This window comes from Rhinopithecus roxellana, chromosome 22, assembly GCF_007565055.1.
Source record: "Rhinopithecus roxellana isolate Shanxi Qingling chromosome 22, ASM756505v1, whole genome shotgun sequence".
Lineage (NCBI taxonomy): Eukaryota > Metazoa > Chordata > Mammalia > Primates > Cercopithecidae > Rhinopithecus > Rhinopithecus roxellana.
In genome coordinates, this window is record NC_044570.1 from 6,697,333 (window position 1) to 6,769,261 (window position 71,929).

The window sequence follows — 71,929 nt, forward strand, 5'->3', positions numbered from 1 at the left end:
TCCATTCAATTCCATTTCATTGCTTTCCATATTCCATTCCCCTCCATTCTATTCCATTCCATATTCCTTTCCATTCCATTCAATTCCCTTCCGTTCCCTTCAATTTCATTTCATATTTCGTTCCCTTCCATTCCGTTCATTTCGGTAATCTATTCCACTCCATTTTCCATTTCATTTCATTCCGTTCTCTTCCATTCCATTCCATTTCATTCCATTCCTTTCCATTCCATATTCCATTCAATACCTTTACATTTCATTCCATTCCTTATTCCATTCCATTCCATTCTATTCCATTCCGTTCCACATTCCTTTCCATTCCATATTCCATTCCATTCATTTCCATTCCATATTCCATTCCATTCCATTCCGTTTCATATTCCATTCCATTCCTTATTCCATTCCGTTACATTCCATTCATTCCATATTCTATTCCATTCCATTCCATTCCATATTCCATTCCATTCCACATTCCATTCCGTTCCATATTCCATTCCATTCCATTGCATTCCGTTCCATATTCCATTCCATTTCATTCCATTCCTTTACATTCCATTCCATTCCATATTCCATTCCATTTCATTTCATTCAATTCCATTGCATTCCTTTCCATTCGATTCCATTCAATATTTCCTTCCATTCCATAGTCCATGCCATTCCATATTCCATTCCATTCCACATACCACTCCATTCCATTCCACTCCATGTTTCCTTCCATTCCATTTCGTTCCATTCCATTCCATTCATTTCCATATTTCATTCCATTTCATATTCCATCCCATTCCATTCCATTCCATTTCATTCCATATTCCATTCCACTCCATTCCATTCTCTTCCATTCCGTATTCCCTTCCATTCCATTCCATAATCCATTCCATTCCATATTCCATCCCATTCAATTCCATATTCCATTCCATTCCATTTCATATTCCATTCCTTTCCATATTCCATTCCATTCCATTCCATATTGCATTGCATTACATTCCAATACATTCCATTCTTATTCCATTCCGTTTCTTTCCATTCCATTCCATTCCATTCCATATTCCATTCCATTCCATGTTCCATTCCATTCCGTTCTGTTCTGTTCCATTCCATTCGATATTCCATTCCATAGTACATTCCATTTCATATTCCAATCCATTCTATGTTCCATTCCAATCCATTCCACATTTCCTTCCATTTCATTGCATATTCCACTCCATTCCATTCCATTCCAATCCTTTCCATATTTAATTCCATTCAATATTCCATTCCACTCCATTCCATATCCCATTGCATTCCATTCCATTGCCTTCCATTCCATCCCATTCCATTCCATTGCATTCCATTCCATCCCATTCCATTCCATTCCTTTCCTTTTTCCGTTCCATTCCATTCCATATTCCATTTCTTTCCATTCCGTTCGATATTCCAATCCTTTCCATATTCCATTCCATTCCATTCCATTCCACTCCATTCCATATTCCATACCATTCCATTAAATTCCGTTTTCCATATTCCATTCCATTCCAAATTCCACTCCATTTCATCTTCCATTCCATTCCATTTTCCATTCCATTCCATTCCATTGCATCCCATTCCATTTTCCATTGCATTCCATATTTCATTCCATTCCATGCCATTCCTTCTTCCATTCCATACCAAATTCCATTCCATTCCATTTTCCATTCCATTCCATTCCATTCCATCCCATATTCCATTCCATGCCATTTCATATTATGTTTCATTTTTTCCGTTCCATTCCATTCCATTCTATTCCACATTCCATTCCTTTTCATAGTCCTTTCCCTTCCATATTCCTTTCCAATTCATTCCATTCTATTTCATTCCATTCCATTCCATGTTTAAATTCCATATTCAATTCCATTGCATTTCATTCCATATTTTATACCATTCCATTCCATATTCCATTCCATTCCATTCCATCTTCCATTCCATTGCATATTCCATTCCATTCCATATTCCATTTCATTCCATATTCCATTCCATTCCATATTCCATTCTATTCCATTTTCCATTACATACCATATTCCATTCCATTCCATATTCCATTCCATTCCATTCCACATTCCATTCCATTCAATTCCATTCCCTATTCCATTCCATATTCCAATCTATTCCATTCCATTTCATTTTGCATTCCATTCCATTCCATATTCCATTCCATTCCATTCTATATTCCATTCCACTCCACATTCCATTCCATACTGTATTCCATTCCATTCCATATTCCATTCCATTCCGTTCCATTCCATTCCATTCTATATTCCGTTCCATTCCATTCCTTTCCATTCCTTTCCATATTCCATTCCATTCCATAATCCATAGCATTCCGTATTCCATTTCATTCCATATTTCTCTCCATTCAACTCCATTCCATAGCATTCTATTCCATTCCAATGCGTATTCCATTTCATTCGATATTCCATTCCATTCCATTCCATGTTCCTTTTTATTCCATACTCCATTCCTTTCCTTTCCATTTCATATTGCACTCCATTGCATTGCATTCCATATTCAATTCAATTCCATATTCCATTCCATTCCATTCCATTCCATTCCATATTCCTCCCCATTCGATATTCAATTTCATCCCATTTTCCATTCCATTCCATTCCTTTCCAATCCATTCCATTCCGTATTCCATTACAATCTCTTGCATTGCATTCCATTCCATTCTATATTCCACTCCATATTCCACTCCATTCCATTCCATTCCATTCCACATTCCATTGCATTTCATATTTCATTCCATTCCACTCAATATTCCATTCCATTACATTTTCCATTCAATTCCATATTCCATTCCAATCCATTTCATTCCATATTCCATTCCATTGCATATTCCATTCCATTCATTATTCCATTATATTCCATGTTCCATTCCATTCCATATTCCAGTCTATTCCATATTGAATTCCATTCCATATTCCATTCCATTCCATATTCCATTGCATTCCATATTCCATTCCATTCCATATTCCTTTCCATTCCATTCCATATTACATTGTATTCCATATACCGTTCCATTCCGTATTCCTTTCGATTCCATTCCATTCCATTCCGTTACACTACATTCCATTTCATATTCCGTTCCATTCCGTTCCGTATTTCATTCCATTCCATTCCATATTCCCTTCCATTGCATTCCCTTCCATATTCCATTCCATTCCATATTCCATTCCACTGCATTCCATTCCATATTTCATTCCATTCCATTCCATTTTCCATTCCATTGCATTCCATTCCATTCCATTCCATTTCATATTGTGTTCCATTACTTTCCGTTCCATTCCATTGCATTCCATATTCCATTCCATACTGCATTCCATTCCCTATTCCATTCAATTCCATATGCCATTCCATTCCATTCCATTCCATTCTATTCCATTTCATATTACGTTCTCTTCCATTCTGTTCCGTTCTGTTCCATTCCATTCAATTCCATATTCCTTTACATTTCATATTCCATTCCATTCCATTCAATTCCATTCCATTCCATTCCATATTCCTTTTCATTGCATTCCATTCCTTATTTCATTTCATTCCATTTCATTCCATTCCATTCTATCCCATTTTATATTGCATTCCATTCCATTCCATATTCCGTTCCATTCCATATTCCTTTCCATTCCATTCCTTTCGAATCCGTTACACTACATTCCATTTCATATTCCGTTCTGTTCCGTATTTCATTCCATTCCATTGCATATTCCATTCCATTTCATTCCATTCCATATTCCATTGCATTCCGTATTCCATTCCACTGCATTCCACTCCATATTTCATTCCATTCCTTATTCCCTTCCATTCCATTTCCATTCCATTCCATTGCATTGCATTCTGTTCCATTCCATTCCATTCCTTATTCCATTTCATTCCATATTCCATTTCAAATTGTATTCCATTTCATATTCCATTCCATTTAATTCCATATTCCATTCCATTCCATTCTCCATTCAATTCCATTGCATATTCCATTCCATTCCGTTCCATATTCCATTCCATTACATTACATTACATTCCTTATTCCATTTCATTCCATATTCCTTTCCATTCCATTCCATTCCATTCCTTTCCATTCCATTCCATATTCCATTGCATTCTATATTCAATTCCATTCCATTCCATATCCCCTTCTATTGCATTCCATTCCATTCCATATTCCATTTCTTTCCATATTCCATTCCATTCCATTCCATTCCGTTCCATTCTATTGCAATTCTTTTTTTGTTCCATTGCATTTCATTCCATTCCGTTCCATATTATATTCCATTCCATACTCCATTCCCTTCTATTCCATTCCATATTCCACTCCATTACATTCCATTCCACTCAGTTCCATATTCCATTCCATTCCATATTCCATTCCATTCCATTTTATTCTATTCCATTCCATTCAATATTCCATTCCATATTCCATTCCATATTCTTTTCCATTCCATCCCATTCCATTCTATTCCGTACCGTCCCGTTCCATATTCCATTCCTTTCCATTCCATTCCATCCCATTCCATAATCCATTCCATTCCGTATTCCATTACATTCCATTCCATATTCCATTCCATTGCATTCCGTCCCATTCCATATTCCATTACATCCATATTCTATTCCATTCCATTCCATATTCCATTCCATTTGATTCCACATACCATTCCATTCTATATTCCATTACATTCCATTGCATATTCCATTCCATTCCATTTCGTATTCCATTTCATTCCATATTCCATTCCATTCCATATTACATTCATTTCCATATTCCTTTCCATTCCATTCCATTCCATTCTGTTCAATTACATTCTATTTCATATTTCGTTCCATTCAGTTCCGTTCCGTTCCATTCCATATTCCATTCCATTCCATTGCGTTCCATTCCATTCCATTAAATTACATATTACATTCCATTCTCTATTCCATTGCATTTCATTCCATTCCGTTCCCTTTCATTCCATTTGGTATTCTCTTCCATTCCATTACGTTCCATTCCATTCCGTTTCTTTGCATTCCATATTCAATTGCCTTTTATACTCCATTCCATATTTCATTCCATTTCATATTCCATGACATTCCATTCCTTTTTATTCCATTCCATATTCCATTCCATTCTGTATTCCATTCCATTCCATATTCCGTTCCATTCCATTCCATTTCATTCCGTTCCATTTAATATTCCATTCCTTTCCACTCCATTCCGTTCCATTCCATTCCACTCCATATTCCTTTCCTTTCCATATTCCATTCCATTCCATATTCCATTCCATTCCATATTCCATTCCATTCCATATTCCGTTCCGTTCCATTTCGTTCCGTTCCGTTGCTTTCCATTCAATTCCATGTTCCATTCCATTCCATATTCCATTCCATATTCCATTCCTTATTCCATTCCATTCCTTTTATCATTCCACTGCATTCCATTCCATTCCATTGTATTCCATTCCATATTACATTCCATTCCATTCCATATTACATTCCATTCCATTCCATATTCCATTCCATTGAATTCCATTCCATATTCCTTTCGATTACATTCCGTTGCATTCCTTATTCCATTTCACTCCATGTTCCATTGCATTCCATTGCATTCCATTCCATTCCATCCATATTCCATTTCATTCCATTCCATTCCATTTTCCGTTCCATTCCTTATTGCATTTCATTTCGTATTCCATTACATTGCCTATTCCATTCCATTCCATTGCATTCCATTCTAGATTTGATTCCATTTCGTATTCCATTATATTGCATATTCCATTCCATTCCTTTCAACATTCCATTCCATTCCATCCCATATTTCATTCCATTCCATATTCCATTCCCTTCCATATTCCTTTCCTTTACATTCCATTCCCTTCCGTTCCATTCCATTCCATTTCATATTTTGTTTTTTTTTCCGTTGCGTTCCATTCCATATTCCATTCCATTCCATATTCCATTTCATTCCATTCCATGTTCCATTCCATTCCATTCAATTCCATTCCATTCCATTCCATTACATATTCCATTCCATTCCTTTCCATTCCATATTACATTTCATTCCATTCCATTCCATTCCGTTCCATTCCATTCCATGTTTCATTCCGTTCAGTTACGTTCCGTTCCATTCCGTTACATTCCATATACAATTCCATTCCATATTCCATTCCATTCCAGATTCCCTTTCATTATATTCCATGTCATATTCCGTTCCTTTCTATTCCATTCCATTCTCCATTCCATTCCATTCCACAACACTCCCTTCCATATTCCATTCCATTCCATATTCCATTCCATATTCCGTTCCATTCATTTCCACTCCGTTCCATATTCCATTTCTTTCCATTCCATTCCATTCTTATCCCCTTCCATTCCATATTCCAATACATTTCATTCCATAATCCATTCCACTCCATTTCGTTCCATTCCATTCCATTTTCCATTCCATTTCATTTCATGACATTCCATTTTATATTCCATTCCCTTCCATTCCATTCCGTTACATTCCTTTCCATTCCACAAACCTTTCCATTCCATTTTCCCTTCCATTCCATTCCATATTCCATTTCATTCCTTTCCGTGTTCCATTGCATTCTATTCCATTCCATTACATCCCATATTCCATTCCATTCCATTCCATTTTATTCCATTTCATATTCCGTCCCATTAAATTCCATTCCGTTCCGTACCTTTGCATTCAATTCCATATTCCATTCCATTCGATATTCCATTCGATTCCATTCCATATTCCATTCCATTCCATATTCCATTGCATTCCATTCCATATTCCATTCCTTTCCATTCGATTCCATTCCACGTTCCATTTCATTGCATTCCATTCCATTCATTTCCTTTTCATATTCCATTCCATTGCATTCCATTCCATATTCCCTTCCATTCCATTCCATTCCTTATTCCATTTCATTCCGTGTTCCGTTCAATTGCATTCCATTCCAGATTCCATTCTATTCCATACCATTCTATATTCCATTCCATATTCCATTCCATTTCATATTCCATTGCATTCCATATTCCATTCCGTTCCATTACATGCCATATTCCATTGCATTCCATTCCAGACCGTTTCATTCCATTCCGTTCCATATTCAGTTCCATTCCATAATCCATTCCATTCCATATTCCATTCCATTTCACATTTAATTCCATTCCATTCAATTCAATTTCGTTCCATTTCATTCTGTTCCATATTGCATTCCATTCTATATTCCATTCCACTACATATTCCATTCCATTCCATTCCATTCCATTCCATTCCATTCCATATTCCATTTCATTCCATTCCGTATTAAATACCATTCCATTCTGTATTCCTTTCCATTCAATTCCGTTCCATTCCTTATTCCATTTCATTCCGTGTTCCGTTCAATTGCATTCCATTCCAGATTCCATTCTATTCCATACCATTCTATATTCCATTCCATATTCCATTCCATTTCATATTCCATTGCATTCCATATTCCATTCCGTTCCATTACATGCCACATTCCATTGCATTCCATTCCCGACCGTTTCATTCCATTCCGTTCCATATTCAGTTCCATTCCATAATCCATTCCATTCTATATTCCATTCCATTCCATATTTAATTCCAATCCATTCAATTTAATTTCGTTCCATTTCATTCCGTTCCATATTGCATTCCATTCTATATTCCATTCCACTACATATTCTATTCCATTCCATTCCATTCTATTCCATTCCATTCCATATTCCATTCCATTCCATTCCATATGAAATACCATTCAATTCTGTATTCCTTTCCATTCAATTCCATTCCATTCCTTTTTCCATTTCATTCCGTACTCCATTCCACTCCATTCCATACCATTCCATATTCCATTCCATTCTATTCTCTTCTCTTCCATTCCATTCCGCATTCCATTCCATTCAATTACATTAAATTCCATTCCATTCCATATTGCATTCCATTGCATATACCATTGCATTTCATTTCATTCCATTCCCTTCCATTCAATTTTATATTCCATTACATACTGTTACATTCCATTCCATTCCGTTCCATTGAATTCCATATTCCATTCCATTCTATATTCCATTCAATATTCCCTTCCATTCCATATTCCATTCCATTCCATTCGATTCCGTTCCATATTCCATTCCATTCCGTTCTATTCCAACCCATTCCATATTCCATTCCATTCCCTATTCCATTGCCTTCCATTGCATATTCCATTCCATTCCATTCCATATTCCATTGCATTCCATATTCCATTCCATTCCATATTCCATTCCATTCCATTCCATACTCCATTCCATTCGATATTCCTTTTGATTGTATTCCATTCCCTTCCGTTCCATTCCATTCCATTTAATGTTTCGTTCCGTTCAGTTCTGTTCTGTTCCATTCTGTTCCATTCCATATTCATTTCCATTGCATAGTCCATTCCAAGCCATTCCACATTGCATTCCATTCCATTCCATATTAATTATATTCCATATTCCATTCCACCACATATTCGATTTCATTCCGTTCCATTCTGTTCCATTCCCTTCCATTCCTTTCCAATTTTCATTCCATTACATTCTTTTCATTTAATTCCAAATACCATGCCATTCCATTCCATTCCATTCTATTCCATTCCATATTCCATTCCATTCCATTCCACTCCATTCCATTCCCTTCCGTTCAATATTCCATTCCATTCCGTGTTCCATTCCATTCCTTTCCATTCTATTCCATTGCATTCAATTCCATTACATATTCCATTCCATATTCCATTTCACTCCGTTCCATTCTGTTCCATTCTCCATTCCATTCCATTCCATATTCCATTCCATTCCATTCCATTCCATTCCATATTCCATTCAATTCCCTTCTGTTCCTTATTCCATTCCTTTCACTATTCCTTTCTATTCTAATCCATTCCTTATTCTGTTCCATTCCCTTCTATTCCATTCCATTCCATATTCCATTCATTCCATATTCCATTCCATTCCATTCCGTATTCCATTCCATTCCATTCCATTCCATATTCCATTACATTCCATTCCATTTCATTCCATTATATATTCCATTCCATTTCATTCCATTCCATATTCCATTCCATTCCATTTTATTCCATTCCATATTCCATTCCATTCCATTCCGTTCCATATTACATTCCATTCCATATTCCATTCCATTCTGTTCCATTCCATATTATATTCCATTCTATTCCATTCCATTCCATTCAGTAAAATGTTACATTCCATTCCAGATTCCATTCCATTTCATTTTACTCTATTCCAATCCATTTCATTTCACTCCATTCCATTCCATTCCGTTCCAAATTCCCACCCTTTCCCTTGCATTCCATTCCCTTCCATTCCATTCCCTCTTCCATTCCATTCCATATTCCATTACATTCCCTTCCATATTCCATTCCATTCCTTTTCATTGCATATTCCATTCCATTCCGTATTCCATTCCATCACATATATGATTTCATTCCATTCCATTCCATTCCTTTCCAAATTCCATCAAATTACATTCCTTTATATTCAGTTCCAAATACCATGCCATTCCATTCCATTCCATTCCATTCCATTCCATTCCATTCCATTCCATATTCCATTCCATTCCACATTCCATTCCAATCCATATTCCATTCCATTTCATTTTGTTCCATTCCATTCCATTCCATTCCATTCCATTCCATTCCATTCCATTCCATTCCCTTCCATTCCATTCCATTCCATTCCATTCCGTTCCATTCCTTTCCGTTCCATATTCCATTCCATTCTTTCCATTCCATTCCATTGCATTCCATTCCATATTCCCTTCCATTCCATATTGCTTTCCATTCCATTCCATATTTCATTCCTTTCTGTTTCATACTCCATTCAATTCCATTTCATTTCTTTCCATTCCATTGCATTCCATTCCATTCCATTCTATTCCATATACCATTCCCTTCCATTTCATTGCATTCCACTCCATATTTCATTCCATTCCATATTCCATTGCATTTCATATTCCTTTCCGTTCCATTCCATTCCCTTCCGTTGCATTCCATTCCATTTGCTATTGCTTTCCATTCCGTTCTGTTCCATTCGGTTCCATTCCATATTCCATTAATTTCTATATTCCATTCCATTCCATTCCATATTCCATTCCATTCCATTCCATTCTATATTCCTTTCCATTTCATTCCATTCCATATTCCATTCCATTTTATTCCGTTCCATTCCATTCCGTTCCATATTCCATTCCATTCCATATTCCATTCCATTCCCTTCCATTCCATTCCATTCCATTCATTATTCCATTTCATTCCATTCATTATTCCATTCAATTCCATTCCATATTCCATTCTATTGCATTCCATTCCATTCCTTTCCATATCCCATTCCATTCCATTCCATATTCCATTCCATTCCATTCCATTTTGTATTCCATTCTTTTCCATTCCTTTCCGTTTTATTCCATTGTATTTCTTTCCATATTAATTTCCATTCCATATTACATTTCATTCCACATTCCATTCAATTCCATATTCCATTCCATTCCCTTCCATTCCATTCCATTCCATATTAAATTCCATTCCATTCCATATCGCATTCCATTGAATATTCCATTGCATTCCATATTCCATTCCATTACATATTCCACTGGATTACATTCCATTCCGTTCCCTTCCATTCCATTTCATATTTCATTCCATTCTCTTACGTTCCGTTTCATTCACTTCCATTCCAGGTTCCATTCCATTCTATATTCCATTCCATTCCATATTCCATTCCATTTCATTCCATATTCCATTAATTTCCATATTCCATTCCATTCCATATTCCATTCCATGCCATTCCTTTCCATCCCATTCCATATTGCATTCCATTCCACATTCCATTCCATTTCATTCCATATTCCATTCCATTCCATTCGATTCCATTCCATTCCATTCCTTTGCATTCCATATTTCGTTCCATTACATATTCTATTTCATTTCATTCCATATTTTATTCCATTCCACTTCATTTTATATTCCATTCCATTCCGTACCATTCCATTCCATTCAATTTTCTTTCCATTTCATATTCCATTCCACTCCTTATTGCATTCCATTCCATATTCCACTCCAATTTCATTCCTTTCCATTCCATTCCATTCCATATTCTGTCCCGTTCCATTCCATATTGCATTCCTTATTCCATTTCATTCCATATTCCATTCTATTCCATTCCATTCCATTCCATTACTTATTCCAAACCATTCAATTCCATATTCCATTCCATTCCATATTCCAATCCATTCCATATTCCATTCAATTACATTTCATTCCATATCCCATTCTAACTCATATTCCATTCCATTTCGTATTCCTTTCCTTTCCTTATTCCATTCCATTCCATTCCATTGCATATTCCATTACATTCCATATTCCTTTCCATTCCACTACTTTTCATTCCATCCCATATTCCTTTCCATTCCATTCCGTTCCATATTCCATTTCATACCATATTACATCCATACCATATACCATTCGATTACATTCCATATTCCAATTCCATTGCATTCCATATTCCATTCAATTCCATTCTGTTCCACATTCCATTCTATTCCTTATTCCATTCCATTCTATTCCATTCCATTCTATTACGTTCCATTACTTTCCATATTCCATTCCATTCCACTCCATTCCATTCCATTCCATTCCATCTTCTATTCCATTCCATTCCTCTCCACTCCATTCCATTCCATTCCATTCCATTCCATTCCATTCCATTCCATCTTCTATTCCATTTCATTCCATTCCATTCCAATCCATCCCATTCCATATTGCGTTCCATTTCATACCATTCCATTCCATTCCATTCCATTCCATTCCATATTCCACTCCATTCCATTCCATATTCCATTCCATTCCATTCCATATTCCATTGCACTCCATATTCCATTCCATTCAATTCCTTTCTATTGCCTTCCATATTCTATTCCATTCCAATTTCCATTCAACTCCATATGCCATTCCATTCCATTCCATTCCATTCCATTCCATTCCATTCCATTCCATTCCATTCCGTTCCATTCCATTTCGTTCCATAATCCATTCCATTCCATTATATTCCTTTCCATATTCCATTCCATTCTTTCCATTCCATTCCATTCCATATTCCATTCCAATCCAAATTGCATTCCATTCCACTCCATATTCCATTCCAATGCATATTCCTTTCCATTCCATTCCATTCCATATTCCATTCATTCCTTTCCCTTCCATTCTATTGCATTCCATATTCCATTCCATACCATTTTCTTTTCCATTCCATTCCATCATCCATTTTATTCGATTCCATTCCATTCCATTCCATTCCATATACCATTCCATTCCATTCCATTCCACTCCATTCCATATAACATTCCATTCCATTCCATTCCATTCCATTCCATTCCATTCCATAGTCCATTCCATTCCATTCCATTCCATTCCATAGTCCATTCCATTCCATTCCTTTCCATTCCATATTTCATTCCATTCCATATTCCATTCCATTCCATATTCCTTTCTATTCTATTCCGTTCCTTTCGTTCCATTCCATTCCATTTCATAATTCGTTCCATTTTGTTTCGTTGCATTCCATTCCACTCCAAATTCGATTCCATTCCATATTCCATCCAATTCCATTCTATTCCGTTCCATTCCTTTCCATTCCATTCCATTCCAATCCTTTCCATTCCATTCCGTATTCCTTTCCATTGCATTCCATTTCATTCCATTCCATAATCCATTCCACTGCATTCCCTTCTTTTGCATTCCATATTCCAATCCATTCCATTCCATTCCATTACAATCCGTTCCATTTTGCATTCCATTCCATATTCCATTCCATTCTGTTCCATTCCATATTCCATTCCATTACACTCGATTCCATTCAGTTCCATTTTCCATTGCGTTTCATTCCATTCTATTACAATCCATCCCATTCCATATTGCATTCCATTTCATTGCATTCCATTCCATTCCATCCAATTCCATATTCTATCGCTTTCCATATTCCATTACTTTCCATTTCATATTCCATTTCATTCCATTCCATATTCCATTCCATTCCACATTCCATTCGATTCCTTTCCATATTCCATTCCATTCTATTTTATATTCCATTCCTTTCCATTCCATTTTTCCATTCCATCAAATTCCATTCCATTCCATATTCTTTTCCATTCTATATTCCATTCCATTCCACATTCCATTCATTACATATTCTATTCCATTCCAATCCATTCCATTCCATATTCCCCTCCTTTCCATTCCGTTCCGTTCTTGTCCATTCCATTTAATTCCATATTCTACTCCTTTCCATATTTCATTCCATTCCATCGCAATCCTTTCCAATCCATTGCATATTCCATTCCATTCCATTCCAATCCATTCTGTTCCACTCCATGTTCCATTCCATTCCATTCATTTCCATGTTCCATTCCATTCCATATTCCATTCCATTCCATTCCATGTTCCATTGCATTCCATTCCATTCCACATTAAATTCCATTCCATTCCATATCCCATTCCATTCAATATTCCATTGCCTTCCATTCCGTTCCATATTCCAGTCAATTGCATATTCCATTGCATTCCATTTCATTCTGTTCCCTTCCAAACCATGTCATATTCCGTTCAATTCTGTTATGTTCTGTTTCGTTCAGCTCCATTCCATTCCATATACCATTCCATATACCATTCCATTCTCTATAACATTACATATTCCATTCCATTCCGTATTCCATTCCATTCCTTTGCATTGCATTCCATTTCATTCCATATTCCTTTCCATTCCATTCCGTTCTGTTTTGTTCCATTCCATTCCATTTCATAATTCGTTCTGTTCCGTTTGGTTGTGTTCCGTTCCATTCCTTATTCCATTCCTTTCCATATTCCATTCCATTGCATTCCATATTCCATTCCATTCCTTTCCATGTTCCATTCTATTTCATTCCATTCCATTTTGTATTGCATGCCTTTCCATTCCATTCCGTTATATTCCATTCCAATCCATATTGTTTTCCATTCCATTTTCCATTCCATTCCATATTACATTCTATTCCATATTCCATTCCATTCCATTCAATTCCATTCCATTCCATTCCATTCCATTCCATTCCATATTCTGCTCCGTTCCTTTCCGGTCCATTCCATTCATTTAAATATTCCATTCCATTCCAGTATTCCATTCCATTCCATTCCATATTCCATTCCATTCCATTCCATTCCATTTCGTTCCATATTCCATTCCATTACATTCCCCTCCTTATTCCATTCCCTTCCATTCCATTCCATTCCAAATCATTCTATTCCATTCCGTATTACATACCATTCCACTCCATTCCATTCCATATTCTATTCCATTCCATGTTACATTCCATATTCCATTCCATTCAATTCGATATTCCATTCCATTTCATATTCCATTCTATATTCTATTCCATTCCATTCAATTCCATTCAATTCCTTTTTACGTTCCATTCCCTATTCCATTCCATTCCATTCCTTTCCACATTCCATCGATTTCCGTATTGCATTGCATTCCATTCCATGATGTTCCCATCCATTCCAGTTCAAATCCGTTTCATTCCGTTATGTTCTATTCTGTTCCGTTTCATTCCAGTGCATATTCCATTGCATTCTATATTCCATTCTATATTCCAGTACATTCCATATTCCATTACATTCCACTCCTTTTCATTCCATTCCATATTCCATTCCATTCCGATCCATATTACATTTCATTCCATATTCCATTCCTTCCCATATTCCATTCAATTCCATTCCATATTCCATTCCATTCCATTACATATTCTATTGCATTGCATTCCATTCCGTTCCATTCCATATTCCATTCCATTCCACATTCCCTTCCAATCCATATTCCGTTCCATTTCATTTTCTTCCATTCCATTCCGTTCCATATTCCATTCCATTCCATATTCCATTCCTTTCCATTCCATACTCCACTCAATTCCAATTCATTTCATTCCATTCCATTCCATTCCATATACCATTCCCTTCCATTCCATTGTATTCCATTCCTTATTTCATTCCATTCCCTTCCGTTGCATTCCATTCCATTTGATATTGCTTTCCGTTCCGTTCTGTTCCATTCGGTTCGATTCCGTACTCCATTAATTTCCATATTCCATTCCATTCCATTCCATATTCGATTCCATTCCACTCCCTTCCATATTCCTTTCCATTTCGTTACATTCCGTATTCCATTCCATTTTATTCCGTTCCATTCCATTCCGTTCCATATTCCATTCCATTCCATATTCCATTCCATTCCATATTCCATTCCATTCCATTCAATATTCCATTTCATTTCATTCATTATTCCATTCAATTCCATTCCATATGCCATTCTATTGCATTCAATTCCTTTCCTTTCCATATCCCATTCCATTCCATTCCATTCCATTCCATTCCATATTCCATTCCATTCCATTCCATTTTATATTCCATTCCTTTCTATTCCTTTCCGTTTTATTCTATTCCATTTCTTTCCATATTCTTTTCCATTCCGTATTCCATTCCATTCCACATTCCATTCAATTCCATATTCCATTCCATTCCCTTCCGTTCCATTCCATTCCATATTAAATTCCATTCCATTCCATATCCCATTCCATTCAATATTCCATTGCGTTCCATTGCATTCCATATTCCATTCCATTCCACATTCCACTGGATTCCCTTCCATTCCATTCCCTTCCATTCCATTTCATATTCCATTCCATTCTGTTACGTTCCATTTCGTTCACTTCCATTCCATGTTCCATTCCATTCTATATTCCATTCCATATTCCATTCCATTCCATATTCCATTTTATTGCATTCCCTTTCATTAAGTTCCATATTCCATTCCATGCCATTCCTTTCCATCCCATTCCATATTGCATTCCATTCCATATTCCATTCCATTCCATTCCATATTCCATTCCTTTCCATTCCATTGTATTCCATATTCCATTCCATTCCATATCCTATTCCATTTCATTGTATATTTTATTCCATTCCATTCCATTCCATTTTATATTCCATTCCTTTCCGTACCATTCCATTCCATTCATTTTCCTTTCCATTTCATATTCCATTCCACTCCTTACTGCATTCCATTCCATATTCCATTCCAATTCCATTCCATTCCATTCCATTCCGTATTCCGTCCTGTTCCATTCTGTTCAATTCTGTTCCATTGCATTCAATTCCATTTTCCATTCCATTCCACATTATTTCCATTCCATTTCATTCCATTCCATTCTATTCCAGATTCCATTCTATTCCATTCCTTCTTACATTCCTTTGTATTTCATTCCATATTCAATTCCATTCCTTTCCATTCCATTCCTTATTCCATTTCACTCCACATTCCATTCCATTCCATTCCATTCCATATATCAAACCATTCCATTCCATATTCCATTCCATTCCATATTCAAATCCATTCCATATTCTACTCAATTGCATTTCATTCCATATCCCATTTCAACTCATATTCCATTCCATTTCGTATTCCTTTCCTATCCATATTCCATTCCATTCCATTCCATATTCCATTCCATTCCATATTCCTTTCCATTCCACTACTTTTCTTTCCATTCCATATTCGTTTCCATTCCATTCCGTTTCATATTCCATTTCATACCATATTACATCCATGCCATTTTCCATTCGATTCCATTCCATATTCCAATTCCATTCCATATTCCTTTCCTTTCCGTTCCATTCCATATTCCATTCTATTCCTTATTCCATTCCATTCCATTTCATTCCATTCTATTACGTTCCATTACATTCCATATTCCATTCCATTCCACTCCATTCCATTCTGTCCCGTCATCCATTCCATTTCATTCCATTCCGTCTTCCATTCCATTTCTTTCCATTCCATTCCAATCCATCCCATTCCATATTGCATTCCGTTTCATACCATTCCATTCCATTCCATCCCATTCCATATTTCATTCCATTCCATTCCATTCCATATTCCATTCCATTCCATATTCCATTCCATTCCATATTCCATTGCACTCCATATTCCAATCCATTCAATTCCTTTCTATTGCCTTCCATATTCTATTCCATTCCAATTTCCATTCAACTCGATATGCCACTCCATTCCATTCCATTCCATTCCGTTCCATTCCTTTTCGTTCCATAATCTATTCCATTCCATTCCATTCCATTCCATTCCATATTCCATTCCATTGCTTTCCATTCCATTCCATTCCATATTCCATTCCAATCCATATTGCATTCCATTCCATTCCCTTCCATATTCCATTCGATTCCTCCATTCCATAACATTGCATTCCATATTCCATTCCATTCCACATTCTTTTCCATTCCATTCCATCATACATTTTATTCCATTCCATTCCATTCCGTTCCATTCCATTCCATTCCATATACCATTCCATTCCCTTTCATTCCATTCCATTTTCCATTCCATTCCATTCCTTTCCATTCCATATTCCATTTCAATCCATATTCCTTTTTATTCTATTCCGTTCCTTTCGTTCCATTCCATTCCATTTCATAATTTGTTCCATTTTGTTTCATTGTATTCCATTCCACTCCAAATTCCATTCCATTCCATATTCCATCCAATTCCATTCTATTCCATTCCATTCCTTTCCATTCCAATCCATTCCATTCCATTCCGTATTCCGTTCCATTGCATTCTTTTTCATTCCATTCCATAATCCATTCCAACTGCATTCCATTCTTTTGCATTCCATATTCCAATCCATTCCATTACAATTGGTTGTATTTTGCATTCCATTCCATATTCCATTCCATTCTATTGCATACCATATTTCATTCCATTCCATTCTATTCCATTTCTTTCCATATTCCGTTCCATTCCAATCCATTCCATTCAATTCCATATTCCATTCCATTCCATATTTCATTCCATTTCATTCCATTCCAATCCATTCCATTCCATACCATATTCCATTCCATTACATTCCATTCCTTATTCCATTCCATTCCATTCCATTCCATTCCATTTCATTCCATTCCATTCCATTCCATTCGAATCCATATTATTCCATTCCGTATTCCATTTCATTCCATTGCATTCCATGTTACTTTCCATTGCATTCCATATTCCATCCATTACATATTCCATTCCATTCCATTCCATATACCACTGCATTCCATTCCATTCCATTCCCTTCCAATCCATTTCATATTTTTTTCCGTTCTGTTATGTTCCATTTCCTTCAGTTCCATTCCATTCCATATTCCATTCCTTTCTATATTCCATTCCCTACTGCATTCCATTCCATATTCCATTCCATACCATTCCATTCCATTCCATATTCCATTCCTTTCCATTCAGTTCCATTTCATTCCATTGCATTCGATAATACATTCCATTCCATATTCCATTCCATTCCATGTTCCATTCAATTCCATTCCATTCCATTCCATATTCCATTCCATTCCATTCACTTCCATTCCATTCCATTCCATTCGATATTCCATTCCATTCCATTCCATTCCTTTCCATTCCATTCCATATTCCATTCCATTCCATTCTGATCCTTATTTCATTCCATTCCATGTTCCATTTCATTCAACATTCCATTCCATTCCATTCGATATTCCATTTCATTCCATTCCATTCCATTCCATTCCATTCCATTCCATATTCCCTTCCTTTCTGTACTCCATTCCATACTCCATTCCATTCCATATTCCATTCCTTCCCATTCCTTTCCATTCCATATTCCATTCCATTCCATTCAGTTCCATTCCATTCCATTTCATTCGATATTCCATTCCATTCCATTCCATATTCCTTTCCCTTCCATTACATTCCCTTCCGTTGCATTCCATTCCATTTTATATTGCTTTCCATTCCATTCTGTTCCGTTCGGTTCCATTCCATATTCCATTAATTTCCATATTCCATTCCATTCCCTTCCATATTCCATTCCATTCCATATTCCTTTCCATTTCATTACATACCGTATTCCATTCCATTTTTTTCTGCTCCATTCCATTCCGTTCCATATTCCATTCCATTCCATAATCCATTCCATTCCCTTCCATTCCATTCTATTCAATATTCCATTTCATTCCAATCATTATTCCATTCAATTGCATTCCATATTCCATTCTATTGCATTCCATTCCATTCCTTTCCATATCCCATTCATTCCATTCCATTCCATATTCCATTCCATTCCATTCCATTTTATATTCCATTCTTTTCCATTCCTTTCTGTTTTATTCCATTCCATTTCTTTCCATATTCTTTTCCATTCCGTATTCCATTCCATTCCACATTCCATTCAATTCCATATTTCATTCCATTCCCTTCCGTTCCTTTCCATTCAGTATTAAATTCCATTCCATTCCATATCCCATTCCATTCAATATTCCATTGCATTCCATATTCCATTCCATTCCATATTCCACTGGATTCCATTACATTCTGTTCCCTTCCATTTCATTTCATATTCCATTCCATTCTCTTACGTTCTGTTTCGTTCACTTCCATTCCATGTTCCATTCCATTCTATATTCCATTCCATTCCATATTCCATTCCATTTCACTCCATTCCATTAAATTCCAAGTTCCATTCCATTACATATTCCATTCCATGCCATTCCATTCCATCCCATTCCATATTGCATTCCATTCCATATTGCATTCCATTCCATTCCATATTCCATTCCATTGCATTACATATTCCATTCCATTCCATATTCTATTCCATTTCATTCCATATTTTATTCCATTCCATTCCATTCCATTTTATATTACAGTCCATTCCGTACCATTCCATTCCATTCAATTTCCTTTCCATTTCACATTCCATTCCACTCCTTATTGCATTCCATTCCATATTCCATACCAATTCCATTCTGTTCCATTCCATTCCATTCCATATTCCATCCTGTTCCATTCTGTTCAGTTCTGTTCCACTGCATTCAATTCCATTTTCCATTCCATTCCATATTCTTTCCATTTCATTTCATTTCTTTCCATTCTATTCCATATTCCATTGCATTCCATTCCTTATTCCATTCCTTTGTATTTCATTCCATATTCCATTCCATTCCTTTCCATTCCATTCCTTATTCCAATTCATTCCATATTCCATTCCATTCCATTCCATTCCACTCCATTCCATTCCATTCCATCCCATTCCATATTCCATTCCTTTGCTTTCCATTTTCCATTCCATTCCATTCCATATTCCATTGCACTCCATATTCCATTCCATTCAATTCCTTTCTATTGCCTTCCATATTCTATTCCATTCCAACTTCCATTCAACTCCATGTGCCATTCCTTTCCATTCCATTCCATTCCATTACATTCCGTTCAATTTCATTTCGTTCCATAATCCATTCCATTCCATTCTACTCCATTCCATATTCCATTCCATTCCATTCCATTCCATATTCCATTCCAATCCATATTGCATTCCATTCCATTCCATATTCCTTTCCAATCCATATTGCATTCCATTCCATTCCGTTCCATATTCCATTCGATTCCTTTCCATTCCATTCCATTGCATTCCATATTCAATTCCATTCCGTATTCTTTTCCTTTCCATTCCATCATCCATTTTATTCCATTCCATTCCATTTAACTTTCCATTCCATTCCATATTCCATTCAATTCCATTCCATTCCATTCCATATTTCATTCTATTCCATATTCCATTCCATTCCATATTCCTTTCTATTCTATTCCGTTCCTTTCTTTCCATTCCATTCCGTTTCATAATTTGTTCGGTTTGTTTCCTTGCATTCAATTCCACTCCAAATTGCATTCCATTGCATATTCCATCCAATTACATTCTATTCCATTCCATTCCTTTCCATTCTATTCCATTCCAATCCATTCCATTCCATTGCGTATTCCTTTCCATTGTATTCCATTTCATTCCATTCCATAATCCATTCCACTGCATTCCATTCTTTTGCATTCCGTATTCCAATCCATAGCATTCCAATCCATTACAATCCGTTCCATTTTACATTCCATTCCATATTCCATTCCATTCTATTCCATTCTATATTCCATTCCATTCCATTCCATTCCATTCCATTCTATTCCATTTCTTTCGATATTCTGTACTGTTTCGATCCATTCCGTTCAATTCCATATTCCATTCCATTCCGTATTTCATTCCATTCCATTCCATTCCAATCCATTCCATTCCATACTATATTCCATTCCGTTACATTCCATTCCTTATTCCATATCCATTCCATTCCATTCTAATCCATTCTATTCCATTCTGCATTCCATTCAATTCCATTGCATTCCATATTCCATTCCATTGCATTCCATATTCCTTCCACTACATATTCCATTCCATTCCATTCCATAATCCACTGCATTCCATTCCATTCCATATTAGATTCCATTCCATTCCGTATTCCATTCCATTCAATATTCCATTGCATTCCATTCCATTCCATATTCCTTTCCACTTCATATTCCATTGCAATGCATTCCATTCCATTCCCTTCCATTCCATTCCATATTCCATTCCATTCCGATCCATATTTCATTCCATTCCATGATCCATTCAATTCCATTCCATTCCATCCCATTCCATATTCCATTCCATTCCATTCGATATTCCATTTCATTCCATTCTATTCCATTCCATTCCATATTCCTTTCCATTCCATTCCATATTCCATTCCATTCGATATTCCATTGCATTCCATATACCATTACAGACTATTCCATTCCATTTTCCGTTCCATTCCATATTACATTCCATTCCATATTCCATTGCACTCCATAATCCATTCCATTCAATTTCATTCCATTGCCTTCCATATTCTGTTCCATTCCAACTTCCATTCAATTCCATATTCCATTCCATTCCATATTCCATGTTTTTGCATTCCATTCCATTAAGTTTCATATTCCATTCCATTCCATATTCCATTCCATGCCATTCCTTCCTATCCCATTCCATATTACTTTCCATTCCACATTCCGTTACATTCCATTCCGTATTCCATTCCATTCCATTTCATTGCTTTCCATATTCCATTCCATTCCATATTCTATTCCATTTCATTCCATATTTTACTCCATTCCATTTTATATTCCATTCCATTCCATTCCATACCATTCCATTCCATTCAATTTCCTTTCCATTTCATATTCCATTCCAATTCCCTTCCGTTCCATTCCATTCCATTCCATATTCCGTCCCGTTCCATTCTGTTCAATTCTGTTCCATTCCATTCCATTCCATTTTCCATTCCATTCCATATTCTTTCCATTCCATTTCATTCCATTCCATTCTATTCTATATTCCATTCCATTCCATTCCGTATTCCATTCCTTTCTATTTCATTCCATATTCCATTCCATTCCTTTCCTTTCCATTCCTTATTCCTTTGCATTCCATATTCCATTCCATTCCATTCCATATTCCATACCATTCCATTCCACATTCCTTTCCATTCCATATTCCAATTCATTCCATATTCCATTCCATTCCATATTCTATTCCATTTCATTCCATATTTTACTCCATTCCATTTTATATTCCATTCCATTCCATTCCATACCATTCCATTCCATTCAATTTCCTTTCCATTTCATATTCCATTCCACTCCTTATTGCATTCCATTCCATATTCCATTCCAATTGCATTCCGTTCCATTCCATTCCATTCCATTTTCCGTCCCGTTCCATTCTGTTCAATTCTGTTCAATTGCATTCAATTCAATTTTCCATTCCATTCCATATTCTTTCCATTCCATTTCATTCCATTCCATTCTATTCTATATTCCATTCCATTCCATTCTGTATTCCATTCCTTTCTATTTCACTCCATATTGCATTCCATTCCTTTCCTTTCCATTCCTTATTCCATTGCATTCCATATTCCATTCCATTCCATTCCATATTCCATACCATTCCATTCCATATTCCTTTCCATTCCATATTCCAATCCATTCCATATTCCATTCCATTCCATATTCTATTCCATTTCATTCCATATTTTACTCCATTCCATTTTATATTCCATTCCTTTCCATTCCATATACCATTCCATCCCATTCCATATTCCATTCAATTCCATTCCTTTCCATTCCATATTTCATTTCCATTCCATATTCCATTCCATTCCATATTCCTTTCTATTCTATTCCGTTCCTTTCGTTCCATTCCCTTCCATTTCATAGTTCGTTCTGTTTTGTTTCGTTGCATTCCATTCCACTCCAAATTCTATTCCGTTCCATATTCCCTCCAATTCCATTCTATTCCATTCCATTCCTTTCCATTCCATTGCATTCCAATCCATTCCATTCCATTCCGTATTCCTTTTCATTGCATTCCATTTCATTCCATTCCATAATCCATTCCACTGCATTCCTTTGCATTCCATATTCCAATCCATTCCATTCCATTGCATTACAATCCGTTCCAATTTGGATTCCTTTCCATATTCCATTCCATTCTATTCCATTCCATTCCATTCCATTCCATTCCATTCCATTCCATTCCATTCCATTCCATTTCTTTCCATATTCCATTCCGTTCTGATCCATTCCATTCAATTCCGTATTCCATTCCATTCCATATTTCATTCCGTTCCATTCCATTCCATACCATATGCCATTCCGTTACATTCCACTCCTTATTCCATTCCATTGCATTCCATTCCATTCGAATCCATTCTATTCCATTTCGTATTCCATTCCATTCCATTGCATTCCATATTCCATTCCATTGAATTTCATATTCCATCCATTACATATTCCATTCCATTCCATTCCATATTCCACTGCATTCCATTCCATTCCATATTAGATTCCATTCCATTCCATATTCCATTCCATTCTATATTCCATTGCATTTCATTCCATTCCATATTCCTTTCCACTCCATATTCCATTGCATTGCATTCCATTCCATTCCCTTCCATTCCATTTCATATTCTGTTCCATTCTGTTATGTTCCATTTCGTTCAGTTCCATTCCATTCCATATTCCATTCCTTTCTATATTCCATTCCATACTCCATTCTATTCCATATTCCATTCCATACCATTCTATTCCATTCAGTTACTTTTAATTCCATTCCATCCGATATTCCATTCCATCCGATATTCCATTCCATTCCATGTTCCATTCAATTCCTTTCCATTCCATTCCATATTCCATTGCATTCCATTCAGTTCCATTCCATTCCATTCCATTCGATATGGCATTCCATTCCATTCCATATTCCATTCCATTCCATTCGATATTCCATTTCATTCCATTCCATTCCATTCCACTCCATATTCCATTCCTTTCTATATTCCATTCCATACTCCATTCCATTCCGTATTCCATTCTATATCATTCCATTCTATTCCATATTCCATTCCATTCCATTCAGTTCCATTCCATTCCATTCCATTCGATATTCCATTCCATTCCATTTCATATTCCATTCCATTCCATTCCGATCCATATTTCATTCCATTCCATGTTCCATTCCATTCCATTCCATTCCATTCCATATTCCATTCCATTCCTTCCGATATTCCATTTCATTCCATTCCATTCCATTCCATATTCCATTCCATTCGCTATTCCATTGCATTCCATATATCATTCCAAACTATTTCATTCCATATTCCGTTCCATTCCATATTACATTCCATTCCATATTCCATTGCACTCCATAATCCATTCCATTCAATTCCATCCATTGCCTTTCTTATTCTGTTCCATTACAATGTCCATTCAAATCCATATTCCTTTCCATTCCATTCCAGTCCATTCTATTCCATATTCCATTCCAATCCATATTGCATTCCATTCCATTCATTTTCATTCCATATTCTATTCCATTGCATATTCTTTTCCATTCCATTCCATAATCCATTTTATTCCATTCCATTCCATTCCATTCCATTCCTTTCCATATACCATTCCATTCCATTCCATTCCATATTCCATTCCTTTACATTCCATTCCATTTTCCTTTCAATTCCATATATTTCCATTCCATAATTCATTCCATTCCACATTCCCTTCCATTCCATATTCCTTTCCATTTCATTCCGTTCCCTTCCGTTCCATTCCATTCCATTTAATAATTTGTTGCGTTTTGTTTCGTTGCGTTCTTTTCCATTGCTTATTGCGTGCATTCCTTATTCCATCTCATTCCATTCTGTTCCATTCCATTCCATTCTCTTCCATTCCGTATTCCATTCCATTCCATTGCATTCAATATTCCAATCCATTCAATTCCTTTCCTTTCCAATCCTTTCCATTTTGCATTCCATTCCATATTCCATTCCATTCTATTCCATTCCTTATTCCATTCCATTCCATTCCATATTCCATTCCTTTCCTTCCGATATTCCATTTCATTCCGTTCCATTCCATTCCATATTCCATTCCATTCCATTCCATTACATTCCATATTCCATTCCATTCCATTCCATATTCCATTCCATTCCATTCCATATTCCATTCCATTCGATATTCCATTCCATTCCATATATCATTCCAAACTATTCCATTCCATATTCCGTTCCATTCCGTATTACATTCCATTCCATATTCCATTGCACTCCATAATCCATTCCATTCAATTCCATCCATTGCCTTTCACATTCTGTTCCATTCCAATTTCCATTCAAATCCATATTCCATTCCATTCCATTCCAGTCCATTCTATTCCATATTCCATTCCAATCCATATTGCTTTCCATTCCATTCATTTTCATTCCATATTCTATTCCATTGCATATTCTTTTCCATTCCATTCCATAATCCATTTTATTCCATTCCATTCCATTCCATTCCATTCCCTTCCATATACCATTCCATTCCATATTCCATTCCTTTCCATTCCATTCCATTTTCCATTCAATTCCATATTTTTCCATTCCATAATTCATTCTCTTCCACATTCCCTTCCATTCCATATTCCTTTCCATTTCATTCTGTTCCCTTCTGTTCCATTCCATTCCATTTAATAATTTGTTGCGTTTTGTTTCGTTGCGTTCTTTTCCATTGCTTATTGCGTGCATTCCTTATTCCGTCTCATTCCATTCTGTTCCATTCCATTCCATTCTCTTCCATTCCGTATTCCATTCCATTCCATTGCATTCAATATTCCAATCCATTCAATTCCATTCCTTTCCAATCCTTTCCATTTTGCATTCCATTCCATATTCCATTCCATTCTATTTCATTCCTTATTCCATTCCATTCCATTTCTTTCCATTTCGTTCCACATTTCAGTCCATTCCATATTCCATTCCATGCCATTCCATTCCATATTCCTTTCCATTCCGTATTCCGTTCCATTTCATTCCATATTGCATTCCATTACATTGCATATTCCATTCCATTCCGTATTCTATTCCATTCCATTCCATTCCATTCCATTCCATTCCATTTTATACTGCATTCCGTTCTATTCCATTCCATACCATTCCATGCCATTCATTTCTCTTTCCATTTCATATTCCATTCCATTCCTTATTGCATTCCATCCCATATTCCATTACATTCTATTCCATATTCCATTCCATTTCATTCCTTATTCCATTCCATTCCATTCCATTCCATTCCATTCCATTCCATTCCATTCCAATCTATTTCATTCACTATTGCATTCCATTCGTTTCCATTCCATTCCTTATTCCACTTCATTCCATATTTCATTCCACTCCATTCCATTCCATTCCATATTCCATTCCATAACATTCCATATTACATTCCATTCCATATTCCAATTCTTTCCATATTTTATTCAATTCCATTTCATTCCATATGCCATTCCAACCCATATTCCATTCCATTCCGTTTTCCATTCCATTCCATATTTCATTCCATTCCATTCCATTCAAATCCATTCTATTCCATTCTGTATTCCATTCCATTCCATTGCATTCCATATTCCTTTCCATGCCATATTCCATTCCATTCCATATTCCATTCCATTCTTTTGCATTCATTTACATTCCACTCCATATTCCATTCCATTCCTTTCTATTCCATTCCATTCCATTCCATATTCCATTCCATTCCATTCCTTTCCATTCCTTTCCACATCCGATTCCATTCCATTCCATATTTCATTCCATATTCCATTCCATTCCAGTCCATTCCGTATTCCATTTATTCCATTCCATTCCATTCCTTATTCCATTCCATTCCATATTCCATTCCATTTCATTTCTTCTTCCTTTCCATTCCATATTCCATTCCTCTCCATATTCCTTTCAATTCCATTCCATTCCTTCCGTTCCATTCCATTTCATTTCTTATTTTGTTCCGTTCTGTTCTGTTCCATTTCATATTCCATTCCATTCCATGTTGTATTCCATTTGATTCCCTTCTATTCCATTCCATGCCATTCCATTCCATATTCCATTCCATTCCTTTCCATTTCATTCCATTCCATATACCGTTCGATTCTATTCCATTGCTTATTCCATTCCATTCTATTCCATTCCATTCCATTCCATTCCGTTCCATGTTGCATTCGATTCCATTCCATATTCCATTCCATTCTATTCCATTCCATATTCCATTCCCTTCCATTCCATTCCCTTCCATATTCCATTTTATTCCATATTCCATTCCATTCCATTCCATTATGGTACATTCCATTCCATTCCATGTTCCACTCCATATTCCATTCCATTCCTTTCCATTTCATTCCATTCCATATACCGTTCGATTCTATTCCATTGCTTATTCCATTCCATTCTATTCCATTCCATTCCATTCCATTCCATTCAGTTCCATGTTGCATTCGATTCCATTCCATATTCCATTCCATTCCATTCCATTCCATTCCATTCCATTCCATATTCCATTCCCTTCCATTCCATTCCATTCCCTTTCATCTTCCATTTTATTCTATATTCCATTCTATTCCATTCCCTTATGCTACATTCCATTCCATTCCATGTTCCACTCCATATTCCATTCCATTCCACTCCATTGCATTCCGTTCCATATTGCATTCCATTTTATTCCATTCCATCCTAATCCATCCCATTCCATATTCCATTCCATTTGAATCCATTCAATTCCATCGCATTCAATATTGCATTCCATTCCATATTCCATTCCATTCCATTCCATTCCATATTCCATTCCCTTGCATTCCATGTTCCATTCCATTCCATATTCCATTGAATTCCTTTCCACATACCATTCCATTCCATTCCGTTTTGTATTTCATTCCTTTCCATCCCATTCCATTCCATATTCTTCTCCATTCCATATTGCATTCCATTCCACATTCTATTCCATTCCATATTCCATTCCATTCCATTCCATATTCCATTCCATTCCATTCGATTCCATCCCATTTCATTACATTACATTACACTACATTCCATATTCCATTCCATTTGATATTCCATTCCATTCCATTTCATATTCCATTTCATTCCATTCCATTTCTTTCCATATTCCATTGCATTCCATTCCATATTTTATTCCATTCCATATTCCTTTCCATTCCATTGCATTCCTTTCCATTCCATTATATTCCATTCCATATTCCAATCCATTCCTTTCCATTCCATTCCGTATTGCATTCAGTTCCATGTTCCATTCCATTCCATTCCATTCCATATTCCATTCCATTCCATATTCCAATCCACTCCATATTCCATTCCATTCTACTGCATATTCCATTCAATTTCATATTCCATTCCATTCCACAATCCATTTCATTCCATATTCCATTGAATTTCATTCCATTCCATATTCCATTCCATTCCATATTCCATATAATTCCACTCCTTTTCATTCCATTCCATTTTCCATTCGATTCCATTCCTTTCCGTTCCATATTCCATTTCATTACATGTTCCTTTCCATTCCATATTCCATTCCATTCCATTCCATTCCATATTCGAGTCCATTCCATTGCATATTCCATTCCATTCCATTCCATATTCTCTTCCATTCCATTCCGTACTCCATTTCATTCCATTCGATTCCATTCCATTCTATTTTCCATTCCATTCCATATTCCATTTCATTCCATTGCATTCCATTCCATTTTCCATTCCATTCCTTAGTCCATTTCATTCCATTCCATTACATTCCATTCCATTCCATTCCATGTTCCTTTGCATGCCATATTCCATTCCATTCCATATTCCATTCCATTCCTTATTCCGTTCCATTTCACTCCATTCCATTCCATTTTATTCCATTCCATTCCGTTCCACATTCCATTCCATTCCATATTCCATTCCACTCTTTCCATTTCATTCCATTCCATTCCATATTTGATTCCATTCCATATGCCTTTGTATTCCATTCCATATTCCATTCCATTCCATTTCATTCCGTTCCATATTTCATTCCATTCCATTCCATACCATATTCCATTCAATTCCATTCATTCCTTTCCATTCCGTATTTCATTCCATTCCGTATTCTATTTCATTCCATTTTCCTTTCCATTCCATTCCATTCCCTTCCCTTCCATTCCATTTCATATTTCTTTCCATTCCGTTCCATTCCGTTCTGTTTCATTCCATATTCAATTCCATTCCATCTTCCATTCCATTCCATTCCCTATTACATTCCATTCCTATCCATATTCCTTTCCGTTTCATTCCATTCCGTATTTCATTCCATTCCATATTCCATTCCATTGCATTCGGTATTCCATTGCACTCCATTCCTTGCAATTCCATTCCATTCCATTCCATATTCCATTCCATTCCATATTCCATTCTATTCCATATACCATTCCATTCCATTCCGTTCCCTTCCATTCCACTTTATTCCTTTCCATTCCATTCTGTTCCATTTTCCATTGCATTCCATATTCCATTCCATTCCTTTTAATTCCTTTCCATTCCACTCCATATTCCACTCCATTCCATTCCATTCTATATTACATTCCATTGCATTCCATTCTTCATTCCATTCCATTCCATTCCATATTCCATTCCATTCCATTCCTTTATATTCCATTCCATTCTATTCCATTCCATATTCCATTTCATTCCATTCCATATTCCTTTCCATTCCATATTCCATTCCATTCCATTCCATATTCCATTCCATTCCATATTTCATTCCATTGCATTCCTCATTCCATTCCATTCCATTCCATTATATTCCATTCGATATTCCAATCCATTCCTTTCCGTTCCATTCCTTATTCCATTTAATTCCATATTACATTCCATTCCTTTCCGCATTCCATTCCATTCCATTCCATATTCCATTCCATTCCATATTCCATTCCACTTCCTTTTATAATATTCCATTCCATTCCATTCCATTCCATTTTCCGTTCCATATTCCATTCCATATTCCATTTTATTCCATTCCATCCCATTCCATATTCCATTCCAACCCATATTCCCCTACATTCCATTCCATATTCCATTGCATGCCATGTTATATTCCATTCCATATTCCTTTCCATCCCATGTTACATTCCATTCCATATTCCATTACCTTCCATATTTTTTTCCATTCCATTCCGTTCCCTTCCGTTTCATCATTCCATTCCATTTCGTATTTCTTTTCATTCCGTTCCGTTGCATTCCGTTCCGTTCTATTCCATATTCCATTCCATTCCATAATCCATTCCATTCCATTGTATTCCATTCCATTCCATTCCATTCCATTCCATTCCAGATTCCGTTCCATTTCATTCCATTCCATACTCTATTCCATTCCATTCCATTCCTTCTATTCCATTCCATTTTCCATTCCATTTCATTCTTTTCCATTCCATTCCGTTCCATATTCCATTTCTTTCCATATTCCATTCCATTCTATTCCATTTCATATTCCATTCCGTTCGGTTCAATATTCCATTCCATTCCGTATTCCATTCCATTCCTTTCCATTCCATTCCATTCCATTGCATTCCGTATTCTATTCCATATTCCATTCCACTCAATTCCATTCCGTTCCATATTCCATTCCATTGCATTCCATATTCCATTACATTCCATATTCCATTACATTCCATATTCCATTACATTCCATACCATATTCCTTTCCATTCCATTCTGTTCCGTATTCCATTCTATTCCATACTCCATTCTATTCTAATGCATTCCATATTCCATTCCATTCCATTCTATTCCTTTCCATTCCATATTCCATTCATTCAGCTTAAGGCCAATTCAAAAGTATCACATAATTTCTAAATCACAATTTTTTCTTATGCCAACTGATCTTAACCATCAAATGACTCCATAGTGAGAATCATTACTCTGAAAGATTGATCTTGTTATAATGATAATGGAAATTTAAGTATTTAAAATAAAAAACAGATGCCTTTTTTTGTAGAACTCTACAAAGCAAATTGTTACAAGAGAGGCAGAAGAAACACAATATATACATATCCAAAATACAGTTTGCAGTGAAATGAATGAAAGCACTTTACAGATAAACTTACCTGATTTAAAAAACTAACCTGTAAATGGATTTCTTCTAATTTTTCTATTGCCTGCATTGCCTTTTCATCAAGCTCCGATTTATATTCTTGTACTTCGCCAAGTTCTACCATATTGTTTTCCATTTGGGTCTTAAGATTTAATATTTGTTCTTTCAACATCTTTTTATCCTCCTCAAGTTTTTCACATTCCTGTTGTACTTGTTTCATAGATAATAAATGCTGTTGAAGAACTTGATTGTCTTTCACCAGATTGACACATTTTGAAGATACAGCTTCCTTCTCTGCCATAAGATCATCAAACTGTATAAATGAAATAATATAGTTTGATAATGAAGTAGGCTAAGAATAATCTAATACAAAACCAATAGTAAATTTTGACAAGTATTTACTTGCAATAAAATGTCATCTGTAACACAGTAGATTCTTCAAATGTAAAGCCTTAAATTACTCAGAATTTTAATAGCAAAGTTAAAGTTACCATGAGTCACAAAAATATATGCTTTACTGTCATCATCTTTCCAGAGAACTTTTGCACTTCATCTGACTTTTATTTTCCTGATAATACATTTCTGTTCCTCCTTCAATGGCAATAAGTGATCTCTCAGTGAAAATTGTCTAACCCCCTCCCTCATCCTCACTCCCCATAATATGTCAAAACAGTGTCAGACATATCATTTTGGGTGATTTAGGCTACAGACAATAAATGACTCTGGGAATAAGACTTTGAAAATAATTTAATACTCTATACTAGGGATTGTGGCTCATGCCGGTAATCCCAACACTTTAGGAGGCTGTGGCAGAATGATCACTGGAGGCCAGGAATTTGAGATCAGCCAGAGCAACATAGTGATACTCCCATGTATATATATATATATATATATATATATATATATATATATATATATACACACATATATATATGTGTGTGTGTGTGTGTGTGTGTGTGTGTGTGTGTGTGTGTGTATTTTTTTTTAAATTAGCTGGGCATGGTGGCTCATGCATGTAGAGCCAGCTAGTTGGGAGACTGAGGCAAAAGAATGGCTTCTACCTAGAGTTCAGGGCTGCTGTGAATTATGACCACACCACTGCACTTCCACCTGAATGACAGACAAAGACCATATTTCAAAAAGACACAAAATAATGAATCTTGTAAATAAGGATTCTGATGCCATAAGCCTTTCCTTAGACTGCAAATGTTTCCTGACAAATTGAATTGCATTTTAAGAAGTAATGATTCTTGGGGTAAAGGCCATAGAATACAGCACCCAGAAATAAATCCACATAATAAATAAAGCCAACTGATTTTGGACTAAGGTGCCAAGAACATACAGTGGGGAAAGGACAGTATCTTCAAATGAATGGCACTGGGAAAACTAAATATCTATATGGGGAAGAATGATACTAGCTTCCTCTGTAACACCATATAACAAAAGAAACGCATAATCAATTGAAGACTGAAATGTAAGGCCCCAAATTACCAAACTACTGTAAGTAAATATAGGGAAAATGCTTGAGGACATTAGTCTGCACAAAGATTTTTATGGGTAAGACATCAGAAGCCTAGGAAAAAACAAATGATAGACCAATGGTACTACATTGAGCTAAAGAGCTTCCGGCCAGCAAACAACTGAGTGAAGAGAAAACCTGTAGCGTGGGAGAAAGTATTGTCAACTACTCATCTAATAAGGGACTAATATCTAAAATATACAAGAAACTGAAACAACTTTACCGTTAAAAAAAATTTGAGGGGCGGAGCAAGATGGCCGAATAGGAAGAGCTCCAGTCTCCAACTCCCAGGGCGAGCGACACAGAAGACCGGTGATTTCTGCATTTTCAACTGAGGTACTGGGGTCATCTCACTAGGGAGTGCCGGACAATCGGTGCTGGTCAGCTGCTGCAGCCTGACCAGCGAGAGCTGAAGCACGGCGAGGCATCGCCTCACCTGAAAGCGCAAGGGGGAAGGGGATCCGTTTTCCTAGCCAGGGGAACTGAGACACACAACACCTGGAAAATCGGGTAACTCCCACCCCAATACTGCGCTGTAAGGATACAGGCACACCAGGAGAATATATCCCTCACCTGGACGGGAGGGTCCCATGCCCACGAAGCCTCCCTCAGTGCTAACACAGCAGTCTGTCGCGATCTATCCGCAAGGCAGCAGCGAGGCTGCGGGAGGGACGCCCGCAATTGCTGAGGCTTAAGTAGGTAAACAAAGCCGCTGGGAAGCTCGAACTGGGTGGAGCTCACAGCAGCTCAAGGAAGCCTGCCTGTCTCTGTAGTCTCCACCTCTGGGGACAGCGCACAGCTGAAGACCAACAGGGGAAGTAGCGGGAGCCGGCGCAGACGCAAAGGACTCTGTCTGACAGCTTTGGGGAGAGCTGTGGATCTCCCAACGCGGAGGTTGAAATCTGAGAACGGACAGACTGCCTGCTCAGGTGTGTCCCTGAACCCTGAGTAGCCTAGCTGGGAGAAATCCCCCACTAGGGGCAGTCTGACACCCCACACCTCACAGGGTGGAGTACACCCCTGAGAGGAAACTTTCAAAGGAAGAATCAGACAGGTACACTCGCTGTTCAGCAATATTCTATCTTCGGCAACCTCTGCTGCTGATACCCAGGCAAACAGGGTCTGGAGTGGACCTCAAGCAATCTCCAACAGACCAACAGACAGTCCTTCTGACTGTCAGAAGGAAAACAATCAAACAGGAAGGACACCTATACCAAAACCCCATCAGTACGTCACCACCATCAAAGACCAGAGACAGATAAAACCACAAAGATGGGGAAGAAGCAGGGCAGAAAACCTGGAAATTCAAAAACTAAAAGCACATCTCCCCCTGCAAAGGAGCGCAGCCCATCACCAGCAACGGATCAAAGCTGGTCAGAGAATGACTTGGACGAGAGGAGAGAAGAAGGCTTCAGTCCATCAAACTTATCAGAGCTAAAGGAGGAATTACGTACCCAGCGCAAAGAAACTAAAAATCTTGAAAAAAGAGTGGAAGAATTGACAGCTAGACTAATTAATGCAGAGAAGATCATAAACGAAATGACAGAGATGAAAACCATGACACGAGAAATACGTGACAAATGCACAAGCTTCAGTAACCGACTCGATCAACTGGAAGAAAGAGTATCAGCGATTGAAGATCAAATGAATGAAATGAAGCGAGAAGAGAAACCAAAAGAAAAAAGAAGAAAAAGAAATGAGCAAAGCCTGCAAGAAGTATGGGATTACGTAAAAAGACCAAATCTACTTCTGATTGGGGTGCCTGAAAGTGAGGCGGAAAATGGAACCAAGTTGGAAAACACGCTTCAGGATATCATCCAGGAGAACTTCCCCAACCTAGTAGGGCAGGCCAACATTCAAATTCAGGAAATACAGAGAACGCCACAAAGATACTCCTCCAGAAGAGCAACTCCAAGACACATCATTGCCAGATTCACCAAAGTTGAAATGAAGGAAAAAATCTTAAGGGCAGCCAGAGAGAAAGGTCGGGTTACCCACAAAGGGAAACCCATCAGACTAACAGCAGATCTCTTGGCAGAAACTCTACAAGCCAGAAGAGAGTGGGGGCAAATATTCAACGTTCTTAAAGAAAAGAATTTTAAACCCAGGATTTCATATCCAGCCAAACTAAGTTTCATAAGTGAAGGAGAAAGAAAATCCTTTACAGATAGGCAAATGCTTAGAGATTTTGTCACCACCAGGCCTGCCTTACAAGAGACCCTGAAGGAAGCCCTAAACATGGAAAGGAACAACCGGTACCAGCCATTGCAAAAACATGCCAAAATGTAAAGACCATCGAGGCTTGGAAGAAACTGCATCAACTAACGAGCAAAATAACCAGTTAATATCATAATGGCAGGATCAAGTTCACACATAACAATATTAACCTTAAATGTTAATGGACTAAATGCTCCAATTAAAAGACACAGACTGGCAAACTGGATTAAGGGTCAAGACCCATCAGTCTGCTGTATTCAGGAGACCCATCTCACATGCAGAGACATACATAGGCTCAAAATAAAGGGATGGAGGAAGATCTACCAAGCAAATGGAGAACAAAAAAAAGCAGGGGTTGCAATCCTTGTCTCTGATAAAACAGACTTTAAACCATCAAAGATCAAAAGAGACAAAGAAGGCCATTACATAATGGTAAAGGGATCAATTCAACAGGAAGAGCTAACTCTCCTAAATATATATGCACCCAATACAGGAGCACCCAGATTCATAAAGCAAATCCTTAGAGATTTACAAAGAGACTTAGACTCCCACACAATAATAATGGGTGACTTCAACACTCCACTGTCAACATTAGACAGATCAACGAGACAGAAAGTTAACAAGGATAACCAGGAATTGAACTCATCTCTGCACCAAGCGGACCTAATAGACATCTATAGAACTCTCCACCCCAAATCAACAGAATATACATTCTTCTCAGCACCACATCGCACTTATTCCAAAATTGACCACATAATTGGAAGTAAAGCACTCCTCAGCAAATGTAAAAGAACAGAAATTATAACAAACTGTCTCTCAGACCACAGTGCAATCAAACTAGAACTCAGGACTAAGAAACTCAATCAAAACCGCTCAACTACATGGAAACTGAACAACCTGCTCCTGAATGACTACCGGGTACGTAACGAAATGAAAGCGGAAATAAAGATGTTCTTTGAAACCAATGAGAACAAAGATACAACATACCAGAATCTCTGGGACACATTTAAAGCAGTGTGTAGAGGGAAATTTATAGCACTAAATGCCCACAAGAGAAAGCAGGAAAGATCTAAAATTGACACTCTAACATCAAAATTAAAAGAACTAGAGAGGCAAGAGCAATCACATTCAAAAGCTAGCAGAAGGCAAGAAATAACTAAGATCAGAGCAGAACTGAAGGAGATAGAGACACAAAAAACCCTCCAAAAAAGCAATGAATCCAGGAGTTGGTTTTTTGAAAAGATCAACAAAATTGACAGACCGCTAGCAAGGCTAATAAAGAAAAAAAGAGAGAGGAATCAAATAGATGCAATAAAAAATGATAAAGGGGATATCACCACTGACCCCACAGAAATACAAACTACCATCAGAGAATACTATAAACGCCTCTACGCAAATCAACTAGAAAATCTAGAAGAAATGGATAATTTCCTGGACACTTACACTCTCCCAAGGCTAAACCAGGAAGAAGTTGAATCCCTGAATAGACAAATAGCAGGCTCTGAAATTGAGGCAACAATTAATAGCCTACCCACCAAAAAAAGTCCAGGACCAGATGGATTCACAGCTGAATTCTACCAGAGGTACAAGGAGGAGCTGGTACCATTCCTTCTGAAACTGTTCCAATCAATAGAAAAAGAGGGCATCCTCCCTAACTCATTTTATGAGGCCAACATCATCCTGATACCAAAGCCTGGCAGAGACACAACAAAAAAAGAGAATTTTAGACCAATATCCCTGATGAACATTGATGCAAAAATCCTCAATAAAATACTGGCAAACCGGATTCAGCAGCACATCAAAAAGCTTATCCACCATGATCAAGTGGGCTTCATCCCTGGGATGCAAGGCTGGTTCAACATTCGCAAATCAATAAACGTAATCCAGCATATAAACAGAACCAAAGACAAGAACCACATGATTATCTCAATAGATGCAGAAAAGGCTTTTGACAAAATTCAACAGCCCTTCATGCTAAAAACGCTCAATAAATTCGGTATTGATGGAACGTACCTCAAAATAATAAGAGCTATTTATGACAAACCCACAGCTAATATCATACTGAATCGGCAAAAACTGGAAAAATTCCCTTTGAAAACTGGCACAAGACAGGGATGCCCTCTCTCACCACTCCTATTCAACATAGTGTTGGAAGTTCTGGCTAGGGCAATCAGGCAAGAGAAAGAAATCAAGGGTATCCAGTTAGGAAAAGAAGAAGTCAAATTGTCCCTGTTTGCAGATGGCATGATTGTATATTTAGAAAACCCCATCGTCTCAGCCCAAAATCTCCTTAAGCTGATAAGCAACTTCAGCAAAGTCTCAGGATACAAAATTAATGTGCAAAAATCACAAGCATTCTTATACACCAGCAACAGACAAGCAGAGAGCCAAATCAGGAATGAACGTCCATTCACAATTGCTTCAAAGAGAATAAAATACCTAGGAATCCAGCTTACAAGGGATGTAAAGGACCTCTTCAAGGAGAACTACAAACCACTGCTCAGTGAAATCAAAGAGGACACAAACAAATGGAAGAACATACCATGCTCATGGATAGGAAGAATCAATATCGTGAAAATGGCCATACTGCCCAAGGTTATTTATAGATTCAATGCCATCCCCATCAAGCTACCAATGACTTTCTTCACAGAATTGGAAAAAACTGCTTTAAAGTTCATATGGAACCAAAAAAGAGCCCGCATTGCCAAGACAATCCTAAGTCAAAAGGACAAAGCTGGAGGCGTCACGCTACCTGACTTCAAACTATACTACAAGGCTACAGTAACCAAAACAGCATGGTACTGGTACCAAAACAGAGATATAGACCAATGGAACAGAACAGAGTCCTCAGAAATAATACCGCACATCTACAGCCATCTGATCTTTGACAAACCTGAGAGAAACAAGAAATGGGGAAATGATTCCCTATTTAATAAATGGTGCTGGGAAAATTGGCTAGCCATAAGTAGAAAGCTGAAACTGGATCCTTTCCTTACCCCTTATACGAAGATTAATTCAAGATGGATTAGAGACTTAAATGTTAGACCTAATACCATAAAAACCCTAGAAGAAAATCTAGGTAGTACCATTCAGGACATAGGCATGGGCAAGGACTTCATGTCTAAAACACCAAAAGCAACGGCAGCAAAAGCCAAAATTGACAAATGGGATCTAATTAAACTAAAGAGCTTTTGCACAGCAAAAGAAACTACCATCAGAGTGAACAGGCAACCTACAGAATGGGAGAAAATTTTTGCAACCTACTCATCTGACAAAGGGCTAATATCCAGAATCTACAAAGAACTCAAACAAATATATGAGAAAAAAACAAACAACCCCATCAAAAAGTGGGGAAAGGATATGAACAGACATTTCTCAAAAGAAGATATTCATACAGCCAACAGACACATGAAAAAATGCTCATCATCACTGGCCATCAGAGAAATGCAAATCAAAACCACAATGAGATACCATCTCACACCAGTTAGAATGGCAATCATTAAGAAGTCAGGAAACAACAGGTGTTGGAGAGGATGTGGAGAAATAGGAACACTTTTACACTGTTGGTGGGATTGTAAACTAGTTCAACCATTATGGAAAAGAGTATGGCAATTCCTCAAGGATCTAGAACTAGATGTACCATATGACCCAGCCATCCCACTACTGGGTATATACCCAAAGGATTATAAATTAGTCTACTACAAAGACACATGTACACGTATGTTTATTGCGGCACTATTCACAATAGCAAAGACTTGGAATCAACCCAAATGTCCATCTGTGACAGACTGGATTAAGAAAATGTGGCACATATACACCATGGAATACTATGCAGCCATAAAAAAGGATGAGTTTGCGTCCTTTGTAGGGACATGGATGCAGCTGGAAACCATCATTCTTAGCAAACTATCACAAGAAGAGAAAACCAAACACCGCATGTTCTCACTCATAGGTGGGAACTGAACAATGAGATCACTTGGACTCGGGAAGGGGAACATCACACACTGGGGTCTATCATGGGGAGGGGGGAGGGGGGAGGAGGGAGGGATTGCATTGGGGAGTTATACATGATATAAATGATGAATTGATGGGTGCTGACGAGTTGATGGGTGCAGCACACCAACATGGCATAAGTTTACATATGTAACAAACCTGCACGTTATGCACATGTACCCTAGAACTAAAGTATAATAAAAAAAAAAAAAAAAGAGAACAAAGAGAGATACAAATGAAAAACAAGCTTAATTGGTCAATGAAATATGAGTTTAAGCCAAGAAAGAAAAGAAACAACATGAAGTTCAATAAAATACATGGAGAAATAGATCTATTATAGAGTGTTTTGGTCTTTCATATCTCGAATAATACTAATTAATATTTATGCTACAATTAGTTTATGTAACTACTTCTGTGATAGAGTTTATTACTCTAAGACATTCAAGTAGCTAAATATGGCCATCTACCACTACCTGAAAGAACATTATTACAACAGAGAGAAACCTGGAACTTTTCATCAACTTTCCACCCAGGAAAAGAATTGGTCACCAGAATACTAAAGAGTAATGTGATTTCTAGGAAGCTGATTTGCTTTCTAGGAAGCTGATTTGCTCGGAACTGCGCCGTCTTGCCTCCGTTCGTCCAAACATAATGTATGGCTTGAAATGATATATTTAATAGAACATGAGCTGGGGCTAATAAAACGTTTAAGAAATGTTAATGTAATATCACAATGTTAACATTCCAGTTGAATGATACTAGAAAATATATTGTAACCCTCTTTGCTATTGATCACCTATTTCTAATTTATTTCCTTGTTATTTATGGCATAATTTCTCAATGTAACACATCAAAACTTATACACCTTTAAATATTAAGAAATAATACAAATGTAAGCAATATCTTCAATACCATATTTAATAATTAGATACATTAATATATTAATTACAATATTCTATTATATAAAAATTCACTTGTCTATTTATACAGACAAAACAACTATTAAGGCTGAATGTCTCCTGTCTGTAACCTCAGCACTATGAGAGGCTGAGGTGGGCAGAACACTTGAGCCCAATGGTTAAAGACCAGCCTGGGCAACAAGGCAAAACCCTGTCTCTTCAAATCTCAGCCAAGCTTGGTGACACAGGTCTATCGTGACATAGGTCAATAAGTTCAACTACCTGGATCGGCTGAGGTGTGAGGATCACCTGAGTCCAGGAAAGAGAGATCGAAGTGAGCCAAGATCTCACCAGTGTCCTCCAGCCTGGGGGACAGAGTGAAACCCCATCTCAAAAAACAACAATTAAAATGCTTCTTACATGGAAGACTGTATTCTAGGCACTCCAGGAGATACACAAATGTGTTTACTGACCTCCAGTAGCTTATGGTATGCAGGAGCTTCCAATGCTTATTTAAACAACTAAATATCAAAACTTCAAAATTTGAAATTTCAGAATGTGATATAAGGACTTTGAGTGGTTATTATTTATTTTATTTTATTTTATTTTACTTTATTTTATTTTATTTTTAAGATGTAGTCTAGCTCTGTCACCCAGGCTGGAGTGCAATGGTGCGATTTTGGTTCACTGCAACCTCTGCCTGCCGTGTTCAAGTGATTCTCCTGTCTCGGCCTCCTGAGCAGTTGGGAAAACAGATATGTTCCATCATGCCCGGCTAATTTTTCTGTGTGTGTGTGTGTGTGTGTTTGGTATTTTGTTTTGTTTTGTTTTTGTTTTTGTTTTTGTTTTTGTTTGGAAACAGGGTTTCACCTCACTGGCCAGGCTGATCTCGAACTCCTGACCTCAGGTTATCTACCGAACTCAGGTGATCTACTCACCTCAGCCTCCCAAAGTGCTGGGATTACAGGCATGAGCCACTGAACCCGGCCAAGTAAATATTTTAAATAAACTACGATGATAAAATTATGATGTTAAAGTCTTACTAGATTGGTATTAAGAGTCTCTGCTTCTAGAACTGGTTATTTGCAGCAAAATATGTTATTCAATTAGATGAAGTGTTTTCTTATAAACTCTTCATGGACAACTCAGAAAACACACAAAAATCCCTTTGTGATACAAATTTTGAGAACATAAATTTAAATGTTTACATTTCCACAATTTATATTTTTAAATCAGATACATTCTTGTTATGTTGCCCACGCTGCTCTCAAGCTCATGGGCTCAAGCAATCTTCCTGCTTCAAACTCCCAAGCAGCAGGGACCACAGGTGTACACCACCACACTCAGCCATTTTTCTACAATTTTTAATATTATTTTAATCTCACTACAGAATCAATAATATAGGTAGAGAAACAATCTCCCCTAGAAACTATATGATACCAAAATAATAAGTTTCCAAGAAAAAGCTCTATGCTATGTCCTGGACATTTTCACAACTAAAAAGTACCAGAGGGGGTCCATGATTACTGCAAATCATTTGAACACTGAAGATTTATAGAGGCATAAATAGTATGAAAGTCACACTTGTACGATTGAAAAGTCAAAGTGTTACTACTTATCCAAATAAACCTTAACCAAATTTCATATTTCCTCTCTTGGGGAAAGCATTTACTAATGCAACTTTCCTGTCACTACTTATTTTCCAGTTCACAGCTCCCACCCTGTCACAGTATTTGTCAATTTTTGTTAGTTACCAAAGTTAAACAAATTTTTTGAACCAACTAGCCATATGTATGCTTTTCTCTGACCAACTTTCCATTATCATCATAAAACAATGACAGGTAAATCACTGCTAAATTTGAAAAGTAAATACTGTGCAAAACTAGATTCAGAGTAGGAAAATTAATTTTACAAGCGACTACTTTACCTTAGTAGCAACGCTCATGTCTTCGTCATCCAATGTAGGCAACGAATCCACACACAGTTCATGGAAAATACTTGAGACCAAAAACACACAATGAAAATGGGCAAGTTGATTTCTTTACAATTTTTATAACTGCCAGTTTATATCCAGCTTCCCCCTCAAACAAAAGACATAATCTGGGGAAAGGTCAGTGATCCATATATTAAGTAATAATTCTTGATATAACTAAAATATGGCCTCTGTTCTAAAAATAGATTTTAATTACCTATTTCTGCCTCCATCTGTCTAAATCTATAAAATATTCAATGAAAACTGACCTTGAGCTTTATAACAAATAGTGACAGTCACTATATTGGCAGAACCTGACAGTAATTTACACTCACAAATTATCTGTCCTGAAGCTGAACTTAAAACCAATTAATGGATGACATCAATTTTACCTAAACTGGAAGAAAACTGATGACTTAAAACAAGGTAGAAAGATCCACTGTCTCTTTTCCTTGATCTATCTCTCCTTAAAAGACTAATCTGCTTCACTTCAAAATGGCAGTCTTGATTCCTCAGCATGGAACCCACTGAGGAAGGTCCTCTTGCTTTCCTTTGCCCTAAATCAGTACAGGGAATCCCCTGCAATATTTGAAATGTATGAAAGCTAAATGTACAAAAGTCAAATAACAAAGGTATATGTTCTTATTGAGAATACTTTTCCCAGAAAGATTAAAACAATAATAATTATAAAATCCCATTATTTTCACTCTATAGGTACTACCTTATTCAGGTCCACATAAGCTAACAAGCCCTTAAAATCTTTCATAGGCACTCAGACATCCAAGGAGAGAGACTGCAGGAAAAAGAGAGTCCTGGTAGTTGTTCCTCTATTTCCCTAAGTACTATCTAAATATCTTTCTTCCTATGGGCACCCACTTTCAGATTCCACTACTGCAGGGCTCCATAGAAGTCTTCAATCTTCAACTCTTCAGCCTATGAAAGCACAGATTCTGGAAGGGATGGCCTCAAACGACCAGGAGTAGGAGATCTCTATATCCCTGGTCCTAAAAAGCAAGCCAACTGGAGTCTCCATCACCTTCCCCCAGCACAGACACACTGCCAACTACCCAACTGAACTCCATGACTGATTTGCCAGACAATCATGCCCCTGACCCAGCCTACATGGACATGGGAAGGACATCAGTGAATTGGGAACAAAGGCAGAGGTAAGGAGGCACCTGTCCTGTACCACAGATCTATGGAGTTCAGCAGTCTCCAGCCTCTTAGTACACCAGGGGCTCTAAGCCACCCCTCTGTAAGTCAGAATGGAAGTAGATGATACCACATTTCTGTCTGCTGTAGACACTCCTCCCAGTGTCTCAAAATGTTTTAGCATGTTTCCGTAAAAATCATCAAGGTTGTCAGTCCTTGATAAAAAAAAAAAAAAAAAAAAAAAAAAAAAAAAAAAAAAAAAAACAGCAAATTTTTAGAGCTCCCTTGAACTTTCTATTTTAATGTGCCTTTGTAGATAATTCCCAAATTTCTTGTGTCTTTCATCTTTATAATTTATCTTTATTAAACTTGTCATAAACCCCAATATTTTCATCTCTTAGTGAAGACTCCATACTCCTATACAATCCGGTGTTGTTTCTCTTCAAACTTGGCATTCCCCTGCTCATTCCATTATTATCTACTTTCATTGGGTTCACCAGCTAATTCCATTCTCATTCTATCCACTGTGTGCACCAGACTCACTTCTGTTTGTAATATTAAAACACACGCCAATAGGATAGAAAAAGAAGGAAGAGTACTGGGCTTTAAAATGAGTTCAAATCTCATTTCTGCCAGTTGCTATGTCTAAAAAAAGCATACTCATCTCTTTGAGCCTCACATTCTCTATCTACAGAATCACTTGATGGGAATATTCAACACAGGTAAAAATACTAGGAGGTATTTTAATTTATTCTAAGATTCCGTAACATTCTGTAATTCTATGTCCTCTTGATTCTGTCTATAGGAAAACCGGGAGTACATAGCCAACAGAATTTGAAAAAAATAATAGAACAAAAGAAACACAAAGAAAAGCAGAGGGGAAAGTATTAAATATCAAGACAAGATTATAGAAAAGTCATGGAAAAAAGAAAACAAAACTTAAAAAAATATTATGGAAGTAAACAGAACTCCTGGACTAAATGGAAAACCAAACTGGGAAGTCAAATCATTTCTCTCTAAGACTTGCCTAAACTTACTTTTGTAAAACTTACAGTCCTATGGCCAAAGCTAAGTAAAATCTGCCCTAAAGCCTTTGATGGTAAAAATAAGATACTGGTTACCACTGAAATTGTCAGATTTATTAGGACAAACTCTTGGACTAACCACATTCTAACAATAACCTTCAATGTGAGTTTAATGTATTTAAACACTCATTAATTTAGGCATTAATTGAATTAATGAATATGAGTAATCTGATTCAGACCTATACCTTCATCTAATGGCTGCACAGATGTCTATCAATCTATGCTGAGGAGCAAGAGAAGGGATTTGGAAGGCAGGCAGGCAGACGGTCAAGTTGTGGGCCAGCTACCTTGTTAGGTATGGGATCATGAGGCAAAGAATCAACTGCTCTAATCCATAGTTGTTTACTGAATAAACAGTAGGTTATAGGAACACAGTTGTTGTGACGGCTTTATGAGATGATAAATGCATAGAATATAGCAGGATGTCTAACTCAGAATACAACACTCACCAGATATTAGTTTCTTCCATCTCTATTTCCTTAGTTAACATCAATGTTTACATCTATAAAATCCTACCTGACTGCAGATTCATCAGAACTTCCAACATCTATTAAAGAGAAAGGAAAAATGCATTTTAAATCAATAATAAATGTACAGAATATTAAAAAGCATTAAGAATGCACAGCACTGCAGGCCTGTACTCTAAAGTGTTTGGGAGGATGAGGCAGGAGGATCACTTGAGGAACTCAGAAGTTTGAGACCAGCTCGGGAAACATAGTAAGACTCTACCGTCGTAAAAAAATTGGGCACACTTTTGTGTGTGCTTTAGATGCTGTTTTTGTTGTTGTTGTTTTTGTTTTGTTTTGTTTTGTTTTGTTTTTTTTAAACAAAAGACTGATGCTTTGTTACAAAGCATTCCTTTGGGAGCGTGCCTGGGACTTTACTAGAATTAACATTAATTATACCTATTGGTAAGTAATTAATGCAGTAAGAACTCTTCCCTTTGTATTTATTAGATGGAAAGAAGAATAAGTTTATAAAAACGTTGTATCTACAAGTGAACTGCAGTATACAAGTGATTTTAGCCAAACCCTATGAGATTGAGCAAAAATGGTACAGTTAGCAGAACAGGTGTGATGAGTCAACAGTGTCAAAGAGCATGATTTCTGGACCAAAATATGAAGGGCCGTTAAAACAGAGTATACAGTAGCACCCCTTATCCACTACATGTGTGGAAAGACATACTTGACACGGTTTTCTCTGAACTCACGCCATAGCAAGGATCATCAACAAAGAAGGCTTCCGTGACCAAATGTGTGGAGATATTTTCCCCCCAAACAAGCAAGAATCATTCCTGCTGATGACACCATTCAAGTCTCACACCCTATCTGCAGACACAATCAGATTTAATTTAATTTATAAATGAAACTTTATCATAGATAGGGATGCATAGGAAAAACCGGTTTGTGATTCAGTACTATTCGTGGTTCCATGCATCCACTGGGGGTCTTGGAATGTATCTCCCACAGTTAAGGGGGAACTACTGCACTTATTTTGTTATAACACAACACAGCCTCTCCAGCTCTTCAGTTCAAACGGTTCAGTTTAGAATAAAACACCCTATCACCAGAAGCCAGCAAAATATAGGAATCAGACCAGAAAGAGGAATCCTTGCAAAGACCTTCCAGCTGCCAGTGGAGAAGAGCTGAAGAGAGATTGGTGTGTTACTCTGGCTAATACTCTTCTGGGGAAGGTGCTGGGTGGTTTCCTTAGTTGTAGCTATTTGCTCTGCCCTATGTATAACAAGGCCCAAATTCACCTGCCATTTTACCTCCCACAGAAAGAACCACTGGAAACATCACTCCTTTAAGAGCTTATCCATATTCAGAGAGAAGCTTAAGAAACACTGGGGAGGTGTGGCCGGCTGCTGGGCAGCATTATCTGATGCGAAAAATATGTAGAAAGAAAACTATCAACTCCCTTTTACTACCAGAATGTTCCAATGCTTGCCCTCCCAAGTAGGAGAGAAAAATTGCTTTTCACCTCACATCAAGCAAAACTCCCTTACCATCCCTCATGACAGAATCTAGTTGTAGATGAGTCATGTCATCATAATGTAGGCTGTTGTCAACCTCATCCATCAAAGGAAGAGGATCAGTGAAGAACATATGTATTTACCTATAGCATTCACTGCCTGGTCTTATTTCCAACCGAAGGTAAGTATAAAAGACTTAGTCATTCCACTTTTATAAAGTCCAACCCATTGCGCTTGTCCCCTTCCATTGCTAGAGAGTCTATCTGGACCCACATCATAGAGCAAGATACTCCAGTTTGTGCTGTGTGGCACGGCATGGTGTCCTTTTCCTCAACCCTTTCTATTATGTCCCAAACATCTATACAAATCATGTTTTCTGAGTATGCAAAGTATATCTCATCAGCATATATCATTCTTTACAGTGATAAAGAAGCAAAAGGAAAACAAAAAGGACAAGGAACATCTTAAATGACTACGTTCAATTACCATGGAGCTTTAATTTTTTAACTATTCAAAAAGATATCCACTGTACTCTTCTGAAAAAAATAAAACTATGAAGACAGAGTAAAGATCAATAGTTGCCAGGAGTTGCTAGGGAGAAAGTGAGAGATGAACAGGCATAGTATAGAGAATTTTTAGGGAAGTGAAACTGTTCTGTCAATAACATTACAGTAATAGATACATGTCATATCATTATACAGTTGTCCAAGTTCACAGAATGTACAGCATCAAGAGTGAAGCCTGATGTAAACTATGAACTTTGAGTGATTATAATGTGTCAATGTAAGTTCATCAGTTGTAACAAATGTACCACTCTGGTGGAAAATACTAATCATGGGGGAGGCTATGCATGTGGGAGGCATGGAATATATGAGAAATCTCTGTACCTTCCTTTCAATTTTGCTCTGAAACTAAAACTGCTCTAAGAAATAAAATTGTTGATTTAAAGAAGATATTCACAACTGGGCTCAGTGGCTCACACCTGTAATCTCAGTACTTTGGGAGGCAAAGGTGGGGGGGATCACATGAGGTCATGAGTTCAAGACCAGCCTGAGGAAATGAGTTCAAGACCAGTCTGGCCAACATGGCAAAACCTCTTCTCTACTAAAAATACAAAAATTAGCTGGGCACGATGGCGGGCACCTCTAATTTCAGCTACTCAGGAGGCTGAGGCAGGAGAATCGCTTGAGCCTAGAAGGGTTTCCACCATTCCCTAAGGAGAGTGGCTCACTGTGTCTAAAGTGTTTATAGAAACAGTGTGGTTACTCTGAACAGCTGTCTTCCTTCTAGGAGTCTGGAATTTGGGTACATGTCAGGGAGAGTAACCTCCATAGAAACACTTGGGTACTTAGTCTCTAATGAGACTCTGGTACTGGTAGATATCACTGCACAAATATTGTCAAAATGTGAGCCTGGGAGAATTAAGCAGATCCTGGAACTCCACAGGAGAGAACTCCTGGAAGCTTGTGCCTGGCTTCTTCCAGACTTGACACATGCACCTTTTTCCTCTACTAATTCTGCTTGTCCCTTTTCTTGTAATCAAGTAAAGATCTGAGTATGACTATTTGCTGAGTCCTGTGAGTCTTTCTAGTGAACCACTAAACCTGGGGGTGGTCTTGGGGAACCTTGGCACAAATGCATTGTGTAAGATTTTTATAAAGTTGATATGATATATGTAACTATAATCAGGTGGTTATTTCACAGAATAGCTTTCCCTAATCTGTTTTTCTTTTCCTTTTTTCCCTTGTTATTTGACTTGGAAAGTCTGATATTTCTATATCTATCCAATTGAATAAAGCCATAAAAGGAAAAAATGAAACGATAATGTCGGAAAATAATGTGAAATAAGCAGCAATCCTATTTAAACCGAATAAAAAATAGAGAATCTGGGTGATTGACAATATGTTCTATGATATGAATGTTTCTAGAAAAAAATGAAAAGGTGGCCAGTTTTCTGCAACTCAACTGGGCTTAATTCCTTTTCATAATAATTGTGCAGGCCAGGTGCAGTGGCTCCCACTTGTAAATCCCAGTATTTAGGGAGGCTGAGGCAGGAGGATCACTTGAGTCCAGAAGTTCCAGACCAGCCTGGGCAATAGAGTGAGACCTCATCTATTAAACAAACAAACAAACAAACAACAACAACAACAAAAACCTTAAAAAGAAATTTATCCAAGTGTGGTGGTGCATGCCTGTAGTCCCAGCTACTTGGGAGGTAAGGTAAAAGGTGAAAGGATCACTTAAGGCCAGGAAGCAGAAGTTGCAGTGAGCCAAGATGGCACCTCTGCACTCCAGTACCGGCAACAGAGGGAGATCCTGTATCAGAAATAAATAAATAAATAAATAAATAAATAAATAAATAAATAAATAAATAATTGTGCATCAGGCCGGATGTAACCACACAAAACTGTAGTCCCAGCTACTCAGGAGGATGAGGTAGGAGGACTGCTTGAGCCCAGGAGTTCAAGGCTACAGTGAGCTATGAATGCACCAATGAATAGACACGGTATTCTAGCCAAGGCAACATAGAAAGACCCCATCTCCTATAATAATAATAATGGATTAATTGTGCATCACTCAAGTAAATTGTATAACTGGAGAAAAACATAGTACTATTGAGAATGTACTATAACAGTCTACCACTGATCATAGAGTTCCTGTTTGCTTGCTTCTAATCTTTTTCTGTGTTTCTCCTAAAACTGAAAACATGGTTCATCCATTAAAAGCAGTTCATCACAAAACAAGTCAAAAAGATGGAAGAATTGCATCCAGACTGTAGGATGTGTTATCCACCGCTCCCTGTGAACAGTTGGATTTGGTCATTAAGAATCAGCAGGACTTTTAACTTTGTGTCTGTGTGCACACGTGTGTACGTGTGTGTGTGTAAACTGTGTGTGTGTAAACTATGACAGATAAAACCATTTTGCTTGTGTAAGAATATGTAATATAACTTGTACTTGTCATGAAGGAATTGCTTTCCTGTCTTCTGTGCTCAGTAGCTGTCTTCAAAAAATAGTCTCCTATTTGTATGGGTGCACACTGGTTCAGTTCTACAGTTCTTATTGCCATTTATTTATGGTACCAGAAAGGGATAGCTGAGTTCCCGGTTCTAAAGATAGTTACTTTCTTAGTGACACACATCAATATGTAATACAGTTTGCCCTTGAAAAGCAGGGATTCATTTATATGCAGATTTTCTTCTGCCTCTGCAACCCAGAGACAGCAAGATCCACCTCTCCTCTTCCACCTCAGGCTAGTCAACCTGAAGATCACGAAGACCTTTGTCAGGATCTACTTATGCTTTATGAAAAGTCAATTATTCTTTAGTTCCCACCTATGAGTGAGAACATGCGGTGTTTGGTTTTCTGTTCTTGTGATAGTTTGCTAAGAATGATGGTTTCCAGCTGCATCCATGTCCCTACAAAGGACGCAAACTCATCCTTTTTTATGGCTGCATAGTATTCCATGGTGTATATGTGCCACATTTTCTTAATCCAGTCTGTCACAGATGGACATTTGGGTTGATTCCAAGTCTTTGCTATTGTGAATAGTGCCGCAATAAACATACGTGTACATGTGTCTTTGTAGTAGAATAATTTATAATCCTTTGGGTATATACCCAGTAGTGGGATGGCTGGGTCATATGGTACATCTAGTTCTAGATCCTTGAGGAATTGCCATACTGTTTTCCATAATGGTTGAACTAGTTTACAATCCCACCAACAGTGTAAAAGTGTTCCTATTTCTCCACATCCTCTCCAACACCTGTTGTTTCCTGACTTCTTAATGATTGCCATTCTAACTGGTGTGAGATGGTATCTCATTTATCTTTCCTGTTGATTTTCTTTCTAACAGCTTCAATTCTCTGGCTTACTGTATTGTCTGAACACAGAATATAATAATGCGGCAAAAACAAAATAGGTGTTCATCAACTGTTTTATGTTATCAGGAAGGCTTCAAGCCTATGGTGGGCTATTAGTAGCTAAGGTGAAGCAATCAAAAGTTATACTCAGATTTTCAACTGCACAGGGACTCACTCCTACGTTATTCATGGGTCAACTGTAATTCTTTATTTACTAAATATAAACAATTTATTATAAAACTGAAATAGAAGATCCATTTGTATAACAAGTCCAATTGGTTATAATGTGACTATAGAGGAAACATATGACATACTAACTTAAAAATCTTTTTTCTTATTCATGCAAAAACATCATATAGGATTTTAGGGATCATAAATGATGTTTTTCAGACTATAATGTTTGAGATTATAAAGTAGCTACAACTACCTTCTTAAATAAATCTGAATTTCAAACTAGTTAAATTTTAAAAATTAATTTACATATGTATATACATATATACACATTCAATTTACACATATTTTTAAACTGGTCTTTTTTGATAAACACTACCTTAATCTGACATCTTACTTTTCATTTTCTTATCAAGAGCAGGACCACCAAGAGAAATAAGAAATTCACTATCAGAAGTCTTACCTGGTTTGTCATTTTTAAGTATCTTCTTTTTATGTTCCAAAATTTGTTGTTGAATTCTATGTATACAAAAGTAATAAATAAAATTGCTATTTTAACACTGAAATAAAAAATATTTACCAAACATATTAAATTCTAAAACCATTTAAGGCAATATCAGACCTAATATCAGAATTTTAATGTCCCATACACTTCAAATTTTTAAACCTTACAAGCTTATTAAGCTTATAATTAAAGAATAAAAGAAAGGGAAATACTCATAAATGGAGGAAAAACAGCTCAGTAAATTAACTCTAGTTAGCTGGACATCATGCAAAGTGTCCTGCACTCAGAATTCGTCCTCGCTCTGTAACCAATATGTATTTTCTTTTCAGACAAGTTGCTTCTCATAGGCTCCATGGTTTCTTCTAAAAAATAAGGACTCTGCTACTTTAGGAAGATGTAATGAGATTACATGTTTAAATGTTCAGAGAAATAGTAAAGCACTGGAATAATTTCTTCTTGAACTTTATTCCTGAAACCATTTTGGAATCCCAAATAAAGCTTGGTGTATGTTTTTCTATAAGTTCTAATATTCAAATGTTACAGTTTTCAGAAGATGTTATTAAGTGCTAATTTTGGTTATTAGTTGTATTCATTGTGGCTTGTAATTCAGGGCATCTTACCTAATTCACAACTTACTGCAAAATTTTATATATATATATATATATATATATATATATATATATATTCTCATTAAAATGGATTACCTAATTGTCTCCCATCACTGAGTTCATCAATCACACCAAGGGCAGAAAACTAATTGTCTAAACCCAGCTTGGACAACTACCACTCCTTCTCTACCTCCTCAAACTCTGAGACAGCAGATCCATGCTAGGATGCTGGATCTCCACGGTCCTCTCCAACTAACAGACAAGACAGAACCCTGCTGTGATTGTTTTTCGGTTCCATGAAGGAAAGGCAAGTGGACATTTTCTCACTTCCAAGACATGTACTAACAACATGTAACATCCCCTAATTATTACTCAGCTCTGTTCTCCTTTCAGAGATCACTGGACATCAATATTTTCATAGTGATAATCACAATTTCAATATTGGGTGTCTCCTGTTTTGGTTTCACTCACACTGCTTCCTAGGAGCTACTCAACAAACAGTCAAATGACCTTCCTGGGACTATGCAAAATATGGAATGCTTTCTGAATCTGTGTGCCATCCCCAGGCAGCAGCCATGCTTATCTGCTCTGTATTGATCCAATTTTAAAATATGTGCTGCAGAAACAAGCACAGAGCCCTGTTTGATACACAAATACTCATGAGTCACAGATGAGGCTTAGCTCTGGTAAATCCAACTCACTTACTTTAGATTCTGAGAATTTTATTGAATGACTTCCTGTGAGGTAGAATTTTAAAATATATTGAAAACTTGAGGAAGAGCTGCGAGTAGCCCAAGAGATTTTCATGATTATAGAGACACATTGCTAGAGGGGCCAACTGCAAGTTTAATCTCACTACTCGGTGAAAAGATAACAAGGAACCTTCTGCTATCTAACCAAAGCTGCTGCACAGGATATAAAAAGCCTCAAGGTACAGATCTGATAGCAAAAGGGAAAGGGAACTCTGATCTCCCTGCAACATTATTTGAACATCCCTGACTGTGGAGAACAATCCCAACTAATAGTGGTTAAAGAAAAGACAAACATGGCTTTCAAAGGATAACATACCATGAAGGTCCAGGCTAAGTCTAGCTAAGAGGTGGGCTCCAAATAAGATTTTTAGTGTAGGGCAGGCATCAACTTTCTCAGTATTTGTGTAGCTAAAGCTAGGAGGCCTAGCTGGCAGAGCAGGGTGCTGGGAACAACGACTGACCATAAGTACATAAACTAATAAACACCATAGCTTTGAACTCTATATATGAAGCACCATGAAAACTAGGGGGTCTGCATCAGTGAAGGCATCCTGGTGGCAAAGGTCAATCATTATCAGATTGCAGGATGGGTTAGAATGGCAGCTAAACAGCAAGCGAGTCCATGGAAACAACAGAATGATCGGAACGGCCTTTTTTCCCGTTCTTCTGACTTGTAAAGAAAGATTGTCTTCCTTGAACTTAGGGAACCCCTTAGCTTCTTGGAAATTCAAAGAAGGAAGACACAGGAGACAGCCCAAGGGGACAATACAAGATTTTCTGCTAAATTGGACATTTCAAGACCCAATAACTAATTAGAAAAGTCCGGCCAGGCATGGTGGCTAGCATTTTGAGAGGAAGAGGCAGGAGGATTACTTGAGCTCAGGAGTTCAAGACCAGCCAGGGCAACAGAGTGAGACCTTGTCTCTACAAAATGATAATAATAATAATAATAATAATAATAATAATAGGAAGAAGAAGAAGAAGAAGAAGAAGAAGAAGAAGAAGAAGAAGAAGAAGAAGAAGAAGAAGAAGAAGAAGAAAGAAGTTGAAGAAAAGGAGAAGAAGAAGAAGAAGAAGGGAAAAGAAAAATAAAAAAAGAAAGGAAAGGAAAAGAAATCAAAGATGTGGCTCTTTTTATCCCATGCATGGGGATTATACTTAGAATAAAATGGACAACACTGAGATCACTGGGGATAAAGGTCTTAAAACTCCTGAAAAAATCTTGCACTCTACTTCGAACTAATCTAGGCTGCTGCTTGATTTCTGGCTAAAAGTAGACTAACTCATTGCTATTTCAAACCATCTGAACCAAACTATGAACTCTTACCTAATGTATAAGAGGGAGTAGTTGCAATTATTTTAAACTTCAATTTAGTATCAACTGGTCTTTTGACATAAACACTTACTTTGTCAAATGACGAGAAATAGCATAATCTTCTGCATCTTTTCCATGCGTGTCTTGAGTGAAGACATTAATATTTTGCTTAAGAAGGATGTTGACAATAGCTGGTGAGTCACAGTACACAGCAAGCATGAGGGCTGTTCTAAAATAACAAAGAAATAACTCCACTCAAGAACTTTAATAAAGACTTTTTAAACAGTTAGTTTGATACACTTTACCAATTTCATATCCATCTGTCAGTGTAGACGTAATAACCATTTGCATGTACTAGCTCAGGTCTATAAGCATCTAGGGGCTCAAGTGTTCATCTTTGTAAATTATCACCAAGGCTAAAAGAAAGGGACAACAGGGAAGCCTCTTGTCCCACTGACATATGACATAATACAAGTTGCTAACTTATAGTCCTCTGATGGCCAAGAAACTGTGCTGAGGTCAGTCATCTAAAGTAGGCAAAGATTTAGATGAAGATTTCCCCATTGCTTTCCTACTCTGATATATTATAATTCTAATCAGCTAGGGGTCAGATAAGAGTTATCTGCAGGCTGAAAACAACAACAACAACAACAACGACAACAACAATAATAATGACAATAGCAGTAGTCATAAACTAAAAGTCCACATTTTAAAAATTAAAAAAACTGCCAGGTGCAGTGACTCTTGCCTGTAATCGCAGCACTCTGGGAAGTCAAGGAGAACAGATCATGAGGTCAAGAGATCGAGACCATCCTGGCCAACATGGTGAAATCCTGCCTTTACTAAAAATACAGAAATTAGCTAGGCATGCTGGCACACACGTGAAGTCCCAGCTACTTGGGAGGCTGAGGCAGGAGAATCGCTTGAACCTGGGAGGTGGAGGTTGCAGTGAGCCAAGATCACACCACTGCACTCCAGCCTGGCAACAGAGCTAGACTCCATCTCAAAAAGAAATTAATAAAACTAATACAAAACCCTTTAGCTAATAAAAGATTACAGTACCAAAAACATCCAATTATAAATAACGAATCTTATGAGAGAAGATTAATCCTACTATACACTCTTCTTTATGTGACTCAGTCTAAATATTTGTGGTCTACCTGATTATTTGTGGTGACATTTTTCACTGTATGCCAATAATTACACTAATCTTATTAATATTTCTGACTTGAGTGACTATTACCACTCTAGAATACGCAGACTTTTATTTTTAAAAAAAGAACTACTGTACCGTCTCAGCCTATCAATGGCATGTACGCTTGCTTTGTTTTTCAATAGAAATTCCACCATTTTCTCTTTCTTGCAAATAATAGCGAATAAAAGTGGAGTATTATTGTCCTATAAGACAGCAGAAAAAATTAATAATTCACAAAATTACATATTTATCAACTGAACTGAAAATCTTCTCTAGGATTCTTTGAACTTCAACATACAAAATAGAAAGGAAGTAAATGAAAAGCAGTCCCTTCCTTCTCACTCCTCTGTGCTTTCTGATGTGCTGCTCTTTGCCTTGCAAACAACCCTCCTCTGTCTCCCAGGATTAACTGTGGTCATTGCCAAAATTCACTGTAAACATTTACCAGTCCCAAGAATCCTTGCTTTGATCACAGCACTTAGCATGCTACATTGTAATCATTTCATTGTTTCCCTCTGAAACCAAGAGCTTCTTGAGGGCAAGGGCTGTAACTTTTGTCTCTATAGCCCAAAACCCTAAGACATAGTAGCAAATATTTTAAGTTTTTTACAGAAATTAATGAAATAAATTATTATCTCTAAAGCAGTGTTTCTTAAACTATATTCCAAAGAATATTTGCTTTACCAGAAGTATAATACCCCAAGAGAAAGACTCCGTGACCTGCATTTGAGAAGAATTGCAAAATTGTATTTTACATCCAATAATCAAGAACTCTCTTGAATTTTACCTAATCCCCATTTCACAATACTATTTGTGGCAAACATTAACATTTGAGCAATTAAGAGTTTCAGAGAAACAGTTGCCAGAGCTTCCCAATACAGGTGGATGATTCCTCTGGGTGGTACAAACTTGCTTGATTCACTTCTATCAATGGTGTCAGGATACCAGACGCCAACGTCAGGCACTCCTGCTCCAAAGGGGTCACTATGGAAATGAACTCTGAATTAAGAGAGATTGGCTTCAAATGCACTTATTTGCCTTAGAAATAGTCCATGGTTTTTTTCCTAATACAAGAGAATAGATTTTTATCTTTACTGTTAGAAAGCTCAGTATGTTCTGTGTAAGAGAGACAGGTTTAAAAAACTTAAGAACAAATATTTGAAAAACCAAAGCTCAGTAAGAATACTATTCTCAATTATAATGGTAATCCCAGGACACTAATGCAGCTCTACTTTTTAAATCCATTTTTATTGGCTTCCACTTAAATGGCTATTTAAAATTATTTTTCATTTTAGGCAAAATATGAATCTGAAATAACAACTTAATGGCTTATCAATAAAAGTTCTCATACTGATCCATATGAATTATTTCTGGCATAATAAAACCAGTGAGTCACTTGCATTTTTAAAGTAGGGTGCTGAGGACAAAGATACAATATCTGCAATATTCATAAATTATCCAACTATAACCAGCTTCTAGGCATTCTTATGGGCAGATAATTATTTCTGGTATATATAAAGAAAAGGAGTTTTAAAAACTTCTAAATTCTAAAATTCAACTCCATAACAGAGGGATTTACATACTCCATAGACTATATATTATAAACAAATCTACACACTGACTTAAAAATCTTGAAATCTTTGTCAAAATGTACTATAACATAGGAGTTGTAAACTCAAATACTTACAAGGACAAAGGAAGGTTCCCAGAGTAAGGGAAGTACTGAGGTGGGCACAATAGCAAACTGGAGAATACACGCCTTCTATAAAGGGGCAATCTCTGCACAGCAGATCAAACAGTGATAGAAACTCAGGAGACACCAGATTTGACTTTTTAGGATAAGCCTGAAGTCCAGATTTCTACACAAGTCTTCTAAATTTTACATGTTGATTCAACTTATAGAGGCAAACAAACAAATCTGTGTACCACATTAGAATATAGCCCCTGTGTTTTTAGATTTACTATAAATGCGTTATGAAATGGTTGTGTATAATCCAAGTATTTGCATGTAAAGTATTTTCTTTCTCTAGTATCATATGTTTTATCAAAATATGAGGTATTCATAGATAATAAAAATCGCTAAAAAGACTCATAATACCTGCTTCAAGAATTTTTTCCAACATTTATTCATTTAAAATGTTTGTATATAATTTTCCCAGATTATTAACCAAATAGATCATTGGTTCATAGGACTGCTAAAACTACATTATTAAAAGAATTCCTATTTGTATTCTTATTAACTTCATGGATTTCAGTGTTTAAAACTGACATTTTGGTTATGATAAAGCTCTATACAACTAACAAACATACTGAGATAGTTCATAATACAATTTCAACTAAAAAAGGAGTTTAGGATTTGCTACTATTCTAATTGAGAAAGCCCAACTTGTAACGAACACTTGCTGACACATAATCACCTGCATGGTGACAAAGGGACATCAAATCCTGACAGGGTCAGCCTCTGCTTATTGAAAGATTCCCCACACGCACATTTCTAAAGACTATCTGAATGGTAGTGAATGATTCGTGGATGGAAGGAATGGTGTTATTCTGTCAGCTGAGAGATATTGCCAATATTTCCTTTCACTTCCCAGTCACAGATGTGGAGAAAGACAGATAAGTCAGGGTAATATCATCAAACAGGAGAATTTTGAAGGATGTGGCACCTATCAAATGCCAAGTCTTCTAGAGATTTCTTACATTTTTGAGATACAGAAATTTATATATTGCACTTATCTATTCTGGGATTCTTAATCAGGAGTGTATCTGAACCTTGAAGGTTTTCTTTCTTTTTTTTTTTTTTTTCCTTTTGCTACAAGTGTTGTTAGAGACAAGAGTCTCACTATGTTTCTCAAGCTGGATTCAAACTCTCAGACTCAAGCTGGAACTACAGGAACATGCCACTGTGCCCAGCTTCAAGAAACCATTTTTAAACATGTTCAGGCCTTATTAGGTCTATTACATCAAAATCTTCAGGCGAAAGACTACAGTTGTAGATTTTTAACAAAATGTCCTCAGGTAACCGTAATGCCCAATTCTGAGAATTAGTGCAGCAGACAATCACTTCAGTCACATCTCTCACCCACATGGCTAATGCCCTTTATCAGTCAGAGATGTGACCAAAAAGATAAAAGAGTAAGAGATAGACTCATTTATTAAAACTCCAGTTAATTTCCCTGGGTATGGCTAGAACAGGGACAAGTAAACTCAAAATTCCACTTGATTTTGCTATGTATAAGCTCCTTATCTCCCACTTTTCCACCAAGACATTCTCGATTTGAGAGGAGTCTTTAGACGCTTATCTAAGTGGCAGTTTCTGCCAGGATGGGCAATAAGTCAGTTAATAATTTGTTCCAGCTTCTGCTGAAGTTTTTCTCACTTCATCACCACATATTCACTGCCAATCTGGTTTCCTCAGAGTCCTCCTAAAATTAATCTCTAGGCAAGTTGCAACTCACTCACTCTCTTTTTCAAACCAAAAATTATTAGACCCAAAGCTAAAGAGCACCTTGTCTCAACACATAAACTGGAAGAACAACAAACTAAAAACAACAACAACAACAACAAAAACTCTTCCTCGCATTTTCCTTCATTACCTAATTTCCAAGTGACCTGTGTATTTCTGATTGCTCTCCTTTTCCCTTCCCATTTTTCCCTGAGAAATGATACGTCAGTTTTTCAGAAAATTAGCAGCAGCAGCAACATGTCCATTTATTGTAAGTTGCTTTAGTTTTGTTTGAGTTTTAAAATAAAGCCTATTTCCAGGGCACATTTCCTTTCCTGTGTTGTTTTACACTAATTAAGAAAAAAAGAAAAAAAGAATAACCCTGCATAGAAAATAAGTTGAAAAGGTTTTATCTTTAACAAATTCACAGATATTTTCCAAAGTGCATTTTATAAAGCTGTGCCCTTGAATGCTTCTTTAAAAGTATCAATATTTAAAACAAAATCTTACACAATTAAGTTATTTGAAAATAATTTACATTTGCATTCAGGTAATGGTTGAGCGTCCAAATATAAAAAAAAATTGACCCTTACCTATGTCAATGTTAAAACAAATATTTTGGAAAGAAAGTTGATTGATCTATACCTTGTCCAGTGCTTCAATATTTGCACCATGGGAAAGCAGTTTTTCTGCCAGTGAGGTGCTCTCCTTGTACACAGCATAATGGAGAGCAGTGTTGCCGTAGATATCCTTAAGGTTTGGATTGGCACCATGTTCCAGCAAAATAACGGCACAAGCCTCTTCCTGGCAATGGACAGCCTGTCCGTATTAGACCAAGAAACAGATTGTAAATTCTAAGAATTCAAAATACACATTCCACAGGTTTCACCAACTAGTTACATTTAAATGAGATCAATTCATTTTAATTCTATATATGTAAATCAAATCCATGTCAGGCTAAAAGAGTTGGCTCTAATATACCTGTATCAAAGGTGTCCTGTTTTCTTTGTCACAGATATCAATCTGGCACTTTCTGTTAATCAGGAGAGTTACCACTTTCGCATGGCCACTGGCACAGGCCAAATGTAGAGCAGTTCTACAAGAGCAAGAGGACTTTTTAGGAAACTGTAGGGCAACATCTCAAAACACACACAACAGTGATTTGTGAGTTAAATCACTCAAATTCTCCAGCTGCTCCAGCCAGGGAATTATGAGGGATGGAAAACAGCTGAGGGATCCATTTGGCTTCGCCGCTGGGAGGGTGCCCGGCGCCCTCCAAGGCCCCGTCCCAGGGGCTGCGGGGAAGCCGGGCCTGGGGACACCCTCCCACCCCGGACTGAGCGCCCCCCGCTACCTGTGCTGTTTGTCCAAGGCATCCAGGTCTCCGCTCCTGCGCGCCAGGCAGCCCTCCACTTTCGCGGCGTCGCCCTTGACAGCCGCCCTGTGGATCTTCTGCAGTTCGGAGTCCCGGATTCGGTACCCTGAACCCGTGTAGACGTGGTCTGTGGAGCCCAGGACCTTCTGGCCCCTGCGGCTCCCGAAGCCGAACAACTTCATGGTAGTGACTTCTTCTCAGACCCCCAACCACCGACCGGATCTTGAGTAGGGGCAGCTCCCTGTCACCTTTTCACCACCCCCGATCCCTCCCTGCCGACCCAGTCCGAAATCCAACCCCAAGTCCCGATCCAACCCCAAATCCGCGATGCAAACCCCAGTCTCCGATCCCAAATCTTTTTTTTTTATTATACTTTAAGTTCTAGGGTACATGTGCATAACGTGCAGGTTTGTTACATATGTATACTTATGCCATGTTGGTGTGCTGCACCCATCAACTCGTCAGCACCCATCAATTCATCATTTATATCATGTATAACTCCCCAATGCAATCCCTCCCTCCTCCCCCCTCCCCATGATAGACCCCAGTGTGTGATGTTCCCCTTCCCGAGTCCAAGTGATCTCATTGTTCAGTTCCCACCTATGAGTGAGAACATGCGGTGTTTGGTTTTCTCTTCTTGTGATAGTTTGCTAAGAATGATGGTTTCCAGCTGCATCCATGTCCCTACAAAGGACCCAAACTCATCCTTTTTTATGGCTGCATAGTATTCCATGGTGTATATGTGCCACATTTTCTTAATCCAGTCTGTCACAGATGGACATTTGGGTTGATTCCAAGTCTTTGCTATTGTGAATAGTGCCGCAATAAACATACGTGTGCATGTGTCTTTGTAGTAGACTAATTTATAATCCTTTGGGTATATGCCCAGTAGTGGGATGGCAGGGTCATATGGTACATCTAGTTCTAGATCCTTGAGGAATTGCCATACTGTTTTCCATAATGGTTGAACTAGTTTACAATCCCACCAACAGTGTAAAAGTGTTCCTATTTCTCCACATCCTCTCCAACACCTGTTGTTTCCTGACTTCTTAATGATTGCCATTCTAACTGGTGTGAGATGGTATCTCATTGTGGTTTTGATTTGCATTTCTCTGATGGCCAGTGATGATGAGCATTTTTTCATGTGTCTGTTGGCTGTATGAATATCTTCTTTTGAGAAATGTCTGTTCATATCCTTTCCCCACTTTTTGATGGGGTTGTTTGTTTTTTTCTCGTATATTTGTTTGCTAAAGAGCTTTTGCACAGCAAAAGAAACTACCATCAGAGTGAACAGGCAACCTACAGAATGGGAGAAAATTTTTGCAACCTACTCATCTGACAAAGGGCTAATATCCAAATCTTTAAGGTATTCCAAAATTCCAGATCCAGCCCGGTCCACCACAGCCTTCAGCAGCTGCACTCGCAGCCTCCGACCTCTCAGACCGAGTGAGCCTGGTAAAGCCATTGGGCGCGCGCCTGCACCGCCGTTGTCGCCCGGCTCCCGGAAGCCGCTCCCTGGCTGCGCTCGCGGACAGGTGGGGCTGCAGCTCCAGGCTGGCGCCACTGGGCTCGCGGGTTCTCCTGGGCTCTCCTGGGCGGCCCCAGGATCCTAGGCGCACAGCCAGCCGGGCCTGAGAAGGAGGATTAGTATGGCCTTGCCGCCTGCCCCTCTTCTCCTGGGAGGGAGATCGGGTGCTGGCAAGGGCACTCCGCAGCCACCGGAGTGGCTTCGCGGATGGCCTGGCTTCACGCTGAGGCTCTGGCCCTAGAGTCTGTGTGGCTAGTGTCCTGTACTGGAAAAGGCATGGAGAGTCAGGGGTTGCTGCTTTCCCCACCCGCCCTCACCGCTGCCAGTGCCCCACGGGCGGTTTGGAGCTGCAGATCTGGCACTGACGCGGGATGGTGGAGCTTCCCTTAGATGGAATCAGGGTCGCCAAGTGCACAGCCTACCTGGCTCCTCTTGGACATCTCTTTAGATCCTGGGCCCTGGCGCTGGGCACACTGTACCCACACGGATGAAACTGAGCTGCTCCTGGCGGGCTGATTGCCTGACTTTACCACCTGGGTGTCTGGCCTCAGGATCCACGTTGCTGGGGGGCGGGCCTGCTCTGGGGTGTCCAGTCACCTGCTGCCCGTGCACCAGTTTTCTTTTTTTTTTTTCTTCTTTTTCTTTTTCTACTTTTTTTTGAGACCGGAGTGTCGCTCTGTCGCCCAGGCTGGAGTGCTGTGGCCTGATCTCAGCTCACTGCAAGCTCCGCCTCCCGGGTTCACGCCATTCTCCTGCCTCAGCCTCCCGAGTAGCTGGGACTACAGGCGCCCGCCATCTCGCCCGGCTAGTTTTGTGTGTGTGTGTGTGTGTGTGTGTGTGTCTGTGTGTGTGTGTGTGTGTGTGTGTGTGTTTGAGACGGAGTCTCGCTCTGTCACCCAGGCTGGAGTGCTGTGGCCGGATCTCAGCTCATTGCAAGCTCCGTCTCCCGGGTTCATGCCATTCTCCTGCCTCAGCCTCCCGAGTAGCTGGGACTACAGGCGCCGGCCACCTCGCCCGGCTAGGTTTGTGGGTGTGTGTTTTTCTTTTTTTTTTAGACGGAGTCTGGCTCTGTCACCCAGGCTGGAGTGCTGTGGCCGGATCTCAGCTCATTGCAAGCTCCGCCTCCCGGGTTCACGCCATTCTCCTGCTTCAGCCTCCAGAGTAGCTGGGACTACAGGCGCCCGCCACCACGTCCAGCTAGTTTTGTGTGTGTGTGTGTGTCTGTGTGTGTGTGTGTGTGTGTGTGTGTTTCTTTTGAGACGTAGTCTCGCTCTGTCACCCAGGCTGGAGTGCTGTGGCCGGATCTCAGCTCACTACAAGCTCGGCCTCCCGGGTTCACGCCATTCTCCTTCCTCAGCCTCCCGAGTAGCTGGGACTACAGGCACCCGCCACCTCACCCGGGTAGTTTTGTGTGTGTGTGTGTGTGTGTGTGTGTGTGTGTTTTTCTTTTGAGACTGAGTTGCGCTCTGTCACCCAGGCTGGAGTGCTGTGGCCGGATCTCAGCTCATTGCAAGCTCCGCCACCCGGGTTCACGCCTTTCCCTGCCTCAGCCTCCCAAGTACCTGGGACTACAGGCTCCCGCCACCTCGCCCGGCTATTTGTGTGTGTGTGTGTTTTTGTTTTTTGTTTTTTTTTTTTTTTGAGACGGAGTCTCGTTCTGTCACCCAGGCTGAAGTGCTGTGGCTGGATCTCAGCTCATTGCAAGCTCCGCCTCCCGGGTGCACGCCATTCTCCTGCCTCAGCCTCCTGACGAGCTGGGACTACAGGCGCCCGCCATCTCGCCCGGGTAGTTTTGTGTGTGTGTGTGTGTGTGTGTGTGTGTGTGTGTGTGTGTGTGTGTGTGTTTGACACGGAGTCTGCCTCTGTCACCTAGGCTGGAGTGCTGTGGCCGGATCACAGCTCATTGCAAGCTCTGCCTCTCGGGTTCACGCCTTTCTCCTGCCTCAGCCTCCTGAGTAGCTGGGACTACATGCGCCTGCCACCTCGCCAGGCTAGCTTTTTGTGTTTCTTTTATTTTTATTTATTTATTTTTTTTTTTTGAGACCTCAGCTCACTGCAAGCTCCGCCTCCCGGCTTCACGCCATTCTCCTGCATCAGCCTCCCGAGTAGCTGGGACTACAGGCGCCCGCCACCTCATCCGGCTAGTTTTTTTTGTTTTTTATTTTTTGTTTTTTTTTTTGTTGTTGTTTGTTTTTTTTTTTTTTTTTTTGAGACGGAGTCTGGCTCTGTCACCCAGCCTGGAGTGCTGTGGCTGGATCTCAGCTCACTGCAAGCTCCGCCTCCCGGGTTCACGCCATTCTCCTTCCTCAACTTCCCGAGTAGCTGGGACTACAGGCGCCCGCCATCTCGCCCGGGTAGTTTTGTGTGTGTGTGTGTGTGTGTGTGTGTGTGTGTGTGTGTGTTTTTGAGACGGAGTCTGCCTCTGTCACCCAGGCTGGAGTGCTGTGGCCGGATCTCAGCTCATTGCAAGCTCCCCCTCCTGGGTTCACGCCATTCTCCTGCTTCAGCCTCCGGAGTAGCTGGGACTACAGGCGCCTGCCACCACGCCCAGCTAGTTTTCTGTGTGTGTTTGTGTGTGTGTGTGTGTTTTTTTTCTTTTGAGACGGAGTCTCGCTCTGTCACCCAGGCTGGAGTGCTGTGGCCTGATCTCAGCACATTTCAAGCTCCGCCTCCCTGTTCATGCCTTTCTCCTGCCTCAGCCTCCCGAGTAGCTGGGACTACAGGCGCCCGCCACCACGCCCAGCTAGTTTTGTGTGTGTGCGTGTGTGTGTGTGTGTGTGTGTGTGTTGTGCGTTTTTATTTTTTTGAGACGGAGTCTCGCTCTGTCACCCAGACTGGAGTGCTGTGGCCGGATCTTAGCTGATTGCAAGCTCCGCCTCCCGGGTTCACGCCTTTCTCCTGTCTCAGCCTCCCGAGTAGCTGGGACTATAGGCCCCTGCCACTTAACGCAGCTAGTTTTTTGAGGTTTTTAATTTGTTTTTGTTTTTGTTTTTTTTTTTTTTTTTGAGACTGAGTCTCCCTATGTCACCCAGGCTGGAGTGCTGTGGCTGGATCTCAGCTCACTGCAAGCTCTGCCTCCCGGGTTCACGCCATTCTCCTTCCTCAGCCTCCCGAGTAGCTGGGACTACAGGCAACCGCTATCTCGCCCGGCTATTTTTGTGTGTGTGTGTGTGTGTTTTTTTTTTTTTTTTTTTTTTGAGACGGAGTCTGTCTCTGTCACCCAGGCTGAAGTGCTGTGGCTGGATCTCAGCTCATTGCAAGCTCCGCCTCCCGGGTGCACGCCATTCTCCTGCCTCAGCCTCCTGACGAGCTGGGACTACATGCGCCCGCCATCTCGCCCGGGTAGTTTTGTGTGTGTGTGTGTGTGTGTGTGTGTGTGTGTGTGTGTGTGTGTTTGACACGGAGTCTGCCTCTGTCACCCAGGCTGGAGTGCTGTGGCCGGATCTCAGCTCATTGCAAGCTCCGCCTCTCGGGTTCACGCCTTTCTCCTGCCTCAGCCTCCTGAGTAGCTGGGACTACATGCGACTGCCACCTCACCAGGCTAGTTTTTTGTGTTTCTTTTATTTTTATTTATTTATTTTTTTTTTTTTGAGACCTCAGCTCACTGCAAGCTCCGCCTCCCGGCTTCACGCCATTCTCCTGCCTCAGCCTCCGGAGTAGCTGGGACTACAGGTGCCCGCCACCTCATCCGGCTAGTTTTTTGTTTTTTTTTTATTTTTTGTTTTTTTTTTATTTTTTCTTTTCTTTGAGACGGAGTCTGGCTCTGTCACCCAGTCTGGAGTGCTGTGGCTGGATCACAGCTCACTGCAAGCTCCGCCTCCCGGGTTCACGCCATTCTCCTTCCTCAACTTCCCGAGTAGCTGGGACTGCAGGCGCCCGCCATCTCGCCCGGCTACTTTTGTGTGTGTGTGGGGGGGGGGGGGGTGTTTGAGACGGAGTCTGTCTCTGTCACCCTGGCTGGAGTGCTGTGGCCGGATCTCAGCTCATTGCGAGCTCCGCCTCCCGGGTTCACGCCATTCTCCTGCCTCAGCCTCCCGAGTAGCTGGGACTACAGGCGCCCGCCATCTCGCCCGGGTAGTTTTGTGTGTGTGTGTGTGTGTGTGTGTGTGTGTGTGTGTGTGTGTGTGTTTGAGATGGAGTCTGCCTCTGTCACCCTGGCTGGAGTGCTGTGGCCGGATCTCAGCTCATTGCAAGCTCCGCCTCCCGGGTGTACGCCATTCTCCTGCCTCAGCCTCCCGAGTAGCTGGGACTACAGGCGCCCGCCATCTCGCCCGGGTAGTTTTGTGTGTGCGTGTGTGTGTGTGTTTTTGAGACGGAGTCTGCTTCTGTCACCCAGGCTGGAGTGCTGTGGCCTCATCTCAGCTCATTGCAAGCTCCGCCTCCCGGGTTCACGCCATTCTCCTGCCCAGCCGCCGGAGTAGCTGGGCCTACAGGCGCCCTCCACCACGCCCAGGTAGTTTTGCGTGTGTGTGTGTGTGTGTGTGTGCTTTCTTTTGAGACGGAGTCTCGCTCTGTCACCCAGGCTGCAATGCTGTGGCTGGATCTCAGCTCACTGCAAGCTCCGCCTCCCGGGTTCACGCCATTCTCCTTCCTCAGCCTCCCGAGTAGCTGGGACTACAGGCACCCGCCATCTCGCCCGGCTATTTTTGTGTTTGTGTGTGTTTTTTTTTTTTTTTTTTTTGAGACGGATTCTTGCTCTGTCACCCAGGCTGAAGTGCTGTGGCTGGATCTCAGCTCATTGCGAGCTCCGCCTCCCGGGTGCACGCCATTCTCCTGCCTCAGCCTCCTGACGAGCTGGGACTACAGGCGCCCGCCATCTCGCCCGGGTAGTTTTGTGTGTGTGTGTATGTGTGTGTGTGTGTGTGTGTGTGTGTGTTTGACACGGAGTCTGCCTCTGTCACCTAGGCTGGAGTCCTGTGGCCGGATCTCAGCTCATTGCAAGCTCCGCCTCCCGGGTTCATGCCATTCTCCTGCTTCAGCCTCCAGAGTAGCTGGGACTACAGGCACCCGCCTCCACCCCCAGCTAGTTTTGTGTGTGTGTGTGTGTGTGTGTGTGTGTGTGTGTGTGTGTGTGTGGTGTTTTCTTTTGAGACGGAGTCTCGCTCTGTCACCCAGGCTGGAGTGCTGTGGCCGGATCTCAGCTCATTGCAAGCTCCGCCTCTCGGGTTCACGCCTTTCTCCTGCCTCAGCCTCCTGAGTAGCTGGGACTACATGTGACTGTCACCTCACCAGGCTAATTTTTTGTGTTTCTTTTATTTTTATATATATATATATTTTTTTGAGACCTCAGCTCACGGCAAGCTCCGCCTCCCGGCTTCACGCCATGCTCCTGCCTCTGCCTCCGGAGTAGCTGGGACTACAGGCGCCCGCCACCTCATCTGGCTAGTTTTTTGTGTTTTTTATTTTTCGTTTTTTCTTGTTTTTTCTTTTTTTTGAGACGGAGTCTGGCTCTGTCACCCAGCCTGGAGTGCTGTGGCTGGATCTCAGCTCACTGCAACCTCCGCCTCCCGGGTTCACGCCATTCTCCTGCCTCAGCATCCCGAGTAGCTGGGACTACAGGCGCCCGCCATCTCGCCCGGGTAGTTTTGTGTGTGTGTGTGTGTGTGTGTGTGTGTGTGTGTGTGTGTGTGTGTGTTTGAGACGGAGTCTGCCTCTGTCACCCTGGCTGGAGTGCTGTGGCCGGATCTCAGCTCATTGCAAGCTCCGCCTCTCAGGTTCACGCCATTCTCCTGCCTCAGCCTCCCGAGTAGCTGGGACTACAGGCTCCCGCCATATCGCCCGGGTAGTTTTGTGTGTGTGTGTGTGTGTGTGTGTGTGTGTGTGTGTGTGTGTGTATGAGACGGAGTCTGCCTCTATCACCCAGGCTGGAGTGCTGTGGACGGATGTCAGCTCATTGAAAGCTCCGCCTCCCGGATTCACGCCATTCTCCTCCTTCAGCCTCCGGAGTCGCTGGGACTACAGGCGCCCGCCACCACGCCCAGCTAGTTTTCTCTGTGTGTTTGTGTGTGTGTGTGTGTGTTTTTCTTTTGAGACGGAGTCTCGCTCTGTCACCCAGGCTGGAGTGCTGTGGCCTGATCTCAGCTCATTGCAAGCTCCGCCTCCCCTGTTCATGCCTTTCTCCTGCCTCAGCCTCCCGAGTAGCTGGGACTACAGGCGCCCGCCACGACGCCCAGCTAGTTGTGTGTGTGTGTGTGTGTGTGTGTGTGTGTGTGTGTGTGTGCGTTTTTATTCTTTAGAGACGGAGTCTCGCTCTGTCACCCAGGCTGGAGTGCTGTGGCTGGTTCTCAGCTCACGGCAAGCTCTGCCTCCCGGGTTCACGGCATTCTCCTGTCTCAGCCTCCGGAGTAGCTCGGAATACAGGCGCCCGCAATCTCGCCCGGCTAGTTTTGTGTGTGTGTGTGTGTGTGTGTGTGTGTGTGTGTGTTTGACACGGAGTCTGCCTCTGTCACCCAGGCTGGAGTGCTGTGGCCGGATCTCAGCTCATTGCAAGCTCCGCCTCCCGGGTTCATGCCATTCTCCGGCTTCAGCCTCCAGAGTAGCTGGGACTACAGGCACCCGCCTCCACCCCCAGCTAGTTGTGTGTGTGTGTGTGTGTGTGTGTGTGTGTGTGTGTGTGTGTGGTGTTTTCTTTTGAGACGGAGTCTCGCTCTGTCACCCAGGCTGGAGTGCTGTGGCCGGATCTCAGCTCATTGCAAGCTCCGCCTCTCGGGTTCACGCCTTTCTCCTGCCTCAGCCTCCTGAGTAGCTGGGAGTACATGCGACTGCCACCTCACCAGGCTAGTTTTTTGTGTTTCTTTTATTTTTATATATATATATATTTTTTTGAGACCTCAGCTCAATGCAAGCTCCGCCTCCCGGCTTCACGCCATTCTCCTGCCTCAGCCTCCGGAGGAGCTGGGACTACAGGCGCCCGCCACCTCATCCGGCTAGTTTTTTGTGTTTTTTATTTTTCGTTTTTTCCTGTTTTTTTCTTTTTTTGAGACGGAGTCTGGCTCTGTCACCCAGCCTGGAGTGCTGTGGCTGGATCTCAGCTCACTGCAAGCTCCGCCTCCCGGGTTCACGCCATTCTCCTTCCTCAACTTCCCGAGTAGCTGGGACTGCAGGCGCCCGCCATCTCGCCCGGCTAGTTTTGTGTGTGTGTGTGTGTGTGTGTGTGTGTGTGTGTGTGTGTGTGTGTGTTTGAGACGGAGTCTGCCTCTGTCACCCTGGCTGGAGTGCTGTGGCCGGATCTCAGCTCATTGCGAGCTCCGCCTCCCAGGTTCACGCCATTCTCCTGCCTCAGCCTCCCGAGTAGCTGGGACTACAGGCGCCCGCCATCTCGCCCGGGTAGTTTTGTGTGTGTGTGTGTGTGTGTGTGTGTGTGTGTGTGTGTGTGTTGTGTGTTTGAGACGGAGTCTGCCTCTGTCACCCAGGCTGGAGTGCTGTGGTCGGATGTCAGCTCATTGCAAGCTCCGCCTCCCGGGTTCACGCCATTCTCCTCCTTCAGCCTCCGGAGTAGCTGGGACTACAGGCGCCCGCCACCACGCCCAGCTTGTTTTCTGTGTGTGTTTGTGTGTGTGTGTGTGTTTTTTTTTTTTCTTTTGAGACGGAGTCTCGCTCTGTCACCCAGGCTGGAGTGCTGTGGCCTGATCTCAGCTCACTGCAAGCTCCGCCTCCCGGGTTCACGCCATTCTCCTGCCTCAGCCTCCGGAGTAGCTTGGAATACAGGCGCCCGCCATCTCGCCCGGCTAGTTTTGTGAGTGTGTGTGTGTGTGTGTGTGTGTGTGTGTTTGAGACGGAGTCTCGCTCTGTCACCCAGGCTGGAGTGCTGTGGCCGGATCTCAGCTCATTGCAGCCTCCGCCTCCCGGGTTCACGCCATTCTCCTGCCTCACCCTCCCGAGTAGCTGGGACTACAAGCGCCCGCCACCTCACCCGGCTAGTTTTTTGTGTTTTTTTTTTTGGTTTTTTTTTTGTTTTTTTTTTTTGAGACGGAGTCTGGCTCTGTCACCCAGGCTGGAGTGCTGTGGCTGGATCTCAGCTTACTGCAATCTCCGCCTCCCGGGTTCACGGCATTCTCCTGCCTCAGCCTCCGGAGTAGCTCGGAATACAGGCGCCCGCCATCTCGCCCGGGTAGTTTTGTGTGTGTGTGTGTGTGTGTGTGTGTGTTTGAGATGGAGTCTGCCTCTGTCACCCAGGTTGGAGTGCTGTGGCCGGATCTCAGCTCATTGCAAGCTCCGCCTCCCGGGTTCATGCCTTTCTCCTGCCTCAGCCTCCCAAGTAGCTGAGAATACAACTGCCCGCCACCACGCCCAGCTAGTTTTGTGTGTGTGTGTGTGTGTGTTTTCTTTTGAGACGGAGTCTCGCTCTGTCACGGAGGCTGGAGTGCTGTGGCCGGATCTCAGCTCATTGCAAGCTCCGCCTCCCGGGTTTACGCCGTTCTCCTGCCCAGCCTCCGGAGTAGCTGGGACTACAGGCGCCCGCCACCACGCCCAGGTAGTTTTGCGTGTGTGTGTGTGTGTGTGTTTTCTTTTGAGACGGAGTCTCGCTCTGTCACCCAGGCTGCAGTGCTGTGGCTGGATCTCAGCTCACTGCAAGCTCCGCCTCCCGGGTTCACGCCATTCTCCTTCCTCAGCCTCCCGAGTAGCTGGGACTACAGGCACCCGCCATCTCGCCCGGCTATTTTTGTGTGTGTGTGTGTTTTTTTTTTTTTTTTGGAGACGGAATCTCGCTCTGTCACCCAGGCTGAAGTGCTGTGGCTGGATCTCAGCTCATTGCAAGGTCCGCCTCCCGGGTGCACGCCATTCTCCTGCCTCAGCCTCCTGACGAGCTGGGACTACAGGCGCCCGCCATCTCGCCCGGGTAGTTGTGTGTGTGTGTGTGTGTGTGTGTGTGTGTGTGTGTGTGTGTGGTGTTTTCTTTTGAGACGGAGTCTCGCTCTGTCACCCAGCCTGGAGTGCTGTGGCCGGATCTCAGCTCATTGCAAGCTCCGCCTCTTGGGTTCACGCCTTTCTCCTGCCTCGGCCTCCTGAGTAGCTGGGACTACATGCGACTGCCACCTCACCAGGCTAGTTTTTTGTGTTTCTTTTATTTTTATATATATATATTTTTTTTGAGACCTCAGCTCACTGCAAGCTCCGCCTCCCGGCTTCACGCCATTCTCCTGCCTCAGCCTCCGGAGTAGCTGGGACTACAGGCGCCCGCCACCTCATCCGGCTAGTTTTTTGTGTTTTTTATTTTTCGTTTTTTCTTGTTTTTTCTTTTTTTGAGACGGAGTCTGGCTCTGTCACCCAGCCTGGAGTGCTGTGGCTGGATCTCAGCTCACTGCAAGCTCCGCCTACCGGGTTCACGCCATTCTCCTTCCTCAGCTTCCCGAGTAGCTGGGACTGCAGGCGCCCGCCTTCTCGCCCGGCTAGTTTTGTGTGTGTGTGTGTGTGTGTGTGTGTGTGTTTGAGACGGAGTCTGCCTCTGTCACCCTGGCTGGAGTGCTGTGGCCGGATCTCAGCTCATTGCGAGCTCCGCCTCCCAGGTTCACGCCATTCTCCTGCCTCAGCCTCCCGAGGAGCTGGGACTACAGGCGCCCGCCATCTCGCCCGGGTAGTTTTTTTTTTTTTTTTTTTTTTTTTTTTTGTGTGTGTGTGTGTGTGTGTGTGTGTTTGAGACGGAATCTGCCTCTGTCACCCAGGCTGGAGTGCTGTGGTCGGAGGTCAGCTCATTGCAAGCTCCGCCTCCCAGGTTCTCGCCATTCTCCTCCTTCAGCCTCCGGAGTAGCTGGGACTACAGGCGCCCGCCACCACGCCCAGCTAGTTTTCTGTGTGTGTTTGTGTGTGTGTGTGTGTTTTTTTTTTTCTTTTGAGACGGAGTCTCGCTCTGTCACCCAGGCTGGAGTGCTGTGGCCTGATCTCAGCTCATTGCAAGCTCCGCCTCCCCTGTTCATGCCTTTCTCCTGCCTCAGCCTCCTGAGTAGCTGGGACTACAGGTGCCCGCCACGACGCCCAGCTAGTTTTGTGTGTGTGTGTGTGTGTGTGTGTGTGTGTTGTGCGTTTTTATTCTTTTGAGACGGAGTCTCGCTCTGTCACCCAGGCTGGAGTGCTGTGGCTGGTCCTCAGCTCACTGCAAGCTCCGCCTCCCGGGTTCACGGCATTCTCCTGCCTCAGCCTCCGGAGTAGCTTGGAATACAGGCGCCCACCATCTCGCCCGGCTAGTTTTGTGTGTGTGTGTGTGTGTGTGTGTGTGTGTGTGTGTGTGTGTGTGTTTGAGACAGAGTCTCGCTCTGTCACCCAGGCTGGAGTGCTGTGGCCGGATCTCAGCTCATTGCAGCCTCCGCCTCCCCGGTTCACGCCATTCTCCTGCCTCAGCCTCCCGAGTAGCTGGGACTACAGGCGCCCGCCACCTCACCCGGCTAGTTTTTTGTGTTTTTTTTTGTTGTTGTCTTTTTTTGTTTTTTTTTTTTTTTTTGAGACCGAGTCTGGCTCTGTCACCCAGGCTGGAGTGCTGTGGCCGGATCTCAGCTCATTGCAAGCTCCGCCTCCCGGGTTCATGCCTTTCTCCTGCCTCAGCCTCCCAAGTAGCTGAGACTACAGGTGCCCGCCACCACGCCCAGCTAGTTTTGTGTGTGTGTGTGTGTTTTCTTTTGAGACGGAGTCTCGCTCTGTCACGGAGGCTGGAGTGCTGTGGCCGGATCTTAGCTTATTGCAAGCTCCGCCTCCCTGGTTCACGCCTTTCTCCTGCCTCAGCCTCCCAAGTAGCTGAGACTACAGGTGCCCGCCACCACGCCCAGCTAGTTTTGTGTGTGTGTGTGTGTTTTCTTTTGAGACGGAGTCTCGCTCTGTCACGGAGGCTGGAGTACTGTGGCCGGATCTCAGCTAATTGCAACCTCCGCCTCCCAGGTTCAGGCCTTTCTCCTGCCTCAGCCTCCCTCCCGAATAGCTGGGACTACAGGCGCCCGCCACCTCACCCGGCTAGTTTAGTGTGTGTGTG

General features: G+C 40.1%; 1 protein-coding gene and 1 non-coding gene across 2 annotated transcripts; both read right to left on the minus strand.

The window, feature by feature from the left end:
- Window positions 1-51,887: 51,887 nt before the first annotated feature.
- On the minus strand, window positions 51,888-51,994 carry LOC115895690. The gene has a single exon (XR_004055834.1). It is a non-coding gene; the product is annotated as a U6 spliceosomal RNA (small nuclear RNA).
- Window positions 51,995-58,708: 6,714 nt separating this feature from the next.
- On the minus strand, window positions 58,709-59,651 carry LOC115895654 (putative ankyrin repeat domain-containing protein 20A5). The gene is made up of 3 exons (XM_030926309.1): window positions 59,424-59,651; window positions 59,051-59,165; window positions 58,709-58,888 (listed from the first exon to the last, which is right to left on the minus strand). Exons 1-3 carry the CDS (start codon window positions 59,624-59,626, stop codon window positions 58,709-58,711), a joined length of 498 nt encoding a protein of 165 aa, XP_030782169.1. The 5' UTR covers window positions 59,627-59,651.
- Between the last annotated feature and the right edge of the window lie 12,278 nt (window positions 59,652-71,929).

Coding starts and splice junctions, on each gene's coding strand:
- LOC115895654 (XM_030926309.1), bottom strand. CDS start 59,626: ATGAAGTTGTTCGGCTTCGGGAGCCGCAGGGGCCAGAAGGTCCTGGGC. Junction 59,166..59,423: donor GCCTTGGACAAACAGCACAG/GTAGCGGGGGGC, acceptor TTGCTCTTGTAG/AACTGCTCTACATTTGGCCT. Junction 58,889..59,050: donor ACAGGACACCTTTGATACAG/GTATATTAGAGC, acceptor TAATACGGACAG/GCTGTCCATTGCCAGGAAGA.